This window comes from Cricetulus griseus, chromosome 5 (assembly GCF_003668045.3).
Source record: "Cricetulus griseus strain 17A/GY chromosome 5, alternate assembly CriGri-PICRH-1.0, whole genome shotgun sequence".
NCBI classification, from domain to species: domain Eukaryota; kingdom Metazoa; phylum Chordata; class Mammalia; order Rodentia; family Cricetidae; genus Cricetulus; species Cricetulus griseus.
In genome coordinates, this window is record NC_048598.1 from 147,713,367 (window position 1) to 147,785,455 (window position 72,089).

The window sequence follows — 72,089 nt, forward strand, 5'->3', positions numbered from 1 at the left end:
TGCAGCATAGGGCAACCATCTAGGTAGTGGGTAAGTACTTCTCTGTCATCTTAATGGGCCATCTGGTTTATACATCCTGCTATAGTTTATCCTTCTCAGATCTCTGATGATACTGTCTAACTATAGCTTTAAGAACAGTAAGAGAGCACACCAGCTCCTCCCCCAAGGCTGTAGCTGCCTTTTCTTCATATGGAAAAATCAGTCCTCAGGCCTCAGGCCTCACTGTCCTAGAAAGACTAGGTCTCAGCTGAGGAAGACAAACAGTTGGCCTTGCTTCCAGACTCTGAAAGGGATAAACTCACAGATGTGTTTAATTCAAAATCATTTTGTGTTCCCGAGCTTCTACTATGACTCAAAGGCATGAGTCTATTGCCTTTTCTACGTGGTTTTCAGCACTGATGTCAAAAAGTAGGAATGCTAACATATTAATCTAAAACTTTTATCTCTTTTTATAAACTTAAAAAATACTTGTAAGTTTCAGGGAATTGACTTGAATTCACCTCTCTCAGGACTCCAGAAAAGCTCACCTGGGTTGGCTCAGGGTCATGTTCATTCTGGCCTCTCCCAGATGTCCTTGCCTCTGGCTATGCTCTCCCTCCTATCTGTAATAAACGGTCTCCTCCACCATATCTAGGCATTGTCATGCCCTGCCTTTTTTATTTCTTTTTTTCATTCAGGCAGTTTCTTTACTTCACCCTACACACACACACACACACACACACACACACACACACACACACACTGGAGTGGAGTAAAGAATGACACCGCAGTTTGATGAGTTGACAGCCTGTGACTGGCTGAGACTGGCTGAACTTGGCTGCTCTGGCTGGACTGAGACATGGCTGTTACTACTAAGATCAAGTTTTCAGTTTGCTGAGCTGAATTTAAACTTGCAGAAAATGAAAAACCTACATACTCAAAAGTACTGAGGCAGTTTTAGGCCAACACCCTTGTGCTTATGGAACACTCTTCTGACACATCTTTTTGTGCTTTCTTTTCCTGGTAGATAAGAAGCAAAGCTGCAAAGGGGCCAGCCCTTAAGCACCCGAAAAACAGGTCGTGTAGAGCTTGAGTTTCTCCCTCTTATCTGTGTGAAAGAACTTTCTTATCTCTGCCTCCCTCTCCTTCCTGCAAATGTGCTTTGATGTGTTGTTTGTAGCTATGGCTCTGTTTGGGGCAGGTGAGGCTAAGGAGAAACTGAAAGAGCCTGGATTGCACAGTTCCTAATAAAAGCAGTGAGGTGGCTCCAGGATACAGCTTATAAACCAGCTGTATCAGGAACAGCCCAGAGACAGGGCTGGGTGTAAGAAACTGTGCAGGTGTGAAGGAGAGTTTCATTGCTTAGGTTCACATGTGGAGAAAACCACACAGTTCACAGAAAACCCACCAAGAAGTCTTTGCACTCCAAACTCCTCATGCAAACTTTCGTTCCCATAGTTGTACCCTATTGTGATTAACCTACATGGGATTATGCTACTCGTGAATATGCTACATGTGATTATCCTTTCAAGATTTCACTTCCACTTTGAATACCATCATTCTGCCAATTCCCACTGAAGCCAGATCTCTCCTGTTTCTCAGATCTGCTCAGTTTGGAATTTTCCATTTAAAACTCAGTAAAGTTGGGCACAGCTTGTCCTTCCTGCTCTCAGGTTCTGAGGAAAGGAGCTTAGTGTGCTGGCTGAGACTGTGGAATCTAGGTTCAAGTCTTTATTGTACCACTGACAACAAGGGTGATGTAAGGGTGAACTGGGATGACAGCCAGAGAGCACTTTGTGTCCTGCCTGTGGCATAACCCACTGGATGTTGGCTATCTCACTTTTGAAATACTCACCAGTCATTCGTTAAATAGTTTGCTCTTGATTCTTACCCCAAATGGGATCCACGTCCTGGAGCTAATTGCATTATCTCTGATTTCCCATTCTATGAGACTCTATGGACACAGCCTTCACCGAGGGGAGTTACAGCGGTGGTGGGGAGAAGGCAGTTGGTGATCCCCTGCTCTGGGCAGATCTCTTTTGCTTCCAGCAAGTCTAAATGCTTCATCAACTACACTAAACAACAACAACAAAGTAAAAGTTTTTGTCCTGAGATAAATCAGAAGGTCCTTGACTGGTCCTTGCTTTCCAAGTTTAGAAATAGGAATGTTCCCTGTAAGCTTGGCCTTCCCCCTCCAAGCCAGTTTCATCCTTGATCTTTGTTATTTGACATCTGGAGCTGTGACAGGAGCTTTGTGACTATAAGTCATAGGAGTGAGGTACCCCTTTCTTACCACCAGTGGACTGGTGTGAGCTTCATAATTTATGGAAGACTGAATATTTTCCTGGAAGTCTTTGTTACAGCGGTGTCTCTTACTTGAGGCCTTGCTTTCTGTGGCTTTCGTTACTCACTTGAAAATACTGTGAAAAATTCCAGACATTATAAACCAAACCCAAAACACTTAAACACTTTGTAAGTTTTCAGTTGCATGGTGTGCTGGGTAGCATGATGAAATTTCGTGCCGTCCTGTTCTGTCCTCCCTGGGATGTAAATCAGTCTCACCCAGCATGTCACATGTGGCATTCATCATTTTGGTCATCAGATTGACTGTCACAGCACTTTCTTCAGCAGCCCTTTACATAGATAGCAGTCTAATGCTGTGTCACAATGCCATGCTCTTCACCTTATGTCATTGTATCAAGCAAGTATTGGATCACCCCATACCACGATAATAAAGACAAATACAGCTCAATAACATGTTCTGAGAGACAGACCACGTTCACACAGCTTCTACCACAGATACTGTCATAATTAGCCTTTTAAAATGAGCTGTTTTTAATCTTTTACTACACACAATTTTTAGATTGGACTTTATTATAGGTACTAGCATATATAGGATTTGGTACTGTTACTTTTCAGTCTGAAATGTTTCCCACGGGCTCTTGTGTTTGAACACTTGTTCCAGTCTGGGAGGTTGTTGAGTCTTCAGGAAGTGGAGCCTGGCTGGAGGAAGTAGTTCACCAGGGGCAGGCTCTGAAGTCTATACTTGCTTCCATTCTGACCTGCTCTCTCTCTCTCTTTCCCTGCCTGCTGGGCTGTGAGCAGGCAGCTGCCCCTGGTCACCACAGACTAACTCACTCTGTTTTGCCTTCTTGTCATGATAAACTTTGAACCTTTGGGTCATGAATCAGAATAATTCTTTCCTCCCTTAAGTTGCTTCTGTTAGGTATTTTGTTCTAGAAAGACAAGCAATTAATATAGATACTATGGAAGCTCTCAGGCACCCACTGGAAGTTTTGAGACAGATCCCCTTTAGGGCACTGCTGTAGGGTTTTGAAGTAGGAGGGAGGGAAGGTTTCAGAAGTAGCCGAGTGATGTGTAGTATATTGTCCTTAATTTTTTTTTTTAAGATTTTATTTATTTATTTATTTATTTATTTATTTATTATGTATACAGTCTTCTGCCTGGTGCAGCAGAGGGCACCAGATCTCATTCAAGGTAGTTGTGAGCCACCATGTGGTTGCTGGGAATTGAACTCAGGATCTCTGGAAGAACAGTCAGTGCTCTTAACCACTGAGCCATCTCTCCAGCCCCATTAGTTTGTTTTTTGAGATAGGGTTTCTCTGTGTAGCCCTGACCATCCTGGAACTCTCTTTGTAGACCAGGCTTCTCTGGAAATCATAGAGATCTACCTGCCTCTGTGCTGGGATTAAAGGTATGCCCAGTTTATTGTCCTTAATTTAGATTTAATTAGTTAATATACAAAATAATAGATTATATATATATATATATATATATATATATATATATATTTGTTGCTTGCTATTTTTCATCCCCTGCCCCCACTATGTTTTTTGTTAGTTTGTTTCTAAAATGTGATTCCTTTGCTATCTTTGGAGGGAACTTCTCATTTTCTAATTGCTTCTTTCATTGAGTATTGCTTGCCATGTGTGGCTATTTGAAAGTGGAAAATCCCAAAAGGTGTTCTGTCTAGCTCTGTTTGACATTAATTTTTTGACATTAATTTTTTAAAAGATTTTATTTATTTGTTATGTATACAGTCTTCTGCCTGCATGCCAGCAGAGGGCACAAGATCTCATTTAAGGTGGTTGTGAGTCACCATGTGGTTGCCGGGAATTGAACTCAGGACCTCTGGAAGAACAGTCAGTGCTCTTAACTGATGAGCCATTTCTTCAGCCCTGACATTAATTTTTTTAAAAAATTAATTTCAACATGATAAGAATTGTATGTGAGTCCTATGCACATTCAGATTCCTGTAATGGTGACACCTTCCATAATCCTTGTACATTATCAAACAGAAACTGGTGTTGGAATAAGCGAAACTCTGGACTGTTCAGATGTTCACCACTTTATAGTCATTTTGATGTGTACTTCTGTGAAATTTTATCATAAACGTGACTCTTCTTTTTGTAAACATTACTCCATCCAGGAAGCAGTCTATTCCATCACCTGTAATGTCACCTGTGATGTTGTCACTTTGCAGTCTCACTCTCCTAACGTAGCAACTGCTGAGGTATTCTTTGTCTTAATAGAATTCTCATTTTATGAATGTTCTTAAATGGAATCTACAGCATGTAATTGTTTTTCTTTGGGGGGTGTGGGATAGTGTTAGGGATTGAATTTAGGATCTTGCACATATAGGCAAACACTATACCAATGAGCTACATCCATAGCCCTTGGCTTTTTGAGACTGTGTTTTATTATATTGCCCAGACTGGCCTTGGAGTCACTATATACCCAGATGTGCCTCCAACTCTCAGTCCTCCTGTCTCCATTTCTGAGTGACTGGAATCATCAGCATGGGTCACCATGCCCAGCTTGCAGGAAGTAAACTTTTGAGATGGGCTTTTTTTCATTTAGCATAACACACATTTGGGATCTACTCTAGATGGGCATGTCAGCAGGTTTCTTTGTGCTTCCAAGTAGTGTTGTGTTGTATGCTGTTTATTTCTCTATTCTCCCACTGGAGAATATTTGGGGTGCTCCTGCTTTGGGGCTATTAGACATAAAGCTGCCGTGACTACTTGAATACGGTTTCTTTATGAGAATATGTTTGTTTATCCAGGCTTCTGAGTGACTATCTTATGTTCGAGCTGTGTTAGCTGTGGGTATTAGGTAGTGCTTCTTAGACAGTCCTAGGCCAGCGAGTACAGGACAGAGGCAATTCAATACATGGACAATGCAGTTAGGGCAAGAAAAATCAAACAGGATCTTGGCATTTGGTGATAATGGTGATTTGCCAGTACTTCATAGAGGCAAGTGGTGAGAGAGTGAGCCATCAAAGTCTACATGATTCTGTGAACTCAAAAGCAGTTCCACGGTAAAGGTTCAAAGGTGTCCTTGTTCCAATAGGAAAACATCACCTAACTCAGAGATCCATCTGCCTCTGCCTCCCGAGTTCTGGCATTAAAGGAGTGCACCATCACTGCCAGACTTTATTTTTTTTATACTGATTTTATAGTTTTGTTTTATTTCATTTATAAACTTGTTTTAATTTTATGCTGTGGACCAGCACATAATTGGCTTTTACAATTCAATAAAACTTCTGTGGTCTGTGTGATTTAATGATGGCCGTGGGACTGAATAGTCAAAGTAAAATGCAAACTCGTTAGGAGGAGCTATAATGATGGGGATTTGTACCATGCTTTATGTTTGTCCATATTAATATAGCTGCTGTACTGGATCCAACAGGTAAAAACAAAGTGGGTTTATAAAAATAAACACAGCACAGACCTGAGTTTCTCCTAGCTTGTTGCTCTGTCCCCTAGATAAGAGTTCTTAAAAGTTGGGGTTGGAGAAATGGGTCAGTGGTTAAGAGCACTGGCTGCTCTTCTAGAGGACCCAGGTTCAATTCCCAGCATCTACATGGCAGCTCATAACTGTCTGTAACTCCAGTTCCAGGGGATCTGACACTCTCACACAGACATACATGTAGGCAAAATACCAACGCACATACAACAAAAATAAGTAAATCATTAAAAAAAAAAGAGTTCTTAAAACTTGATGTGAGCCGGGCCTTGGTGGCGCATGCCTTTAATCCCAGCACTTGGGAGGCAGAGGCAGGCGGATCTCTGTGAGTTCGAGGCCAGCCTGGTCTCCAGAATGAGTACCAGGATAGGCTCCAAAGCAATACAGAGAAACCCTGTCTCGAAAAACGAAAAACAAAAAACAAAAACAAAAAACCTTGATGTGAATGAGAGTTACCTGGAGATCCTGTAGTGGCTTCATCTAGCCCTGGATGAGCACCCAGAAGCCGGCTATGGCCTGCACTGTGAACAGTGAGGTTGGTGTATGACCTTCATTCACCCTGTCAGAGAAGGTTCTCAACACTTGCTTCGGTTTCCAGCTATGAGGAAGAAGAAAGGGGACAAATGGGAAGGGTCAGTTCTTCATGAGACCAAGACAAGAAGTTACAGAGAGACAGCTTCTAATGGATGAGAGTTTGGCCACACCTTTCCACTTTATGGTGGTGTGAAGGCAGGCCGTGCATACACAGTGAAACCGTGCCTTAAAACTCAACCTTTGATCCTTTCCAAGCTGCTGATTCTTTCTCTCGATGCGGGTCAGTGGCTGGATCCACAGTGTCCAGTGAGCCTTTAACACCACGGGGAAGCAATTGATTTTCTACAGTGTACTTTGTTGCCAGGCTTTTTAAGATGTTGTATTTTTGCTTCCTCATGGCCTGTCTATCATGTCTACAGAACCCCCATCTGTGCCTCCTCCTGTGTACATTATGGCAAATACCCATGCAGCCAGCCTGCTTTTCCCTTTCAGTTCAATATTCCATAAATTACATGAAAATTCTAATACTTTGTTGTAAAGTAGGCTTTGTGTTGGGTCCTTTTGCCCCAATGTAGGCTAATGTGATTGGTCTGGTCACTGGTACGAAAGGTGGGTCATGCTTCCATGTTCCGTAAATTAGGTATAATAAGTGTATTTTCAACTTAAGCTATTTCCAGATTGCTGTGGGTTTATTGGGAATGTGACCCCATTGTAAGCAGAGGAACATCTGTATAGTCTCTTCGTTTTTTCCTCAATGGGCAGAATTTGGCTGACTACGCCCAGTTGCAAAGGAGGCTGTAAAATGTAGGCAGTAGGTAACATACTAACTAAAAGGAAGGCAGTAAAAGTAACGATTAGGGAACTATTAATAGTCTTCCCAATATGTGTGGGAGTGCAAGTATTCCTTCATGGGGGACAGTAGTGGAACTGAATTCAGGGTCTTGCACATTCTAGGCAAGCACTCTACCACGGAGTGATATCCCCACTCTTTTAAAATTTATCTTGAAAGAGTCTTATTAGCTGACCAGTAAGGGCCTAGAACTCTCTATGTCCCTTTAGTGGGCTCAAACTTGTGGTCCTTGTGATTTCCATATCCTTTCATCCTCTTTGTAGTTCACAACTTATTCTCATTTGATAATAATAATTAATAAGATGGGATTTGTTAGTGTAGCAGGCTTTCTTTTGGCCCACCGACCAGCTCACAAATCATGATAAGGAGACTTACTGTTAATTATGAATGGTCAACCTTTACCTTCTGCTTGCCCCATTAGCTCTTATAACTTATTTTAACCTGTTTCTCTTCATCTACATTTTGCCTTGCGGCTTTTTACCTTTCTCTTTCTGTATGTCCTAGTCCATGTCTGTCTGTCTGTCTGGCCCTGTTCTCTTCTCTCCTCACCCGAGTCTAGATTCCTCATCCTTCTTATTCTCTCTGCCCACCAGCCCTGTCTAGCCCTCTACTACCTAGCTATTGACAGTTCATCTCTTTATTAGACTAATCAGGTACCTTAGGCAGGCAAGGTAAAACAAATGCAACACATCTTTACATAGTTAAACAAATGTAGCAGAAACAAATGTAACACACCTTTACATAGGTAAAGTAATATCCTGCAACTTAAACAAATTCAACACATCTTCACATAACATAAGTAACATTCCACAGCATGTTAGTACTATAATTTCCTTTTATTTGGACAAACATTTCAGACACTGGATGCATGGCATTCATTTGCCCTCTCCACCAATTATTTCCACTCTAAGTTTCATTGATAAAGTTAAATTCTAGGGCAAAGAATTATCCCTTAGCATAGGCAGAAATCTTGCAAATTTGTGGTTTCTTAGCTGCCCTCAAAAGACAATGTCATAAGCACATTGACAATTCTCTGGAACCTCTCAAATCTTTTTTTTGTTGATTGTGAACCACTGAATTAATCATCAACCCATGCCACTTGGGTTTCCCCTAGAATCTGATCCATGTAGCTACAGCTAACTATGACTCTGTGGTCCCTGCTCTGAATTTTCAGTAGCACCGGGTTACAAAAATAATAGTAAAATACTGTCTTATTTATTTCTCTAATTATCCCTTTGACTCATTTACTTAATAGACTTAGCTCCTATTTAAAAATAACTTACATGTATGAAAATGTAGTGCTTTATACATTATCTACTTTGCATGAAAAGTCTTTGTGATGGCTAAGCTTGCCAACTTGGTGAGGTTTATAGTTGCCTAGGAGACAAACATCTCGTTAAACATCAGGTTTAACTGAGGGGGGGAGACTCACCCTGAATGTGGGCAGAGCCATTGCAGGGGCTGGGGTCCTGGACTGAATGAAAAGGAGAAAGAGAATAGAACACCATCATTCATTTCTTGCTGCTTCCTACTTGAACTCAACATGGTTCCCGTCTCACATTCTGCTGTTATGCCTTGTACACTGTGATGGACCATACCTGCCAACCATGAGCCTAAACCAACCCTTCCTTAAGTTGTTTCTTTCATATATTTTGGCATAGCAGTGAGAAAGTAACTGATAACAGTCTTAACATTTAGGAAAAAATGAGTACCTTAGTTTTTCCCTCTTCTCTCTATTTCTGTGTTTTTCTTATGATGGGTGCTGGTTGGTTCATGGAGGGAGTGCGTTGGCCAGGTGACAGTGCTCAGCGCAAGTCTGAAAGGGGCTTAATCCCTGGCAGCTTTTCTGTGTTCTTTGTGCTCAGTGCTCCTCTTCTTTCCTTCGAGGCAGGCTGCTTTCTTTGGATTCTTCTGTGTCAGTGCCTGGAACTTTATCACGGCAAAGAAATGTAGTGTGAAGAAGGACCTTTCACTGTACTCTTGAGGCAGTGGTCAGTGTTAATTTATCACTACTGTGCCATATCAAGCCGGCTGCTGGCTCCAAGGAATGCCTGACTTAAGGGTAGACAACAATTATGGCAAGGAATAAGAGAATGTTCAAGTGGAATTTCAAGAAATTCATTAGCCACTGAGTCCTTTTATGTCACAAGACTTGCAAATTCCAGTTGGACATCTTTTAGCGGAGCTGTGTTTTACAGACTAGACTGATCTTCTTGGTCTTCCCTGTGGCAATTGATAAGAGAGGGAGCAGTACAAGGGAAATAGTGTGCTTAGTGTCAGACCTTAACTCTAGGGTAAGATGGTAGCCTTTCTGGCCTCAGTTTCTCATCTGTACAATGGGGATGATAATACCTGCCTAATGCTGTGGTTAGGATTATATCATTGATTCTGCTCTGGTCCCAGACCTTAGTGGGGCCTCCCACATTCAGGACAAGGCCAGTTTCTCTCTTGAAAATGTCTCTGTTATTTGTTAAGTTGCTCCAATGGCCTAGTCAATGGACTAAGAGTTATGGTTCCCTGGTCAATTGACCTATCGTTATTAAATTGCTTCGGCACTGCCAGTTGCTGCAGTTGTCATTTTGCACTGGTATTGATTTACAATTTTCTCCAGACCCTTTTCTTGTAGCTGTTGATACTAGTCTGGAGCACTAGATGGAGCCATTTTACTATCAATAACTTTCACAGACAGCCTACTCTAGAGAGAACGGAGAATGCCTGGCATGCATCAATGTAAGCCATCTATTTCAGGGATTGGTGGAATCCCTGTGAATGGTCTGCACCTCTTTCTTTATAATAGGGAGAATGCAGCAGTGCTTCAAAATCACCCAGAAAGTTTACATATTTGACTAACTTCTAGAACACAAGGGAGCAAGAAAAATATGGAGTAGATTCAGAATGAAGCCACACATTTGCCCAAAAGTGGACAATGAAGGGCATGAGAAAACGTCAAGTAGACATGATGCCTAGATGCTTCAAGGACAGACAGGTAGTGCCACAGCGGGCTCTAACAATGAAGGCTTCCTAGGGAAGGTGGTAAGCAGTTACTCTTCTCTACCACACAGGAGAACAGTACAGAGCTGTACTTCTATAACCACATGATGTTTATGTACAAATTTCTAGAACCAAGAGTGTGTAATATAATAAGGAAAATTACAAAAGAAATCCAATGCTAAAATCATTCAAGGTTTCAGCATGGCTTGTGTGAATTATTTCCCATCCATTGTCCCATCTCTCTCTTACAATGGGTATGTGAAACTTGGCACGGCACGGCTGGGACAATAATCTTGCAGCCCAATAGCACTGGCTAAGACTGAACCTGACTTTACCCAGTTCAACAGTGCTTTTAAAAGTTGTTGCACATTTTTATAACATTAGAGATCTATAGGAGGCACTAGTAGTTTTGGGTTGGCGCCTGAAATACTTGTGTTGGGGTTGGCATGTAGCTCAGTGGCAGAGGGCTTGTCTGAAATATTTCTCCCATAAGGGCCAGGCTAGAGGAAGGAAATGGCCAGAGATCTCTTTCTTAACATTTACTTTTTGAGCTTCTCATGAATTAGTGGCAATCTTTCAGATTGCGGTTTTGCTTGTGATCACTTATTTACTCCCGTAGTATCTGGTAGACAATAAAGTGAAACGAGGTAGATTAGCTCATACCATTACATGTCCGTGATTACTTACCAAGTCCACAGGAAGGGACCAACCTTTATTTTCCTCCCGGAGTCATCCAGACTGTGTTGTGAAGTCCACTTTGGATTGGTCTCACCATCCCTTCCTGTCCTTTAGAACCATCATCAGCTCTGGGTCTCAGCGTTGTCCTGGAGGGTCCACATGTCGCCTTTCACGTTATTCTTTGCTCTGATGGATCTGTGTGGCTTAGTGGGTTCAGGGAAACCTGGGTATCCAGAGTTTTCTAGTGTCCCCACCAGTTTCACACCAGGTCTTGGGTTACTACATCTTCCCTTTGAGAATATGGATTTACAAGTTGCTGGAAGTGGCCGTGAGTTTGTGCCCCACTGTTCTGATATTGAGCAGACCCCTGGGTATGGCAGTAGACAGCTCCAGTCCCTTGCCCTGAATTAGAACAGCCCAGAGGCAGAGCTGACTCTCCAGCATTCTCCTGCAGCATATGAAGCCATCTTCCATGGGGCTTCAAGATGGAGCTTGTTGTATGCAGCTTCTAAATGATCCCATGTGACTCCCAGACACTTAATCATCACACTGTCCTAGACAGAGTGACTTGTTTTTGACCAATAGATTATGACAAGAGTGATGGGGATGTCGATACCATAATTAGGTTACAAAAGGCTGGGACCTCCATAGTGTTTGCAGACTGCCACTTTCCCAGCTTGCACACTTTGGGTGTGCGGGGGAGAGGGGGGGGACACCACGTACCTGGCAGTGAAGAGGACAGCCTTTGGCCAGCAACCTGCATGGAATTAAGTATACCAACAACACTGAGTGTGGAAGTAGACCCTTCCCAAGGTAGAATCTCAGATGAGACTGTAGGTTCTGGGCCAACACCTTCACAGTAACCTTGTAATGGGTTACAAAACAGAGGATCTAACTAAGGCCTAGCTGCATTTTTGCCCCATAGTAACCGGGATCCTTTTTTTTAGTGGCTAAAATTTGAGATCATTTATTTCATGGGCAAATATGGTGGTTTCTTATACCACTTGTCTTGTTTCTCTCATTCTTACCAGGTTCTCCTGTGGAGACATTTATTTTATTCTTTTCTTTCTTTCTTTCTTTCTTTCTTTGCTTTTTTTTTTTTTTTTTTTTTTTTGAGACAGGGTTTCTCTGTATTGCTTTGGAGCCTGGCCTGGAACTCACTCTGTAGACCAGGCTGGCCTCGAACTCACAGAGATCCACCTGCCTCTGCCTCCTGAATGCTGGGATTAAAGGCATTCGCCTCCCACCCTATTCTTTTATTTTAAAAAATTATTTATTGTGCACCAGATCTCATTAAAAAATTATTTATTATGCACCGGATCTCATTATAGATGGTGGAACCACCATGTGGTTGCTGGGAATTGAACTCAGGACTTGAGGAAGAACAGCCAGTGCTCTTATCCTCTGAGCCATCTCTCCAGCCCTGAGACTTTTATTTTAAAAAGCCCTCTCCTTTGTGCACAATCTTTCCTCATACATAGAACCATAGCCTGAGGTCCATCACCACAGGACCTGTCACCTCTGTCACCTTCCTGACAGAGAGTGAGTTTATCTCTTTCAGTGTCAGCTTCTCTTCCCTCACGGCCATCTCTTCAGGATGACAAAGTCCATTTGTTCCCCAAGGTTCCTGTCACTTCATCTTCACCAAGTAGTTCTTCCATTTTGGTTCAGAAGAGCAGTTTCTCTGATATTTTCTTCGCCTCTGAAACGTCATATTGTCAGACTGAGATTGTCCTATGCACTTTCATGAATGGGATCAGGCATGGCCTTTATGAGACCCCTGTAGCAAGTGAGCATTTGCTCCTTTATAAGCACAACTTTCAGAAATCTACCCGAGAACATGGATGAAGACAAAGGAGGAAGCTTGAGTTGTGGCTGACAAAAAAACAGGGCCATATGGGCCCACATTTTGCTTTTCTAGACAATGGTAGCATGTGAATCACCAGATAGGTCATTAAGTTAGAATTTTGGTTCTACCCTAGAGGACTGTGGGTGGTTCAGAGAAGGGGCAAACTGATTTTTTCACTCCTCCCTAGCTTATTGTAACACGAAAAATAAAAGCCCCCGAGACTGATATTGGGGTTTAAGCTTCAAACTGAAGTTCAGAAAAGCAAAACAGCCAGTTACAATCTCTCATCTTAAACTCAGGCTGAAAGAGCTGATCCATACACAAGCTCTTCACCAAGTCTCAAACTGCTGCCTCTAGTCAGAGGGGTTGGAGAATGAATGCCTGCTACTGACTACTGAAGTCCCTGCTTCTGTCTTTTTTTTTTTTTTTTTTTTTTTGGTTTTTCAAGACAGGGTTTCACTGTGGCTTTGGAGACTATCCTGGCACTCGCTCTGTAGACCAGGCTGGCAGAGATCCGCCTACCTCTGCCTCTCAAGTGGATTAAAGGCATGCACCACCAACGCCCGGCCCCTGCTTCCATCTTTATACCCTTCTAGTGCTGGGATTAAAGGTATGTGATCTGTTACTCTTTCAGACTGATTCAATCTCATGTGTCGCTGGGTGGCCTTGAACTCAGAGAGGTCTGTCTACCTCTTAATCCTGAGCCCTAGGATTAAAGGTGTGTAGTGCAAGGTGTGTGCCTGGTTTCTATGACTTGTGGCTGACCTTGCTTTCTGAATCCTCAGACAAGCTTTAATAAATCATAAATAATATATCACTATAGCTTATTCATCTGTAAAATAAGAACAAAAGTAAGAATACTTAGCTTGTAGAACTTGTGGTAGATTAATGGTGGCTGGAAAAAATTTTTTTTGACACCTGTTTTATTGACAGATGAAATCCATGGTTGTTTCTTAGATCTTGGTTATATGAATTGTTTGACTGATAGAGGGTAGTAGAAGTGACAGTCTACCACTTTCTGATTCCAGGTCACAAAAGACAGGCAGCCTCATTTTCTTTTTACTCAGAAGCCTTTGTAAAAACACAGCCAGAGATCGTCACACTGGAGTTTTTAAGCAGTCTCTGCTGAGCATAGCCTTCCGGTTGTCAAGTTGACAAGCACACAAAGGAAGCCATCTTATAGTCACCACTAGCTGATGTATGAGTGTCCTCATAGCAGCTGATGTTTCAGAGAGCAGAATTGGGTCAACTCTGTGACTCACAGTACCAGTGAACAGCAACAGACAACTGGAAGAGAATGTTGTAGCTGGAAGTGGCGTGCTGATCTGACAACGAAGCCCGAATTTGGTATTGGCTTTGTGCCTGGGCCTAGGGAAGTGGGAAGACCTTGAGAAGCCTGTGAATGACATTAGAAGGCCACAAAACAAACGATTGCTGAAACATGGAAGGCTAGGGAAACTGGATAATATGATCCTAGAAAAATTTATGTTATGTTACAGTGACAGAGAAAACAGACAACAAATCATCAGCTTTGCCTAGAGACATTTCCTGACAATACTGAGGGTGCCAATCCAAACCAATCCAATTCTTTTTTTATTTTTTTATTTTTCCTACTTATGATAAGCCATGGATAAAAAGATTAAGCTTTTTTTAAAAAAAGAGAAATTTGTGGTGTTCAAACACATTTTTAATAGGAACTATCAAGGAGTTTTAAGATAAAAGTGAGCCCATAGTTGCTGTCAGTGCTAAACCCCATCTAAGACGTATATTGGAGCATGTATCGGTGTGTGATGGAAGGGTTAAATGCTTTATTCACAGGGTCCAGATTTAGCACAAAATTAGATTTTACATTTGGGTCACACCTGCTATCATAGAATGTTAGCGGAAGTCCATGTAGGAAAAGCCAAACAAAATAACACTTAGTTGAATCACTTTGTTAGAAAATTATAAGAAAATGCTCATTGGATTTTCCCCATCATTAGCAAGAAAAGGAAATAATGAAAATTGACAATAAAGACACGGAGAGCGAATTCTCCATTTCAATTCGCCTTGCTGAATGACACCTCTTAGACATTTTATGAAAGGTAAATTACATTTGAAATGAAATCTTTTAAATGGGTTATCTTTGGGGTGGTTATTTTGCACACCTTTAAAACGCATTCTCTGTATTGGTGGTGGGCTGGGTAGAAAGATGAATTCTGAAGAAGTTGAGAGGAAAATAATTTCAGGAGGTAATGGATGAACTCCGACAGGAAGATTAATCAGGGCAGTTGCAAGAGAGTGCCACATCCATAACTGGAGTAGAACTAAATATCTGATTGTAATTAAAACTTTAGGTTTCTAATGGCTGCACGAAAGATATTTTAATAAACGTGAAATGCACTTTCTAAATGGCATGCTAACTTTTAATGACTTGGGTGTTTTGTTTGATTAGTAACCTGGACTGTTAAATTAAAGCCAACTGCAAGCGCATGATAAAATATTGATGGTTTCAGGCAAATGAATTGGGGAAGTTATGCTTGACAGGCGTTTTGTATCATTAAGGATTTTAACTGGTGGAGAATATATATTGCTGGTGCTTAAAGATAGTTAGAGAGGGTCTTCCTGTTTATGTGTCCTCGTTTTAATTTTACAGTAATAATAAGGGGGGAACCTGAATTATTCACAGATGGCTGGTCAAGAGAGGTCACTTAATTAAAAAAAGTGTTATTTTAATTACACCTGTTCACATTCCTGGAATAGGAAATTAAATATTTGGAGGCATTTGATTACTTCTGTTTCACAGAGTAGCTGGACTTCTGCTGACTCTTGTGAAGACCTGAGGCTGTTGTGTGCGGCTTTCACTTCTTCCAAATAGATTGCTGTGCTTAAAAAAAAAAATTAAGATTTTAAAATAATCATTTCATTGACAGTTTATATAATGCAAGAAGGAAGAGTATAATTTTATGGGCATATGTGTGTACATGTAAACAAATTACACTCATATATAAACATCATTTTTTTGAGATTTATTTGTTTTGTATATGAATGTTTTGCCTGCATGTGTGTCTGTGTACCATGTGAACATGCAATATCCTTGGACTCCATAAGAGGGCATCAGATTCCCTTGGACCTGTAGTTACAGACCATGGTCAGCTGTCTTGTGGGTGATGGGAATTGAACCTTTGTCCTCCAGAAGAGCAGCACGTGTTCTTAAGTGCTAAGCCATCTCTCCAGGCCCTGCATGTATATAATATATGTATATGCAAGACAATTTCTAGCAGGATACGGAGGAAAATACAAGCAGCATTCTAAGGTAGCTACATCTCCCTTAAGACCTTAGCTGTGTGAAGGAATAGAAAATGGAAACTTTGAGACCATGGAGGAATTTGGAGGAGGATGCCAGGATGTAAGATGATGGTTTCTGGTAGCTGGGGTACTGTGTACCTAGTACTCCCTTATACAAAAAGAAACCATTTGCATCATCTCAATTAAGAGGACTTTGTAAAGTATGGGAAGGACCCCAGCCCTCACCACAGGCCAGGGAGAGCTGACCCAGATAGCATGGGTCTAGGAGAGCTGTTTCCACCCTTTGCCCGAGGAAGGCTGTTCCAGTGTCCCTACTGTCCAGCTCAGGTGCCACCCAGACCCCCATCCTGAACCTTGCTTTGGCCTCCCCTAACATCCACCTCATCTATGACCTGCTAGAGTTTGTGAAGGGACTGGTCCTGCAGAATGTTAATGGAAGGATCTCCATGACTTGGGGCAACATCAGGATATCCAAGAGGAGTTTCAGTGAGGGTCCAGTGATGATGGTGTACCAGAGGCCAGAGTCCTTGAACCAGACCAATGACTCATTGCAATGAACCTTTTGCAGGTAGGGCTGATTGGACAAAAGGGTGTACTGTGTGACACATTGCAGTTCCCTGTGCCAATAGGTTGAATGAAGAGGTGTTGGAACAACAGAGGACTTTTTTTGGGGGGGGAGGGGTTCTTTTAGGGAAGCATGCTGTAGGGGTGAGGAGCTATATAGAGAGACTGGGAGGTGAGTGGGATTGGGGTGCATGATGTGAAATTCCCAAAGAATTAATAAATAACTATGTTTTAAAAAGTATGGGAAGGACACCTAGGAGAGTCACAGGATAGCCTCTTGAGAGGAGGCTGGCTCTTTTCTAAGCTGTTGACCTTTGGGTGTTTCAGGATTATGGATGGTTTGGGGTTGGAAGGGTACAGGACAATTCTTATGCAAGCATGCATGGTCACATAACATTGTGACTAATTTGCAAGAGGCTGAATATAAGTAATTCACACACTGCCTGTTATTTGTGCTACTCTGAGCTAATTTCTGTACCTTTCTGGCCCAACTGACTATAAAAATGCAGACAAGTATTCTATATCAGAGTTGTTCAGATTAAGCAATCCTCAGCTGTTGTATAATATTAAAGTTATAAAATTTTAAAAATACTTCTAGTTGATTGGACTTATTTTTGACACAGCTTTTTTTTTTTTTCTGAGACAGGGTTTCTCTGTGTAGATCTGGTTGTCCTGGAACTCACTCTGTAGACCAGGCTGGCCTTGGACTCACAGATCACCTGCCTCTGCCTCCTGAGTGCCAGGATTAAAGGTGTGCACTACCGCCGTGAAACACAGCTATTTTTTCTTATGTTATTAAACAGAGCAGCAACAACAGCTACAATTTATTGAGTTCTTGCTGCCAAGTGTGTCTAATTTCTTGTGAAGCTCTCCGAGATAGGCTAAAATTTTCAAATGAAGAATCTCAGAGACATTATATACCTTTGATAGTAAATGACGGAGTTGAAAATTAAATCCCATGGTTGTAGGCAGTATATAATTTGACTGCTAAAATAGACACCCAAATAAAATAGCTTAAACAAAGTGGAAGTCAATTCCTCTCTCATGAGGATAAACTGGTGTGTGCACATGTATTCACGTTGTCAGAGGTTCAGATTCCGTCTGTCTTGTTGCTCTGCCATCCTTAAAATGCAGTTCTCGTTGTGCTTAAGAAAACATTCCAACTACTAGCACCCACCCACATACCAATCAGCAGAGGGAAAAAGACCAACATTACTATGTACCATGATCTGAACATGGATAATGTATATCCGAATATCACATACCTGTCGAGCAATCTTATTTCTTTTGGTTTTGAAATCCTACGATTCAATTAAAGTTGCTTAGTGGCTATACTGTGTTTGTTGGCCATACAAATACACACAGATATAAAACCATAAAAAAAACCCAATTCTATGTCATACAAAACGTCATCCAGATTTAGATCTATATTTGAGCTCCCTGGAGTTGTATTTCGAATACTGAGCTTAATGTCTCCTCCAACTCCCCTCAAATCATGCTAACTCTGCATTTCTAAGTAAGTGCCGCCACTTCTCTCTCACACTCCCCCTCAGGGATTTTAAGTTACGTATTTATTATTTATCTATTTTTCCCACTATCATAACTGTTATCAACATGGTATGGACTTTGCCCTCTCAAGCGTCACTCCAGTTTTCATCTTTTCACCCCTTCCTTCTGCCATTCCCTGATTCAGACTCTCATTTTTTTTTTTTTAAAAGTAGTCAATTATTATTGTATGTGTGCATGATGGACGTGTATGTGGGCTGGGCATCACATCATTGTGTGGGGCTGGAGTTAGAGGACAACTCTAGGGACTCTGTCCTCTCCTACAATTCTTAGTTGGGTCCTGGGGGTTTAAGTCAGGTCACCAGCTCTTGTGACAAGTGCCTTTACCCATTAAGCTATCTTGCCAGCCCACTTAGTCTCTTTTTAATGCTCTCTCTCTTTTCTTTTTGGTTTTTGAGACAGTGTTTCACTATGTGGCCCTGGCTGTCCTACAACGAGCTCTGTAGACCAGGCTGGCCTCAAACTCACAGAGATCCGCCTGCCTCTACCTTCCAAATGCTAGGACTAAAAGTGTGTGCCATCACACATAGTAGGCTCTTATGCTTAGACTGCCAGTGTCCTCCTCAAGGGTCCTCTCTCATCTAGCTTTCCTGCCGCTCAAGCACTGAATCATATTCTATGCTGTTACCTTATGTGTCCATGAGTGTCTTATTGGCAATCATCTGGCCCCCTATTTTATTAGATTTCTTTGTCTTAACTTTGGTCAGAGTCTTTCCTACATGTGCTCTCCCTAATTTTTCCAACCATATTCCCCTTCACCCCCAAGAACACATCTATCTCCTTCTGTGCAAATCTCTCCACTCCCTGTTCAGTTTATTTATTTATTTTTTAAATATAGTCTCACTATGTAGACCAACATAGCCCCAAACCCACAGAGATCTGTTCGCCTCTGTCTTCTGAGTTCTGGGATTAAAGGTTTCTGTTCAGTATTTCTTCAGTTCAGGTCTCTCTCTTGCTCCCATCTATTCTTTCCTTCCCTCCTCCCTCTCTTTCTCTCTCACTCACTCTCTTCATTCATTTCATCAAGAAATAGTATTTGTGTGCTCATTATGGGCTGGTGTCCGGGGATGGAGTTGAACAAACCAAGAATCAGTTCCGGCCCTCATGCTACTAATAATCTGGGATAAAATTCCCTGGGTTTCAACTATACCACTCTTGGGTGTATGCCTGAAGGACGCTAAGTCAGCCCCCTGCAGAGATACTTTCTATCCATGTTCATTCTAGCACTGTCCCCAATATCCAAGAAATGGAACCAGTGTAGATGTCCATCCACAGAGGAATGAATGAGGAGTGTGTTGTACTTATGTACACACACACACACACACACACACACACACACACACACACACACACACGCCTATATAATGGAATTTTATGACTCTGCATGGAATTAGAAATCAAGTTAAGCAAAATATGCCAGACTCAGAAGGACAATTACTGATGTAATAACTGGTTTACAACTATATATGTGTTTATGTAAATTTATGTATATACATTGTATATTTATATGTGTGTGTGTAGATAAATGTGTATATACAGTGTATGTAGATCATGGTAGTAGAAAGAAGACCCGAGAGGAGATCTTTTGAAATGTTTGTTTATTTTGTTCATCTGTGTGCCTGTGTGAAAGTGTGTGTTCACATGTGTGTGGGGTTCATGTGCTCTTAGCTGCATGTAGAGGATAGAGATGGATACTGGGTATCCTACCCTATCACTCTCTGCCATGTTTCTTTGAGGCAGGGTCTCTCATTGAACCTGGAGGTAGGTTAGTGTCCAGCAAGCCCCAAAGATCCTCCTGTATCTGCCTTACATAGCACTAGTTTTCAGATATGTGCAGCCACTCCTGGCCTTTTATGTGGGTGCTGGGGATTTGAACTCAGGTCATCATGTTTGCACAGCTGAATCACCTCTCCAGAAGAGGTCTTATGGGAGATGAGAAATAGAGTAATGGAATACAGATGGTAAGAAAGTGGAAGGAGGAACTAGCTTGAAGAAGGAAGGGAACCAGTTGGAGCAGGTCGGGAGAGGGCATGGTGGGAGAAGGAAAAGCATGGAAACAAAATATAACAACACTGAAGATGCTGTGATGAAACCCACTACTTTGTATGTTGACCTAAGAAATTAATTAAAAACGTTCCCGGGGCAAGGGAGATGGCTCACTGGACAAAGTACTTGCTGCACAAGCATGAGGACCCGAGTTCAAACCCCGAGCATCTATGTAAAATCGGGGTGTGGTAGTGCATGTCCGTATCCCCAGTGCTGGTGGGGGTGGAGATGGCCAGTCTCGCTGACATGGTGAACTTCAGGTTCTTACTGTCTCAGGAAATAAAGTGGAGAGTGCTAGAGGAAGACCCTGACACTGTAAAAATGGGGGATTTCACACACGTCCCTCTCCCATACAACACCGAGACACACACATGCAGAGAGGGAAAATACTTCCCCAGATCTGTTATGCTCATTTATGCCTTAGTCTGTTTCATCTGCCTAACAATTCCTGCCATTCTGCATCTTTCATCTAAGGCTCAGGTCCAGCTTAGCTTCTTCAGGCTTTGGCTGCCTTACTGCCCTTTTTCCCTGAACACCTTCAGTGGGGTTTCTCAGCCTCCCAAGTGCTGGGATTAAAGGCGTGTGCCACCAACGCCTGCCTAATTGCTCTTTTCTATAGTGAGCTCATGGTTTGAGACTCTTGGTGTTAGGAAGGATGTCTTATTATATTGTATTTGTATTTATATACATGCATAACTGTGTCTGTCCCCTCCTCCCCCCAAGACAGGGTTTCTCTGTGGCTTTGGAGGTTTGGAGGCTGTCCTGGAACTAGCCCTTGTAGACCAGGCTGGTCTCGAATTCATAGAGATTCGCCTGCCTCTGCCTCCCGAGTGCTGGGATTAAAGTCATGTGCCACCACTCCCCAGCACAAGTATAACTTTTTATAGACACCCCCCACACCCTGTAAAACCTTGGGCTTTCCAGATGTTTCCAAATTCTCAAATTCACAATGGTAGGTTTGCTTTTGTTTAGCCTATTGCCCTTTCCATGACTTAACATTTCTATCCAGAGCCAAGTATAATTTTTATGGCTTCTTACACCACAAATGTTCAGGTTAGTGTCTGAGTTGTTTAGAGCCTTTCTGTCCATAATAGCAAGGTTCCAGTGGTTTCATGACCATTGCTGTGTACCCAAAGTGGGAAAATGGTGACATGATCGCTAACTGCTGGAGCTTGAAAGGACAAGGATGTGGGACAAGTTTCTATTTAGCCCCAACCACGGCTCTCTGTGATTGCTTAGTCATGCGAGTTAGCTTTGTGACCTGCTCAGATCACACTTATTGACTGTCTTAGAGTTTCTATTGCTGTAATGAAATACCATGACCAAAGCAATGTGGGGAGGGAAGGGTTTATTTGGCTTACACTTCCCTATCACTGTCCTCAAAGGAAGTCAGGGCAGGAACTCAAACAGGGCAGGAACCTGGAGGCAGGAGTTGATGCAGAGGCCACGGAAGCGTGCTGCTGACTGGCTTGCTCCCCATGGCTTACTCAGCCTGTTTCTTACAGAACCAAGACCACCAGTCCTGGGGATGGGCAACACCCACAAATGGCTGGGCTCTTTCCCATCGATGACTAATTAAGAAAATGTACAGGCTTGTACAACCTGATCCTATGGAGGCGTTTTTCTCAGTTGAGGCTTCCTCCTATCTGATGAGTCTAGGCTGTGTCAGGCTGACCTGACACTATTCAGCATATTGGCTATGAGATCATCCTAAACCGCCTTCTGTGGTCATAAATGTCTTAATCTCTGAACTATAGTTTCCTTATCTGTAAGGTGGGGGTGCAGTTGTTAAGAAGCATAGTTAAATGAGATAATATAGGGAAAGTAATAGAATTGTACCTGGTATATAGAAAATTAAGAAAATAATTTCATCTAGCTATCTAGCCAGACATGGTAGACATGGCTTTAATCTCAGCACTCAAGAAGTATAGGCAGGAGGATCTCTGTGAGTTTGAGGCCAGCCTGGTCTACATATTGAGCTCTAGGCCAGCCACAGCTACACAGTAAATCTGTGTCAAAAACAAGACAAAATAGAAAAACAAAGGAAAAAACCCAACAAAACACCAACAAAAAGCAGAACAACAACAAAAACAAACAAACAAAACCCCACTAACTAGGCTCCCTTACTAAATGACTCTCCCAAATACCCTGTCACGTGTTTAATGCTCAGATCCAGGCTTCAGGAAGAGACAAAATGCTGTAGGTCACACTCTGGGAGGGCTGTGTCTGTTAAACCGGCCAATGTCAGATAGTAAACTTTGTGATACTTCTCTCCCTTTGGTGATGTTACCACTTGAGATTGCCATTTATTGATTCATGGTGGGAGATGATTAGGTAAGGAGAATTAAAAGGCAACAAAGTAGCTAGAAAGACAAACCGTTCAAGACCTTTCTTAGCCACCTGCATCTAAGCCCAGCTTCCTCCTGGCTTCTAGCACAATTTGATCCATACTGAGAGAAAGCCACTCACAGCTTCTCTAAAGGTTTTATGAATGGGAGTGAGAAATGGAGGAGAGCCAAAGACAGCAGCTGGCCTATTCTCTTGGACCATGCAGTATAAAGCCTCTCTGGCATAGGTTTGGAGACTGTCCGGCCCTGTGCTATAAGGGTAGGTGTTCTCCCACAACCCTTCTATGCCAGAGAGCACTGAGCACTGCATCAGATAAAGGGCCCCCCTGCACCCCCAGCCCACACAGGGTGGGGTACAAGGAGTACCGGTGTGTAAGCAAGGCCTATGTCATACAAGGGCCATAGGAACCAGAGTGCCCTGAGAGCCAGTTCTGTGGCCAACTGATGTCCAAGGGTGGGCCATCGGAGGACTTGTGCAGGTTCAGAGTAGGTTGGGTGCCACTGAAGCTTCACTGCTCGACAGCAAAGGCAGGTCTTTCTTTTGTTTTTTTGATCGAACAGTCTTTGAAACCACCAGCAAAGGGTTGGGGAATGTGTTCTGAGTTATTGTTCTGTTTTTGTTCTAGAGACCCACTTTGTGCTTTAAAGTCCGAACCACTCACTTCCAGTTTTCCTCTTGCACACATGTCCCTCCATATGCTTCTTGGACCTCTGCTCATTTCCTCCAAGCTGGGAGCCACAGCGCTGTGGAGGTGGCAAAGGAATCACAGCAGAGAGGGGCTGGGGGCGGGGCTGACTGGGCAGGCATGCGCGCCAAGGACTATACAAAGTCCTGAATGGTGCCTTTGGTACGGGAAAGGAAAGCCCACCATTCTTCTGGGGCCCCCTGCTTTCCTGGTGGCTGGTTGGATTAGTTAACATTTCATCAGCTTCTCTTAAATTTTTTTTTCTCCTGTTGTCACATCATGAAAACAGAGTATCTCTTGAAGAGGCTGGACACCCCCAAGAAACAGAGGGGAAAGGCTCTTCATTCTCTTTATTCTGGAAACGTGGTTTTCCTCCCAAGCTGCAGCCAGTGGGATGGTTGTGTTTCCAAACAAACACATCTGTTGTTCAGTGATTTTTATTAAGAGAAATATGTAAGAACTCTGCCTTCCCCCGCCCCCAACCCCTGAATTCTGTGTTTGGTGTGTCAGGCTTTCTAATCCTGGCCAAAGCCACATCTCAGAACAAGCGCCAAGTGGGAGCAGCCAGGTGGAGATTATGACGCCCAAGCAGTAGGGGGCAGTGTGACACAGTTGAACAGAGGACCTTTAGTGAACGTCGGAAAGGAGGCTGCCTGAGACAAAGGCAAAACTGCTAAGGGCTGTAAATCTTGTATGCTGAATTCCTATGCAAGAGACAGTCGTGGTTGTCTCGTAATTAAACATGCTACTAGAACGTAATTCCTTCACTGATGACTTCCTCTTAGTGGCCTCATTTCCCATGGATCGAACCAGAGACTAGTTCCTGGATCAGCGTGGATTGCAAGGATTTCTGGGGGTATTCAGCTCCAGCTTCCCAAATACAACAAAGGAAAAGTCAACCAACACCGTTGTTGCCACCAAGCGTTCCCTAATTGTCTTTATGGAAATGGGGCCCTGTGGCTGCTTAAGGATGGGATTTGATGGTTGACTTCAGTCTTTCCAACCCTTGGGAGGCTGTAGGTGGAGAGGAGGGAGAACACCGTTGGAAACTTAGTAAATGCCTACCTTAGTCTTTGCCTAGGAGGTTACAAGTCTAAAGCGAGGGTGCTGGCAGGGTAGTGCTCCCGGTAAGCCGTGTGTGAGAGAGTCCATCTCCACCTGTGTGAGCTTCTGGTGGCCTCCCATGGCTTGAAGCAGTGCCTTTTTATTCTGCTCTTCTTCCTAAGTCTTTCTTACTGTGTCCTCTGTTTCCATGAGGTTGTTTTCTTGTAAGGACACCGGCTCTATTCAGTAAGTGATCTACGGCACTTCAGTATGACGTCATCGTCCAGCTACATTTGCAAGGACTCTTTCCAAATTCTATTACATTATGGGCCACTGCGGATTAGACTTTCAATATTTCTTCTTTTTGGAGGGCGCACAATTTAGCTCATAAGAGGTCACAGATATTTTTTGAGTCATTTATACTTAATATTTATACATAGTCATATCAGGTCTATTATAGTATTTGTGTCTTTAATCATTTGTCTATTGCTGGATTTTCAAATAATTTAAAGAACATTTTTTTATTAACGTGTGTTAATGATACAAGACACTGAGTTTCTTTGTTTCCTCCCCCTGCTTGCTTGTTCCTCTCCAGTTCCCCAAAATGGCAGGAATCATTTTTAGAGGTGGCATAGGACCCCTGTCACCCACCCCCCCAGACCAATTGCCAGAACAGCAACTACAGGGACACTGTAGATGGGGTCCAATCTAATTTTTGCAAGTCTCTGTTCACTTAAGAAGTTAAAACAAAGTCCGCCTGAACAGGGACTTGAACCCTGGACCCTCAGATTAAAAGTCTGATGCTCTACCGACTGAGCTATCCAGGCTCCTTGGAGTGAAGCTGTTTAAATACAAATCCATCTCAGTGTGTATGTACCTGCTCAAAAGCCTCCAGTGGTTTCTCTTCACTCTTGGGACTTGAAGCCCTAAGCCAGAACTAAGTGATTTGGCCTTTAAGTATTTCTTTGCCCTTTCACTCCCTGTAACATCCCCCCCCCCCCAGATTGCTTCAGGAACTCCTTTTTGCCAGGCTTGGCTCATTCCACATGGGCCTTTGTCCTCAATGTTCTGTTATCCAGGTTGTTTCTCCTCACCCCTGCTTGGCTTCCTCCTCATTTCCTTTAGACTCTGCTCAGTGAGAATGACACACTCTCTCTCTTTTTAGAGCTTTCCCTCCCGTTCTCTTATCTTTTCTTTGTGAGTTTGTCGTATGTCTTTGTTCAGTATCTGCTAACTCTACCAATGTATGACAGCTATTAGGGACTTTGTTCTGTCCGTTGTTGAGCTCCTAGTGTCTAGAACAAAGCCTAAAACATAGTAGGTACCTCATAATCATTTGCTGAATGAATTAATGAATATAGATAATTTAAACTTCAACCCATTTCCTAAGTTATATCGAATGGTAATAAATCTACTAGGTACTTGGAAGAAGAACCCGTAAGAAAAAAAAATACAAGGATATTAAATATTTGATTAACAATAGATTGTCCTAGATAATATGCTTAATAATATATTTCATAAAATAGCTGTTATTATAAAATTGGCATTAGCTACTGTTTTTTCACTCATTTTGTATGAGTGTTTTTCACTCATTTGAGAGCATATTCTAAGACCTTCATTTACAGTTTTAAATTTTTTAATTTTATTTATTTTTTTTTTTTTATTCAAGACAGGGTTTCTCTGTGTAACATCTCTGTCCATCCTGGAACTCATTCTGTGGATCAGGCTGGCCTTGAACTCAGAGATCTGCCTGCCACTGTCTCCAAGTGCTGGGATTAAAGGCATATGCCACCACCTGTTCTTTTGCACTTTTTTTTTGAATGTTTTCTTTATTACACAAGTGAGGACATCAAAGCAAAAGAAACTCAATATTTTGCCAGATTGATACAAGTGGACACAGAATCCAAATCCAGGGCAGGCTGGCTTCATAGAGCTCTTCATAATTGTGCTAACACTAGCTCTGCCTGTCTGCCTGTCTATCTATCTGCCTCTTGTTTGCTAATTTACCCTGCTGTTAAAAGAAGTTACCTCTTACAGAGGACAATTTCAGGCTTCAGGGAAGTTTTCAAAGACTTATTAGTTTATTTTTTTATTTATTTTTATTTCATGTGCATTGATGTTTTTGCCTCCAAGTGTGTCTGTATGAGAATGTCAGATCCCCTGGAACTGGAGTTACACAGTTGTGAGCTGTCATGTGAGTGCTGAGGATTGAACCTGGGTCCTCTGGAAGAACAGCCAGAGCTCATAACCAACCGCTGAACCATCTCCCTGGCCTGGAGTGATTAGTTTTATGGAAGACACACATATGCATACATGATAACTGATTTTTTAAATAGAAAAATGAACAGTACCAAGAGTTTGTACACACCTTCCTCTGGTCCTATAACGATTTTCCTTCTGATTAACATCTTGCATGGGTGGCTCATTTGTTATAGTTGATGGACCAATATCGATGCATCATTATTAATTAAGGTCCACAGTTTCCCTCAGGCGTTGCTCCTGTGTTGAATATGCTATGAGTTTTATCAAATGCCTAGTGTCAGGTATCCAGCATTTCAGTGTTATAAAGAATAGTATCTCCTTAAAGGGTCTTCCATATGGTCGGAGGCTTGTTTCTTATTCTTGAGTCATATCCCCTTGAATGTCTGAACCAAAGTTTTTATATGCAGTCCCTCTCTAAAGCACATGTTGGGAGCTGGAGAGACCCCGATTCCCAGCTCCCACGTCAAGCAGCTCACTCCAGCCTGTAACTCCAGATCCAGAGGATCTGACCCTCTTCTGACCTTCTCCTATAGACACACATAAATAAAAAAGAAAAGAAAAAAAAAGAGCACCCTGATTTCTTCCAAGTCTTGGAAATGACACATAAAGCTGGTATAAACATTTGTAGGCAGGCTCTTGTAGACATTAGTTTTGTATCATTTTGGTAAGGCTCTATGTCTAGCTGCTCCATGACAGACTGCCAACCAGCTTTCAAAGGTAGCAGTTTGTGTTTCTATCAGCAATAAGTGAGAGTTCCTGTAGCCTCCATCCTTGCTGAGTTTTGGTGATGTCAATATTTTGGGTTTTAGCCATTTGAGTAGGTTCATTGTAGCATCTCCTTGTTGCTTTAATTTGTCCCTCACTAATGATGAATAATCTTGACCATCTGTGGCTGTGCCATTTGTGAGTTTTCTTTGGTGACCTTCAGCTCTTTTGCATACTTTTTATTTGGGTTGTTGAATTTCTTGTTAAATATTGGTTCTTTGTGATTTTTGGATACAAGTCTTTCATCAGTATGTGTTTTACAAATAGTTTCCCCCAGCTTATGCTTATCTTTTTAGTTTCTTAGAGGAAATTCTATTTTAAAAATTCAGTGGAAGTACTCTGACAGATAAATTTTGTTCTGATTTGTTCATTTATTACAAAGGACTTATGGATAGGTAATAATTAAATCATATGAACTTGACAAAACATCATTTTTGAAAAAGTAAAATTAAATGTAATTGATAAGGTCTGTGTTAAAACTTATGGGCTATTACAATATTATGTAGTGAATGTAAGAGCTGTATTTAATTATTTCTTTTCCTTCTATTGAAAATAACTCCCCCCTCACATAATATGATTACAGTTTCCCCTCCCTCTGCTCTTCTGAATTCCTCCCCATATCCCCTCCCATCTGGATCCACCCCCTTTCGGTCTCATTAGAAAACAAACAGGAGTCTAAGCTGTCTTAGTCACTGTTCTATTACTGTAAAAAGACACCATGACCAAGGCAACTCTTAAAAAGGAAAAGCATTTAACAGTGGGCTTGGTATCGAAGCAGAAGCTGAGAGCTACATCCTGATCTGTAGGCATAGCTGAAAGAAGAGAGAACTGGGTCTGGCATGGGCTCTTGAAACCTCAAAGCCCCAGTGACACACTTCTTTCAACATAGCCACACCTCCTTATCCTTCTCAAATAGTGCCATTCCCTGATGACTAAGTATTCAATTATATGATCCATTCATTGGATGGGAGCCATTCTTATTTAAATCATCACTGGACAATAAGGGGTAATACTAAGATAAAATATAACCTAGTCTGGTCTACAGAGTGAGTTCCAGGAAAGCCAGGACTATTACACAGGGTTGTCCTGAAAAACCAAAACCAAACCCAAAACCAAACCCCCAAACCAACCAACCAACCAACCAAACAAAAAACAACAAAAAAACCCCTCCAAAACAAAAACAAAAACCAAAGAATCTAGATAAAACAAAAACTAACAGTGGATTGGAACAAAACAAACAGAAGGAAAAGAGCCCAGGAAAAGGCACAAGAAACAATTATAGACACAGAGACCCACTTGCTTACACACCCAGGAATCCCATAAAAACACACTAAACTACAAGTCATAATATATACTCAAAGGACCTGTAGGGTAAGAAGAGAAAAAAATACATAAATAAAATAAAATTTAAAAAATAAAGTAAATTGAAAAAACAAACAAATGGAAAAACTCTGATATGACGTTATGAGGACAAAGAACCCCCAAAGATGCCATTGGGTTCATTTGCTGTTGGCCATTTATTGCTGGGTTGTATGGCCTACCCTTAGAAGTAGTTTGTTTCCCTCGTGAGTCTTCCTCGGAGAAAACTAAAATTTCACTTACAAGTGGTTATCAATTAGAAATAGCTTCTGGAGGTGGAGATGGGGGCATGTGTACACTTTTTTTCAGCTCTAGGACCCCATCTGGTATAGACCTGTGCAGGCTCTCTGCATGCTGCCTCAATGAGTTTGTATGTATGCTGATCCTGTTGATTTAGGGAACTTGTTTTCTTGTTGTCCATCATTCCCTTAGATTCTTACATCCTTTCTGCCTCCTTCTGTGGGGGTGGGGTGGGGTTGGTCCCAGAACCCTGAGGGGAGGGATTTTATGCAGACATCCTGTTTAGAACTGAGTCTTCCAAGGTCTTTCACTCCTTGCAAGGTGTCTGGCTGTGTGTCTCTGCTGCAGGAGAAAGCTTCTCTCATGATAGCTGAGCATACTCCCTGGCTGGAGTATGTATTTAATTCTTGACCACAAAAGAAAGAAGAAACTGTCTTGACCTTTTGTGTTAAAAAAATGAAATTAAAGTTTGAAGATATGAAGTCATTTTTGAAGAAAATATCTGCAATGAGTATGAGAAACTGAGGTTAACAACATCCCTGTATATAAAGTCCTTGATATTCAGCAATTCAAAATTAAGACCACAGTCAGGGGCAAAGACATCAACCTTTCAACACACTTAACTTCAGGGATAGAAGCAGCCAAATTTAGTGTATACAATACCAACCAAATTTAATGTATACAACAGCATTTCCACACATCACATCTGCAAAAGTTACAGACTGAGGCTCATCTTTACTGGCCATCATGTCCTTCCAAACACTACTCACTAACAAAGTGGCATAGCCTTTTGGGAAAACAGATAGGAAAGATGCATTAACAGTTTTGGAAAAACAAAAAACAAAACCTTTGACCTACAATTCTTCTTCTGGTGATCTGTCTCAGAGAAATAAAGATTTATTCACGATGGTGCTATTTGTGTCATTATTCATAACTGAATAGCAGAAATAACAGTGAATTTTAGTTCAGACATGAAACAATATTTTACAGCTTTAGAAAATGATGCATTAGACCAAGAAACATAAAGAAACTTTTTGGGGCGACAAAATTATTGACGAAGCATATCTTAGTTTGGGCAGTGGCTATTCGCTATATTTTAAAAACTTTTTTTGACTTTTGTTTTTATATGTCTGAGTGTTTTGCCTGCATGCATGACTGTGCTCCATGTGTATGCAGTGCCTGTGGAGGCCAGAAAAGGGCGTCAGATTCAATGGAATTGGAGTTGCAGATGCTTGTGAGTCACCATGTGGGTACTGGGACCCAAACTCAGGTCTTGCTGAGTCATCTCTCCAGCCTGTTCTGTATGTTGTCAGAGCTCATTGCACTCACATCTAGAAACAATGAATTTAAAGGTTTGATAAGGCTAATCTCCCAAAAGTTAGTTATGACCCCTTCAACTAACGATGCTTGTCAAATATGTTAATGCTTTTGGACAAAGATGAGTTAGAATGAAAAACTATATTAAACATTAATGATTATTGCCCTGGGGGGTGAGATCATGAATGGCTGTTTTCTATTTTCTTTCTAATGAATATATCATACTTCAATAATAAGGAACATTAAATATTTGCACAAAATTTTTAGAAGAGTTAAAAATATTGTATGCCTTTAAGGATGTGAACTGTACAGAGCAAACTGGAGCTAAGAGTACTAAAATAACAGCAATACTATTTACTTTGGGTATTTTCTTCTTGCTCCTTTAAGATTTTTCAGATTCAGAAACTCTAAAACTGAAACAAAGAACAACAACCTCCACAAACAAAGACCTACAATAAACATTAACTATATTTATAATCACTTAATAACTCACAAAAATTTGAGATGATTTTAAAAATTTCACTTTGTTCTCTGGCAAGCCAGTTGTGAGACCCAAGCCTCGTAAGACCCAAGAGAGAAGCCGGGAGGTGGTGGCGCATGCCTGTAATCCCAGCACTCTGGAGGCAGAGGCAGGCGGCTGTGAGATCGAGACCAGCCTGGTCTACAAGAGCAAGTTCCAGGACAGCCTCCAAAGTCACAGAGAAACCCTGACTCCCCCCCCCCCAGGAAAAAAAAAAAGACCCAAGAGAGCTGCAAGATGTAGACATTGGAGGAGGAGGCCTCACGTGGCATGTTAGGTGGGCTATCCCAGGAACTGGTTGCTGCCTAGATTAACCAGCTGTTTTCAGTGTTCTCAGCAGGAGGTGGGAAACCACTTCTAAGGGTTTCCGCTGAGTTTTGTTGGACTCTGTTTCATCCTGTGCTTTGGGTGGCTTCATTTTCTATCTTGTAAAGCAAGATCACCGGGAAGGGTCTTCTTCCTTCCAGTAGGGGCAGGGTTTTTGATAAGACACAGTAAGAGAGAATACAGACTTTCTTGCACAACTGTGCTGCACATGTGTAAAATTGGGAGCTGAGGAGGTTCTCCTCCCCATAACTGGAAGTGCCTTGGTCCCTTTTTCCCCAGGTCCTATGTCTAAGAAACCCTTGACTAAAAGAAAAGCAGTTCTTAGTTTTTCAAACAGGGTTTATCTGTGAAACAGTCCTGGCTGTCCTGGAACTCACTCTGTGGATCAGGCTGTCCTTGAACTTGTAGAGATACACCTGCCTCTGCCTACTGAATGCTGGTATTGAACGTGTGCTCCACCACAGCCCAGTGAATGAAATTTTCTTATTTAATGGAATGTATTTGCATTAACAATCAGGAAGATATAACTAGTATACTGAACTCCTGGGTGCCGATGCTTATTGCAATGTGGTCGCTCATGTCTCTATAGTGACTTACAAATGAGTCTGTTTGAAGAGCAATATTAATAAGGTCTCTATTAGGTGAATAAAGCAAGGGTTGGAAGTGAATAAGGGGCTGTGGTGCTATCAGATGTAGCTAATATTATCAAGAGAAGGAGCTGCTTACTTTGTAGATATTATATTCTGTTGAACTGAAATAATCTTAAGCATTTTTAGAACCTGATGCTCTTTGCCTAGATAGAGTCTTAAGGTTTGCTCACAGTCTTATCTTCACCCAGTTGGAACTGGGATCTTTGGGATAGCTTGAGGTGGTAGCTCAGATGGTAGGAGAAGAGGGCTGGGGATCTAAGAGATGCCCTACTCCTGTGCTATTCCAGATGGACTTCGAGCAACTGCACAAGTCACGCGATGAGGTTGATGCGGGTTGAACCATCTGTTTGTTCTTCATGTTATGGGGATCACAATCTATTAACAAAATGCACTTAAGCATCCTCCATCGTGTCAGGAGCATACCCAGCCGTGTCAAGAGCTGGAGAACAGGGAAGTGGGCCCAAAGAAGTGAGCAGCAAAAAGAACTGTGACATCTTACCTCAAGTCCTCAGCCTTCAGGTACACCATCTTACTCCCATGCCTCATGGCCAAGGATTTACATCCAAGTCGTTATTCTTCGTATTCAGTGGTGTACTCTGTGGACAGGAAATGATGATGTGCATGTAAGCCTGCTGTGAAAAAAAGAAGTTATTGATATGCTAGGTAAGTTATAAAAACAGTATCTTCTCTCTCTCTCTCTCTCTCTCTCTCTCTCTCTCTCTCTCTCTCTCTCTCTCACACACACACACACACACACACTTTTTAGCCAGAGCTGTCTGGAACTCACTATGTAGACCAGGCTGTCCTTGAACTCACAGAGATCTGCCTGCCTCTGCCTCCTGAATGCTGGGATTAAAAGCATGTACCAGCACACTTGGCAATTATAATTTTTTTCAGTTGATGAAAGATATATAATCTACATCCACATAAACATTCTAGAAGAAAATATACAGGCACATTTTTTTTTATTATTATCACTTGGTAAAGGGATTGTGATGGCTTTGCCATTCTCTCATTAATTTTTGAAAATAATGAACATGTATTGCTTGTGTGGTCTTTTTTAAAGGTTACAAAATTTTCATTATTCACACACAAGATTGCCTACCAGGAAACTTTCTATTTGATTCTGGCAGGTCTGGTTATCAAGCCTGTGACTGGGATTTAAGAGACGGATTCTAGCCTAGATTCAGAATTTCTAGGTGGGAATAACTTAAAAAATACAACCTTTCAGTAATGTCATTAAATATACACACATGTAATAGTACTTTCAATTTCAGTATTCTTTGATGACAACTATACATGTGTAGTCTCATAAAAATCCCATGTTCAGTTTAATTAAGCAAATTTCTCATGCAAATTCCCTTACCACTATTAATGTAGTCACTGATTTTGCAATGCCTTAAAAATGTTTTGTGTGAATCAAATAAACATTAGCAGAAAACTATCCTACCAGGTATTAACTCTTACCTAGCCAACTCAACCTTCTTGGGAAAACAAATTCTCAAATTGTAATTTAGATTTTATTTATTTATTTATTTATTTATTTATTTGAGGCAGGGTTTCTCTATGTAGTCCTGGCTGTCCTGGAACTTGCTCTGTAGACCAGGCTGTCCTTGAACTCAGAGATTCATCTGCCTCTGCCTCCTGAGTGTTGGGATTAAAGTTTCAGTTTCCAGTGATTAATATTCACTTTGGTGTGAAATAATGACTAAACTCTGTGACTCTGAGCGGGGGGGGGGGGGAATGGACCTGGATATAGGTCCATTCAATAGATATATATCAAGGATTGACAAGATGTGTGTGCAAAGTTACCAGGGGCTGACTCAGGGCCTGATAGTTTCTGTGACAGCATGACTGTGGAACCCTGGGCAAGCTGCTTAATCTCTCTCTAGGCTTTAGTTTTCTTATCTGGAAAACTCAAGCAATTTATCATTGTGGGTAGACATCTATGCTAGGTCCTAAAATATATTCAAGGGATTTCCAGTGCAGGAGGAGAAATAGATAAATACTTAACTCTTTATGATATGAGGCCACCTTCTGGACTAGCTTAAGGAAAGGGGTTATTTTATTTTATTTTATTAGTTCAAATTAGGAGCAAGCTTGCTTCAGATGTCAATTACTTCTCCCTCTCCCTTCCTTTGCCCTAAAGGAAAGGGGTTATTATGGGCTGCAACTGGACAGTGTCTGTTAGCTGAGATCACTACTACCTGGGCCATAACAGCAAGACCCATTGCCAACAACCTGTCAGTAAGTTTCCTAATCTGTAGATTGGAAGCATGTGCTAGAGTGGCTGTGAGGAAGAAAGGAGATAAAGTATTTATACATAAACATTCAACACAGTGCTGGGCTCCCTGCAGTACACAGCGAATGTTAGCTTTTATTATTAACATTCCTTCCATCTGGGATAATTCTGGTGGAAGGAAAATTTAAACTGTGTTTTGAAAGATAGACTAAATATTTTTTAAAAATTAAAATAACTTTGAGAGTAACATAAGCAATACATATTCACTGCAGACAAGTAGGGATAGGAGAAAGACGAAGCCAAATAAGGAAACCCACATGTGTCTGCAGCGCAGGGACTACACTTTGTTAGGCAGAGCTGCTGAGGAAGCATTTTCAGCAGAGGACCAGGACATCCTGGAGGTAGAGTTCGCATTGGGATGAGGAGAGGCCAAGGTTCCTTTGGGGGCAGGCTGTGAAGTCTGCTTGGGTCAAGTGGGTAGAAAGTTTGAATCCTGGCCTTCATCCAGTAGCATTGGGAAATATGGACAATACCTAGGGAAGTACAACTAGATGAAGTTACTGGTTTGGGGACAGGATGTGCTTTTAAAAAACACTGCTGTCCACAAAGAAGACTACTGATATTATAAACCAGGTCAAACTCATGTGATGATCCATTTGCTTATACTACCCTCCCATCCATTATTTGGATCTCAAAGTGAAGATAAAATCTTGCAGATTTAGCAACTCTGGTTTCTTTATAGGCATGGCTGATACTCCCATCCCCTGTTGATGTTTTAAGACTGGCTCTCATGTAACATAGGCTGGCCTCCAACTCTGGACCCTCCCGCTTCCACCTCCCAGGTAACGGGATATGGAAAGACATCCATGCTAGATTCCAAAATACATTCAAGGGATTTCCAGTGGAGGAGAAATAGATAAATACTTAACTCTATGATGTGAGGCAGCCTGCTGAAAAACTTAAAGACAGAACTGTAGGCAATAGGCTTGTTATATCTCTGCAAAGACAGAAGGAGTTCTTTTTATAAACCCAGGAGAGCATGTGCAATCCCAGATCCCAAATAAAACCTTTCTTCTTCAAGAAGATACTTAGAGTCACTAGAATTCCTCTTGGGGTAATGTTTGCTGGGTTTGCTCTGAACAGCCTGGTAAGTATTTGGGGATAAGAGAGGAAGGGAGGAAAAAAGTCACCAGTTTAACTTGTAAGAAGCATGAACATTGCAAAAAGCATCAGGATTTTAATTTGGAACAAGCGATGAAATAGCAAAGATGGACACAACATTAAGAGAATAAAATACTGTGTTCAGGGTGGTGCTGGTGATGAGAGGAACCTGGATACCTGTCCAGTGTGGAAAGTGAGAAGGGGGAATTTCCAGAACTGGCCAATCCAGAGGAAGGACCTTGAGAAAATGTTGTGCTGTCCTCGAGATGAGTGATGTAGCTCTCCTATTTTCATCATCTCCCACAAGGTTTGCCAAGCCTGGATTGATCATTTTTGGTTTCGGTGTGTGAATGTTCTTTACGGGTGACTCAGATAAATACCTTCCTTGTCCAGGTTTGTGTGAATGGAAACAGAGCCTTCTGGGACAGACTCAGAAACAAAAATCAAGGTTATAGCTGACCCTGGGAACATAACCATTGTTAGACTGTGAGTTTTGAGACTTTTCAGTTCCTACAGTCTTTGGTGGGATTTTGGAATTAAATGGGGTAGGGGGAAGGGAAATTGTCACAGGACAATGGATCATTTTTGTTTCTTTGTGGTTACCTAACAGGAAGGCTGAAAATCCCCTCAGAAAGGACTAAGAACCCATTACACTAATTCATCAGCAGTTAATACCATGAGTAATTTCCCAAAGTCATAAGGAAACCCATAATAAGGACAGAGCTACTTTTCAGAGGGGTGGGGAGAGTTTCAAAGTCCTTATCACCAGGACTAAGACAGAGCAAGATGAAGACCATTCCTCCTTTCCTGGTTCTTTCTGCTGAGCAGCTTCTGGGCTTTCTTCAGGGTCATCCAAAAGTCTCCACACAGCAGTGTTCCCTCACTGCAGTCCAAGTGGAAAGTACCTCTCTTGCCATCACTTTTACACATGACACTTATCTCTTTTACCTGTTATCACATTGGTTCATGGTTATTTGTCCTTCTGTGCGAGATACAGCAGTCCCCTATGGTGACAAACCTTGTGGCCCAGTTTCACTAGGATTCACCACCCACTGGTTCCAGATACTGAAAGGACAGATAGTACCATTGGGAGAGGCATTTGCTTGTCTGTGCCATGGGTCAAGTGCCAGATGTCCCCTTGCCCCCAGACTCTTCTAAAGCCAGCACCTACTTGTCTCTCATTCATGCCTATCTCATATACCCCGCAGACATTACTGTTCCTCACAGCCTAGAGAGAAGTCACCAAATGGATCCAGGAACACAGTGTTAGGTGTTAGTCACTCAGCCCAGCTTCACAGGGTCCTGGACCACATGGGCAATTGCAAAACCTCCTCTGTAGATGCCTGTGTTTTGTTGATGCTCTGTTTGTTCCATATTGAGATTCTCATCTGTTGAACATTGTTTGCTTAGGGTTTAGCAGATTATATAGCTAATCTGAGAGATACCTACTCCCTGGAATTTCTCTTTTCTATTTTTGAGCTGATGTCTCCTTAGGCCAATTAACTATGCAATTGACCAGTTCCAACATAGGGACATCCATCTGTTGCAGGAGTTTCTTTCAGCCAGGTCCTGCTGCCATTTCAGCCCCAAATAAGCAGACAGAGACATATAGTAATTTATAAACAGTTGGCTGATGGCTAGGGCTTCTTATTGGCTAGCTCTGTCTTAATTATTAACACATTTCTATAAATCTATGTATTTCCATATGGTCTTGGCTTATCAGAGAATGCAAGGACCTGTTACTCCTTTGGTGGCTATCTGACGTCTCCCCAAGTCACCTCTCTGCCTACTTTTCCCAGAATTCTCCTTGTCTCCTAGTCCTGCCTATCTTCCTGCCTCTATTGGCCAAACAGTGTTTTATTCATCAACTAATAAGAGAAACACATATACAGAAGGACATCCCCCATCATCCATCCTTACCTCCAGAGTAAGGCTCCCAACAAGATAATTTTGTAAAAACTGATATTGGACATCTCCTAAATTGTTTTTAGAAGTCTGGAAGCCTTAGAGCCTATTCTAACCTAGGATTACCATATTATAGATGTTAAAATGCTTTTTTATGGGAGTTTTTTTTTTGTTTTTTTTGTTTTTTTGTTTTTACTATTGTTTCCTCAAGTTTAGAAGCACATCTAAACTACACAGGTCCTTGGAACATATAGAAATACTTACGTGCTAGAAGGAGTAGGACTTCCAACTCACTTATGTTGAGACTACCTAGAGCTTTGTGTGTGTGTGTGTGTGTGTGTGTGTGTTTGTGTGTGTGTGTATGTATCTGTGTGTGTCTGTGAGTGTGTATGTGTGTATATATGTATGTGTGTGTATGCATCTGTGTGTGTCTGTGAGTGTGTATGTGTGTATATATGTATGTGTGTTTATATGTATGTGTATATATATACACATACATATACATATACATATATATATTGAGACTACTTAGTGCAGTATTTTCAAAGCTGAGCACACTGAGGTCTTAGTGAACATGGGCCACAGAATCAACTAAGCAGAATCAGGCTCACAGAGTCTCAAACGATAACCATGGAGCTTGCATGGGTCTGTGTGCTAGGTACTCCACATACACACTGTGGTTGTTTAGCTTGGGGGCTTTGTGGACACCCCACTCCTCACAGCGGGAGTGGGGGTGTCTGACTCTTTCGCCTTCTCTTGTGTCCCTTTTCCTCTTACTGGGTTGCCTCATCCAGCCTTGATATGAGGGTTTGTGCCTGGTCTTATTGCATCTTGTTATGCCAAATTTGGTTGATATCCCCAGGAGGCCTGCTCTTTTTTGAAGGGAAATGGAGGAAGAGTGGATCTGGGGGAGAGAGGAGGTTGTGTGTGTGGAAATTGGGAGGAGTGGAGGAAGGGGGAAATTGCAGTAAGTATATATTTGTATGAGAGAAGAATACATAAGAAAAAAGAAAAGAGAAAAGGGATCCCTTGAGATTCTTTGATTTGGGTACACTACTGTTGGGAGGTCATGTAGTTTGGGGGTTGGGGACTTTATTCTGGCTCCAGAGTCATTCTGACCTTTTTTCCCCCACAAAACACCTATTTTTCATTTATCTTGGATCTAGTGAACTCATTATTTCCCCCCCTTTACAGGGTCTCACTGTGTATTCCTGACTGGCCTGGAACTCACTATATAGACTGGGATAGACTCAAACTCACAGAGATCTGCCTGTCTCTGCTTCCAAGTGCTGAGATTAAAAGTGTGTGCTGTTATAACTTTGTAGTTTATATTTTGTCCTCATATAGGGGCTCTGCTACTAAGAAGAAATGTTCAAGTCTGATGCAATGGCTTTGCAGGTAAAGGTGCTTGTCACCAAGCCTGTTGACCTGAGTTCAATCCCCAGCACACATGGTGGAAGCAAAGAACCAATTCCAGAAATATTTCCTTTGGCCTCCACATACATTTCATGGCACATGCGTGCCCCCAGCTTAAAAAAAAAATCAATGTAAAAAAGGATAGAAACTAATGGCTGATTCATCTTCTTTTGTTGTCACTTGGAGAAGAAGCCACAGGAGTTGACAGAAAGTTAGTAGGTTGTCCCTGGTGACCCAGACTATTAAATAGAGATCTCACATTTAACTTTTAACTTCTAGTTATCTCATTATTGTGGATATGCATAGACAAATAATTTTATTAGAATTGTTACAGAAACAAAGAAGCAGGTGTGTTTCACTTATATTTCCAGAAGAAAACCTGAATTAAAAATTACTGGAAGTATCACCTCTGACCCTCTATCGATATTTCACAAGTTTGTACAATTGTTTACAAGGGAGTTGAGTTTGAGGTGGACACTATTTCTGGAAAAACCATGCATGTTTCTGAGCAGCTATTCACAGTAGAAGAAATACAAGCACACAATGAATTCATAAAAAACACTCAGCTTCACTGTGAGTCAAAGACATGTAAATTATAACAGTTTTTTACATAATAGGTCAATAGAAGGTTTAAAAATTGAAGTTAGTTGACTAGTTGGCAGGGGAGGGAAAATTAATACCCCTGTTCTTGCCTGGAGTATAAATTGTTACCTCCTCTTTGGAGGGTATTGTGTTTGTGCTTCTAGACTTTAAAAGAACCTTTCATTTGATGTAGCAAATAATTCATCCTATTCAAACATCATTTTCAAAAGTGATATTATCTTATAATAAAATGTATTTCAGTTGGAGTGTCTCCATCATGACTGGTACACACCCTTTGGTTTAGTATTTCTGTTTCTGGGAATCCTGAAGAAGTTTTTCCTTGCACATCCATGGCCAGTGTTGGGTCTCATGGCAGCTGCTGGACTGTCATTGCCATGGCTTGCCTCTCGGATTGGGCCACTGTGCAGATTATCAGGGGGATCAGAAGGATAATTCAGCTACCGTGGAGATACTCAAGAAGCCTTTTCTCCTCTAGTATTGAAAATAGTCTTTCATGTAAAAATTTTGATCTTGGGCTGGAGAGATGGCTCAGTGGTTAAGAGCACCAGCTGCTCTTCCAGAGGATCGGGATTTGATTCCCAACACCCATATGGCAGCTCACAACCATCTGTAACTCCAGTTCCAAGGAATCTGATGCCTTCTTCTATCTTGCACGGATATCACAGTATCAGAGCACTGTACACGTGTATGGTGCACTGATATACATGCGGGCATTAAAAAAAAGTAAATCATTTGAACTCAAGACTTTTTTTTTCTATTTTGTGTTATTTTCTTTTGAGGGATTCATAGAAGTTAGAATTAAAAGGCATAAATACTTTATATTAAAGGGTGAAGCAATTTATGAGATAGCTTACACTTTTATGTTAAATCATAGCTGGAAATATTAATTATGGTAGAAATACTCAGGTAATAAGCACGAAGTACTCACTACTGACAATAATTTCCTATCTTTCTTTTTAGTATCATCTCGATATTACATCTGAAACAAGACACAGTGAAATAACAGATTCTTTCTACAAACAAAATAAAAAACAAACACCACTGAAAAACTTAATGCCCAATTATTCTTAGGCATTTTTTTTTTTGAGTAATTACTGAATTAACTGAAATTAGGAAAAACTGTAGCTGTACTTTCTGTCACCGGATGAACTCTGAGGCGGACATCTTTTCTTATGGAGGAATTTGCAGCTGATTGTCTGGATTCATTTGTCTCCTGGTTTCTCAGCTCATTCTGCCTCTTTCAGATTATTTTTATCTCTTGCCAGTTCCTGATGAGCATAGAAGCAATGGAGGGGAGATAAGACAGAACTTAGTTAATTTTGTTTCTTATTACTGACTGGTTAAGAGGGAGATTGAAAAGGAACAGGAAGTTAAGACAGCCAGAAGAGGGATGTAAAAATATCTCTGGCGTCGTTATCTTTCATTCAGTGCCTCCGATGATTTAGTCATCTGCAATCAGATTCCCCCCACAGGGGCATTAGTCACGCTCCATCCTTGTGAGGAAAGACAGCCAATGTGACTCACACTCTGCAGAACTGTTTGCAGTGCTAAACAAAATTTGGATTTGAAAGGAAGGTGGAAAGATTTGTTGGCAAGACTCTAATGGATGAAGGCCTTGCCACTGGGTGTGCTAGTTAAGCCCACCTCATTCCCTGTTCACCTTTTCTCACTTACCCTGAAAAATTACAGCACCCCTGGCTGGCACTTTGACAAAGACCTCTCCTTGCATTTATGGAACTGATGGGACTCATTGACGAATTTGAAGTTCCGCCCCCTTGAGAGTTGGCTGAGATTTCTCTCACATATTTCTTAAGTTTTATCTTAATCTTGTATAAAAGATAATAATCTTTAGAAATTCTTTCCTCTGTAGACTCCGCTGCTTTCCCATAAAATACACTTGCAAATAAGTCTGAAGATTTTTCAACACAACGCCTGCAGCAACATCCATGATAAATCCTTTCTTGGCCTCAGCTCTCCGTAACCTTCTCCATCCCTCACAATGACACACACTTTCTCTCATTCATCTTTTATTACAATTCAATATTGTGCTTGAATATCATTAGCTGGCGCTCAGCATCCCTTTCTCTCTCTCTCTCTCTCTCTCTCTTTCTTCTCTAAAGGACAAACTACTGTTGTTGTGCACATTTCATCTGGAAATTGACTCTGGTGTTACAGGTTCTAATATATTTACACAACAGGTACAGAGAGGTATTGGAAAAAAGAAGAAATATTTTTAACATCGTAAACCTCTAGCAAAAATATGTGTGTAATAGAATCTGGTACTGTGGTATTACACACATTACAACTGTCACTGTGACTTAGAGCCTTAGTTTAGCTGAAAGAAAATCTATAACCCCAGAAATGCAACAACGCCTGAGTCACAGTTCAGGGTAATAAATGTTTTTCACAGAATACTGTAATCTATATTTCCAAAGCTGATGCAACAAAGGAATTTCTACTAGAAATCTTTCAATTTCATGGGTGGAGGCTCCAAGGAAGAAAGAAACAGAGGGGCAAAAGTATTTAGAGAAAGAATTGATACACTTCAGTGATGTCATAAACAAGCCTTAGCCTCCTACCTAAGGAATTCAGTTGTTTGTTTGTTTGTTTGTTTGTCTGTTTGTTTGTTTTTCACCTGTAGAAAATGAGAGAGAGGAGGGGGAGGGGGAGGGAGAGAGGGAGAGGGAGAAAGACGGAAAGAGAGAATAGTTAACTTCATTTGAACAACTTGAAGGGTGAACTGGTTTCTGCTGTAAGGGGAGAGCTACTCTATGAGGAGAACTAGAAACTGGAAAGAGGACTCTGCTTTGACACCAGGGCCTTTTTGCAAGCTGAGGAAAAGCCATTGTCTTAGCTTAGGCAGGACTGATAGTCTGGGGAACATATTCTCAAGTGCCAGTAGCCGCCAGTTATGTTCTCTTTATTTAGTTAGGAGTTGTGGCTGATGGAGGGGCCTGGGCAGCAAATAGCAGGTCCCATGGAAACACTGAGAAAAATATAAAAGTACAAACATAGTTGTTTCAATTTAGTAAGACTCCTTCTTGTCTCTGGCCAGCTGCAGTAGTTTTTTTTTTTTTTTTTTATGTGAGAGCAGGATAAAGAGTATTGCTCTGAATCCATTTGAAGGAACATGGGTAAGATCTCTTATGAATTTGAATTCATAAGATAGGACTGATATGCTGTGCTATTCAAGCTAAACTCCTACACATTCCTCAAAACCTACTTGCATGCCCCTGTTAGCTTCAGATGAAGGAATGAATTTCTCCCACCTGTTAGTTTCAGAGGACACTTATCTGTATTCCTTTTATAGCATTTATGATATTCTGAAGTTAGTTGTTCACATGGGCAGCAGATCAATCTGCTGAAGTTCAATTCCCCAAAGTCATTTAGCCAAATTAAATTCACCAAAAGTCAATTGAGGAAATCAATTTGCCTAAAGCAAATTTTTCTACTAGTCTGTGATTTATTCATCATAAGCTCCCGATGGCAGGAGCCTTGCCTCACTTGCTCTTGGTGCTCCTCTACAACTCAGAGCATATTGCTTGGGGTATTGAAGGGGTTAGTGGATGGTTATTGCTGATTGAATTTAATTGAATATAATTATAGTACAGATGAAATAGCTTCATATTATTCTTGATTTCCCTTATGTTTACCTTTTCCATCTTGGTGGGAAGGTGCAGGCCACACCTCGGTAGAGTGTAGAGACCTTGAGAAGTGTTACAGCCAAGCTGTCCTGCAGGCATATAGTTTGCACAGATTTATGTGAGAAATTTGTCCCTTTATTGGATTTGAACTCTCTGGGCCTCCCAGGAGCTTGCTTGACTGTAACTTCTTAGAAGACTCTGTCTTTGTGTGCCTTCGTGTCCCCATCACTTTCACTTGGTCTCATTGTTGCTTCATTACACACCCATCATCCTTGGTTAGCCCCAGAGACTGGAAGTTTGTGTCCATCTAAAATTCGTACATTGTGTTTTCATCCCCAGGTGACAGTATTTGTGAGAGGGACCTTTGGTAAATTGCTAGATGTTAAACCTGCAGCCCTTATGCATGGGGCCAGCAGGTTTATGAAAGAGACCCCAGATTGCTCCCTTAGACTTTTATTATGAGAAGATGGCTATTTCCAAATCAAAGGTGGATTGTTAACAAACACTGAATCTGCCAGAACCTTAATGTTGCACTTCCGAGCCACCAAACCCTGAGAAACACCTTTCTGCTATGAAGAAGCTATTCAGTCTCTTGTGTTATAGAACAACGCTTGGCAGAGGAAGATGAGAGTAAGCCCTGAGAAGTAGGCCACCGCAGTAACAAATATCTGCATTGTGGAAGCAGCTTTGGAACTGGGTCATGAGTGGAGTCAAGAAGAATTTTGAGGTACATGCTAAAAATAAGATGTTAAGAATGATTCTGGTAAGGGCTCAGAAAGAAAGGAGAGCCGGGAGCCAGCCTGGATCTTAGGGTTGCCCATGTAATGAGGGACAGAATGGTGGGAGGAAGGTGGATGGTAGCAGCCATTCTGCTGAGGCCACAGAAAGGATGAGCATGTCGTTGAACAGCTAGTTAAAAAGAAACCTATTCAATGGCATATGTGGTTTAGTGTTTTGTGTAAGAATGAAATGGGATATTTACCTGAGGAGATCTTTAAGTGAGGTGTTGAAAGATCAGACTAGTAAATAGTAAAATCGAAGGGCAGAAAAATAAATAACATAAAGATGGAACTGTTTATTCTAAAGGAATAGGACTTGGGGGCTGGGGAGATGACTCAGAGGGTGAAGGGCTTTCTGTATAATCACAAGGTTGGGAGTTTGGATCCCCAGCACCCACATAAATGCTTGGTGGGCAAGGCAGTACACCTGTAATCCCATTGTGCACAGGAGAAGAGACAGGGCTCCCCAGAGCAAGCAGGCTTGCTATGCTAGCTAAATAGGTGAGCTCTGGGTTCAAGCGGGGGACTCCGCTGAAGGTGGAGCACAGTGGAGGAAGATGTCACCATCAAACCCTGGGCTCCACACACAAGTGCCTGCTGCATTCATGCCCATCATACATATGCCCATGTACATGTGAACATGTGTATACATATGCATTCATACATCCCAGTATACATATGCAAAAAAGGAACAGAACACAAAGATTTGGAGAACATTCATCCTGTACATTATAAGATGATGTCTGCCACATTCAGGGTGGGACAGCTGCAGGCAGGCCTACACACACAGAAAAGAATAAGAACACCTATTTAGAGAAGAATCCTAGGGCATAGCTAAATGACTATCTGAGAAGGAGATTTGTTAGCCCTCTTGACAAAGAGCCAGAGGTATTGTTTAAGACAATGAAAAATGATCCTGAAGGCAATTCAGAGATTTTTAGGGCCGCACTCCTATCACAGGGCCAGAGTGCAAAGGCCCCTGAAGCAGAGTGGTTTTAACAGGCAGGCCCTCCTTTCTCTATCGTGTAGGCCAGTGGCCTATCCAAAGAGCCTCATGGCTGGGACCCTCTCAGAGAGCTGTGACATGTGCTGTGCACAGCGGAGTCAGGTAGGCATGGCTGTCTCCACCTAGATTTCAAAGCTCACTTGAGAGTAGAATAAACCCAAGACCCTAGTGCCCAAACTCTGTAGAGCCCAGGCAGAACATAACTGCCAGGGTCCCAGTTTGGGTGCCACTCTGCCGGGTCCTCCGGCAGTCAGGGCTCTGGGAAGGGCTGGTCCAGCCAGTTACTTCACTGGGCTGAGTGGGATGGTTGAATGTTGACAACTCAGACCCCCTCCTAGTCACTGGAGGAAACCACACTGAGTCATGGAGGCCTGTCAAAGCAGAGTCTCACTTTGTTGTAACAGACATGCACTTATATAGAGCTGAGAAAATGGGTGAGGACCTCAGGATGGGGTGAGGTGTAAGGGCCAATAATATCTCACCACGCCAGCAGTAGCTGGGTAGAGGCAGTTTTGCTGAGTCAGGTTGCCAAACTAGCCAGGCTCAGGAAATTCCACTAGGTCTTGCGTCTGGCCCTTTTTAGGCCCAACATATAATTGCATAACTTTCCCCATGTGGGGTGACTTCATTGCCCCAGTGGGATAAAATCACAGCATTGAGCCAATGAGAAAAGAAAAAAGATTTTCTTTTTTAAGACAGGGTCTTCATATGTAGTCCAGGCTGGCCTCAAATTTGTCACCTTCCTGCCTTGGCTTCTGCAGTGCTAGGATTATAGGCCTGTACCACCATGCCCTACAAAGACAAGAATTGTTGAGCCTTAATCTTGTTTATTCAACTAGATTTTGGAGTGGAATGTGTCCACCTTTCTTCTTTTTGATTTCTCCTTTTGGGATCAGGAGTGTCTAGGCTTGTCTTACCATGATATTCTGCTTATTTGTTTATTATTTATATACATGTATAGCGTGTGTGTGTCGATTCATGTGTGAATGTGGGCACATGCTTGCCATGACATGTATGGGGAGGTCAGAAGACAACCTTGAGTGTGGGTCCTTGCCTTCTACCATGTTTGAGTCAGAGACTCTTGCTCATTGCTGTATAAGCCTGGCTATCTGGCCTCAGAGTTTCCTGGAAATCGCTTGTCTCTGCCTCCTACTTGGCTGTAGGTGCACTAGAATTACAGATGTACAGTACCACATCTGGTGGGTTATGAGGATCTGAACTTTGGTCCTCATGCTTGAATGATAAGCTCTTTATCCACTGAGCCCACCTCCCAACCCTCACCCCCAGCCCTACCACTGTATTTTGAAAGTCTGTGACTTGTATGGTCTCACAGGCTCATAATTTTGTCTTAGTACTATGTCCTATGTGTCTTGGTTCCCAGAACCCTTACTAAGGGAAGGGAAGGAATAAAGAAAACAGACACACATACATTGAATGTGGGATCAGAGGGGCCTCTCTAATGCAATCCAGAGTCTCAGCATGGGTATTAGGTACAGCATAGAGGAAGGGCTAGCTAATTTTGTTAGGAAGTCTCTGTGTAGATGAGCAGTCTGGGGCTGTAAATGTTCAGGAGGAGAAAGCCAAAGTTGCTAGTCTCTGCTCCCACTGATCAATCACTCATATGCATTCACACTTGGACCCTGGAGGACAGTTCTGTCACCATCTTGAGCCTGGACCATATGCAAGACAAATTTGCCAATTTCCTATGGGCCAGTTGGCCTTGGAGTTGTGACAGGTCCTGCCTGTCATTTGCTCAGGATTTCATTCCTTTGGAGCATCCTCTGCTTCCTACATCTCATCAAAGAACATATATTGTTCCTTGAGTATCTCTAGATCTGATTTAGATGGTGTTTAGAGGAACTCTAGAGTTTTGAGATGTTGTTGGGATGAATAAAGACTTTGAATATGGGGATGCATATATTTTGTACTTGAGAAATACATGGATTTTCAGAGGCTGAACATGGAAGACTACACACTTAAATGTTTATCTCTTTAAAATTCATTTGGTACCCAATCTCCAGGGTGACAGCACTTAGATGAGGAGGTTTGGGGGAGGTAATGAAGCCATGAGGGTGCAGCTTTCATCAGTGGGATCAGTGAGCTCATAAAGGAGACCCCAAGCAGCTTTCTTGGCATTTCTGCCATGTGAAGACAGTGAGAAAGATTTGGTTTTGTTTTGCATGCAGAAGTTTATTTATTTACTTATTACTACTAATACTACTTTTGGTTTTTTGAGATAAGGTTTCTCTGTGTAGCCCTGGCTGTCTTGGGACTAGCTCTGTAGACCAGGCTTGCCTCAAACTCATAGAGATCTGCCTGTCTATGCCTCCCAAGTACTGGGATTAAAGGTGTACATCACTACCAGGCTATTTTAATTTTTATGATGGTAAAATGTCAATCTTATGTGTCATCTTCTACCCCAGAGCTTCCATCCAGCTGCTCTTAAAACAGTATGGTGCATGTCCTCTGCTGTCATCAGAGTCCTGGGACTTTTCAGGATAGACTACCTTTGTGTAATACACAAAGTACATTACACAGTGCATTTGGCCAAGTAGACTCTTAGCACTTTCATTTAAAAGGTTTCCAGTATCTAGACTCAAGCAAGCCATGCAGATGAAAATGTGGAGTCAGCAGTTAAAAACGGGGGGGAAAAAAAGAAAAAAGAAGAAGATAGTCCAGACAATTCAGACTCCATAGACATGGCCATGGCTAAACTTGATTGCTCAATAGGCTCTTAGTTCTCGTCTATCTTTCATCCATCATTAGAAAACAAAGTGATAGAGAAAGCATAAACCCTCTGGAGCTGAGTTTGCCCCATAACATTTCCAACAAAAAGCCTCAGGATAGTGTTTTGGAGATCTCCCCATCCACTACTTCATCACCCCACTTTACAAATGATCATGTCATCACTTATGAGCCAATACTTTGATCTGCCAATGCCTTGATCTGGGACTTCCCAGTCCTGAGAATTCTGAGAAATAAGTTTCCATTGTTTATAAGCCCACCGTCCTTTGCTACGCTGTTGTAGGCACCCAAATGAACCAAGACAGGTATGAGATATGGATAGACATGACTTTTCTGTGCTATCCGAGAACTTTAAACTCAGATAACAACAATACCCAGATGTTCTAGTTTCATTTCTGTTGCAGTGATAAAATACTCTGACCAAAAAAAAGGTGTTTACTTCAGATTATGGGTTGCAATCAGTCATCGAACAAAGGCAGGGCAGGAACTCAAGCGGGAACTTGATGCAGAAATCATGGAGGTATGCTGCTTTCTGTTTGATGGGCTTGTACTTAGCTAGCCTTCCTTCTTTTTTAAACAGTTTAACATTTTAATTATGGTGTGTGTGTGTGTGTGTGTGTGTGTGTGTGTGTGTGTGTGTGTGTACATGTAAGTGCAGTACCTGCAGAGGCCAGAAGAGGGTGTTAGATCTCCTGGAGCTGGAGTTGTTGGTTGTTGTGAGTCACCTGATTAGTGGAGTTCTTTAATAATGAACATTGGGTATGTCCCTTGAGTTCTTTCTTCTCAGACTGGCACGAAACCTAAATGACATCAGGGCCAGCCAGACCCATGATCCAACTCCAGTCTCATCGCTTAATAGCTGTGTGACTTCCTTCATTTGTAAAGTGGGGTGATGAAAATCCCTCACACATACACAGTAATTTTAATGTAGATATTATTATCTGGGAATTCTGCGAAGCTGTTGAAACTAGGATACAAGGCAGGGTAAAGTATGAAAAGCCAGCTTTTTTTGGCTTTTAAGCCTGTTGCTGGGGGGCGGGCACAAACCCCCTTTTGTACATTCTTGGATTTGTTGGTGAGAGTATTTAAAAATGACTCAGAAAAGAGCTCTGCGATTTATTGCATCAGAGAGAAAAAGAAATAGGGCAGGCACGCTGAAGGTCTTGATAGCTGCTCGAAGTGGGGATGGAAACAGGATAAAGAGAAAAATCTAATCTTTAATTGAGCATGTAGGGCTGGTGAGATGCTTCAGTTGGTAAAGGTTTTTACCCCCAAGCCTGGTAGCCTGAGGTTGATCCTTGGAGCCCATATGAGGAGAGAACCAACCCCAAAGTTGTCTTCTGATTTTCACATGTGCATATGCTCATGTACACACACACACACACACACACACACACACACACGCACACCCTACAGTAAGCATTTACTTACATAGATAAAGTAGAATAAAATTTTCAAACAGTTCAAGTATAAAGAAATTTACTTTGGAGGGTGTAGTGGCTAATATTGTCAAGTTGGTAGGATCTGAAGCCACCCAGGAGATGTCGCTGGGCATGCCTGTGGGGGATTATCTAGATTAGGTTAACTGAAGTGGGAGACTCACTTTAACTGTGGGTGAAACTATTCTATGGAATGGGGTCCTAGACTGAATAAACAGGAGAAAATGACATGATCCCTAGCATTTGTCTCTTTGCTTCCTGACTGAGGTACAATGTGGCCAGTTGACTCCTCTGATTGCCACTATACCTTCTCTACCACAATGGACTGTTACTCTCAGTGGCCTAAAACTTGAGATGAGTCTAAGGTAGGCAGTTCCTGTTGCCATCAGGTCATTTTCTACTTAGCTTTAGGCCAAGTTAGCTTTTGGGTCTTTGTCAATGATACACTGGAGCAATAGTGGTACAACATTGTGGGAGTTACCAACCACTATATGATTGGATTCAAGGATCACTCCATCAGATGGAACCCATGCCTGACACTGCTTAGGTGGCAAGAACCTGAGACCAGATAGGCCAAGGGCTTAGGGGAAAACTAAACATTGTTCTGCTAAAGGAAAATGGCAATAAAAGGACTTCTACTGGCATTTTGTTGTACCCATAGATCAGTGTCTCACTCAGCTAGCACCAGAAAGGCTTCCTCCTATAGTACATGGGAACTAACACAGAAACCCACAACTGGACAAAGTGCAGAGAGTGAGAGACTTTGGAGCATCCAGTCTTAAATGGGATGTCTTCATCAAAGCCTCTATCAGGGCTCAGGGAACTTTATGGAAGAGGCGTGCTGGAGTGTAAGAGTGAGAGGGGATGGATGACACCAAGAAAACGGTGTCTTTTAAATACAACAGGACTGATGCACATATGAATTAACAGAGATGCACAGGCAGCATGCACAGGACCTCCACAAGTTTAAGCCACATAGGGTCCCAGTACTGAGATGGAGAAGTAGACATGATCCCTCATCCCTAACCAATGAGCTGTCTACAAATGCTTACAGAGGGAAAAAATAGTTTTCTCCAATGGAATCTTACTGGATATATAAACCACACACACCTAAGGGCAGGCCTTTTGCGCAGGAGCAGAGGGCCATCACAAAATTGACTCGGTATTTTTGTAGGTATTTTTGTCTCATATTGCTTTGTTTGGGCTTAATTTTTTTTAACTGGCCTTTTGCTTGTCAAAAAAAAAAATAGAGCCCTCGAACTGTTCCACCTTTAACTTTGCAATTTTTTACAAGCGGCTTTATGGATCTTAATTACTCACTGGGAGTCTAGTGTTCACTTAATTTGCATCTGGCCATGGAAAGCTGGTACAGGGAAATGTGTGACAGGCAGTTAGGAGATTTACCATTATAGCGTTTAAAATTATAGTGTTTGAGATCTGCTTCTCTTGATAAAAGTTTGAACTCCCTTCTTACGTAATTGACTGCTTGTCTTGCTGATAATCTCAAAGGAAACTGATATTTTGATATTTCTGTGTCTCAAGTGGTTCCTGGGAAGTAGATGTCTGTAGAGGGGTCTTCTAGTCTCTTTCTTCTTGCCAAGTGTTCATGATCAAACTTACATCCCACATTATCAGAAATCTGAGCCCCTTGTGACTCACACAGTAGATGATGAGAACAGATTTCTGCAAGTTGTCTTCTAGCAAAGTATGTCTCCATCATCCCACAAAATAATCAGAATATCTATAGAAGAGATATGGTTAATATGTTCCAAAATAGTAAAATGAAAACCCCATGGTCCCTTATTAGAATTAATATCAGTGGATATGCAAATGTATCCACATACATCTATATTTAACAACTTGTCAGTGGAAAAGACAGAGAAATGAGAATCAAGACATTAGATGACATGAATGAACTCTTTGGCGCATATTTTGGTCTCTAAAATCCATTTCCCTTGGAAAGGAATTAGAGAGTATCTGGAAGGAATGGCAGGCTCCAGGCCAGGGGCAGGGAATAGCAAGTTGCGTGGGGCAACATGTTGCACTATGTGTATTAGTTACTTTTCCTGTTGCTATGGCAAAATGCCTGAGAAAAGCAATGGGAGGAGGAAGTTCATTTTGGCTCACAGTTTGAGGGAACAGTCCATCACAGCAGGAAAGGCATGGCAGCAGGAATGTGAGGCAGCTGTCACGGAGTGTCCACAGTCAGGAAGCAGAGGGAGAAAAGTGCTGTGCTCAGCTTGCTTTCTCCTTTTAATCTGGCCCAGGACCCCAGCCCGTGGGATGGTGCTACCCACAGTTAGGGTGAGTCTTCCATCTCGATTAACCCAATCTAGAAATGCCCAGAGGCATGTCTCCTAGGCGAGTCTAGATCCTGTCAATTTGATAGTCCGTGTTAACCATTACACTGGAAGTCAAGGATGTGAGCAAAGAGCATGAGACATTTTAAAGGAACTCACAAATTAACTTGAAAAGACTCCCAATGGCCAAAGGCAGGATGTGTTGAACTTCAACAAGAATGGTTATTGCAATAGTTTAAAAACAAAATTATATTAAAATCCACTAGCACGAAAACTTATTTGAAGAAAACTCTTGAATAATCCTTTCTAAAGTTCTAGGGAACAAACTCATGATTTGAAATCAGGTAAGTAGAGGGAACCAGTCAAACACTTGTCTTCTTCTTCTTTTACATTCTGTGCATTTGGGTGAAGAGTCCCTTTGTACAGTATTCTAGCTAATATGTGAAAACAGATAAATAGAATGGGAATATTTGCTTTTGTAACTTCTAATGGATCAATGAGTACTAGCAGCTATCATCACTGGCTGCTAATATTATATCAAGCATATCACTATCTGCAAGATGGCTTTTATTTTGAGACAAGGCCTTGCCTAAGGAGCTTCCATCCTGAGTCTGGTGCTTGCGTTATAGCCCAGGCTAACCTGAGAACTCATGACAGCCCTCTAGCCTCTGCCTCTAAGTCCTAGAATTTACAGGTGTTAAGCCCTCATGCTTGGCTCAAAGTGTTCTTGACTTAAAAATATATCAAATGCAGATTGGGTCAAACCTAGATCTACCTGCTAAAATAAGTGGATAAAAAGAACATGCTAAATAATAGTATACAATACTGTCAACAGAATCCAGCCTGGAAATGCTACAGGACAAGATGGTTTCCTCAGCAAACACCTCACAGGGTCAAAAGGTAGAGGAGGATGTATATGTACAATGGAACTTAATGGATTCTTGCTAGGATCTTGAAAACAGTAAGGAATTATTGTTAATTTTTTAGGTGTCAGGACTGGCGAGATGGCTCAGTAGTTAAGAGCATGTACTGCTCTTGCACAGCACCCTGTTAGGTTGATCACAGCTGTCTGTGACTCTGTCTACAGAGAATCTGGCATCCTTTTCTGGTCTCTGCCTGTACCTTCGTGTGTGTGTGTGCATGTGAAGGACACACACACATACACAATAACAACAACAACAACAATAACAACAACAACCTAAAAGTGAAATAGACATTGAAAAGGAATCCTTTTTAAATTTACGGATGGAAGAGTATGTAAGAGAACTGCTTCCATAATTTTAGATGGGAACAGAGGGAATGAAGCAAGATCGCCCAGGAGTAGATAATTGTAGAAACAGATTGACAGGTACTTGAAAGTTAATTATATCACTCATCCTAGTTTTAAATATACATCTGAAAATGTCCACAATAAAAAGTAAATAGAGTAAAACTTACATTAACTGAACATCTGTTCCTTTATTCTAAGCACTAGGAATTCAACTTATCCTTGGAAGGGGTCTAGAATATGCAATGTGCCACAAGGATTATTTTGAGTCAAAGGCTGTGGGGAACCAGTTGGACCCAAGACTTTCTTAGAGGCCCTGATGAAAAGACAAAGGGAACTTAGTTCTGTGTCCTTCTCCTGAAACAGACTGGTCAAAGTCTTTCTGACACTGGAGCAGTGCCTTGTAGGAGTCAAGGTTGAGATCTCTGGGGACTTGATTCTTCCTGGTAGGCTGTGGTTATCAGTTCTTAGGCAGCTAAGGTATCCAGTGTTCTCTTGGCCAACACTGTCTGGCTTAGCTCTCTGCTCACCTTGGCCATTCCCCCCTGCAAATAGTATAGCTTGCTTGGCATAAGTCATCAGCTTATGCGGGAACTTCTGGTTTCAGATATTGCTTTGGTCTTCTCTATTTCTCATCCCTGGTCCTCCCGGGCAACACCTTGCTGCTGGGAACCCTTATTGCTGCTGGTTTGGGTCAGAAGGCATTTGTCAACAAGCACAGGAAGAAACTTTATCTGAACTCCTCTTACCTACCTAAGCAGAGCCTCCAGAGGAAATTAATTGATGCGAATCCCATTTTATGGGAGCTTCTTATTCCAGCAGTATATTAGTTGCTCTTCTCATTGCAGTGACAAAAAGCAATTGAAGCAGGAAGGTTTACCTTGGCTCCGCGGTTAAGAGGTGATACCGTCTGTCATGGCAGGGAAGAGCAGACAGTCACTCTGCTTTACAGTCAGGAGCAGAAAATGGACCGGAAGTGAGGCTGGGTCATCAAATTGGAAGGTCCGCCTCCAGGGACCAATCACTTCCTCTAGCAAATCTCCACCTCCTGAAGGTTTTACCGCTTTCCAGAAACAGCACTACCAGCTAGGGCGCCTGTGTTCAAACACATGACTCTGTGGAGGTCATTGAAGAGGGTGGCTTTGGTCCTGGGAGACAGACATTAGGAAGGGAATAGACATAAATGTCCCTGTTACTCATTTCCCCATATGTTCCTCAGTTATTTCCCACCATTTATTTCTTGAAATCCTATTTCATTCCTCCTTGTTAGACGCACATGAACCTCAAATCTTAGGTGCTTGCGTTAGTCACACTTCTTTTTTTTTTTTTTCTTTTTTTTTCCCGGTGTTATGTGAACAACACATAACACACAAGTAAAAACTAGGAAAAGATAATACTTAGAATTTATTTACATGCATCTGAGCTAACATCTCATGTCTTGTTTACAGCAAAAGGAAAACATTCAAGCATGTGATTATATTTGTTCAGTGTTTCAGTTTCCAAAGTGCTTTTCCACACTCGTCTTTTCTTTTGATCTTTCCGAGTCATAGGCAGATGGAGGAAACAGTGTTGTTATTTCCATTTGTTCACAAGGAAACAGAGATTAAAAAACTTCAACCCAAAACAAAAACAGAAATAGAAGTTCAAGAAGGTTGTATGTCTTGTCTAGATCCACGTGAATGAGACTGGGCATAAGGCTGGAATTTAGATGTCTTGAGTCACGGTGTCTTTCCACCAAGCTAGCCTCATACCTGTGAGTTGGGCAAGATAAGGAATGGATGCTGAGGCCTTATGTCTCTTGCTGATGTTTTAACCATCATGGCAGGTCCATGCTCAAGGAGCCTTGTTTCCAAGACAACAGGATTCAAATGCAAACCTCAATTGCTCCAGAGGAGGCAGATTCAATGTCATTTCCATCCTTTTGAAGAATTGTACATTTTTGTGGGCAAAGTGCTAGAAATCATGAACCCAGATGGTTTTTAAGAGCCTCTAATGGAGCAAGAAGGACAAAGGAATGAAATATGTACATGTGTATAGACATGCAGTGGCATTTCTGGTGTCTGTCAATAGAAAATCCAGGAAAACCAGGGCTCAGTGCTTTATGGAATAGAACAAGAGTAAAGAAAGAAAAAAAGAGGGGATGAAATGGGAGTTGTGGGGATGGAATAAGAGATGGTCAAGAGGGAGGCACAGTCTCAGAGGAAGAAGTACAGGGTGGTACAGTCCGAATGCACCCTTACCTTGGGTCAAGTGGTCTGGAGTATCATTTTTGCTTCTATTTGCTCTTCTTGAGGTATTTATTGTGGCTCCAACATCCAATTTCTATGGAGACTAAGAGATTTTGAGCAGAGCAGAGATAGAATGCATTCTTCAGACTGGCTGCATGCCAAATTTCATTATAGTTTTATTATAATATTATTATAGGATATCTATCTTATTATGGGATGGACAATTGGGGACTCTTTTGGATTTCTTGCTGTCTGATACTTCATTCATTCAACATTTATTGACTGAATATTCTATAGAATGCCCGCCTAAGAATCAGGGATTCAGATATGAGTAAGGCCCAACATTTAATGTACTCCATTGTCTGGTCTTCATAGCTAAATAATGAAACATCACATTCTTGTGAGCTCTGAAGTTATGCAGTCAGCAAATACTGCATTGTTGCTTCCAAAGTGAACAAAAGCAGCATGTGCAGTAGAGAGTATTTGGAATATAAAAAAGAACTCTAAGTGAAGAAGAAAGAAGAAACACAGCAGACAAATGGGTCAGTAGCACAAATGTGGAATTCACAAAAGAAGAAAACAGGCCTTCAGAGAACATTTGTAAGGTTCACGCCTTCACCAAGCTGTCAAGAAAGTGAAAACCCAACACCTCATGATAGTATGCTATCTTTGCAGCATGTGGCAAAAATGCAGTCTACTGTGTGTTACTTTGTGGAAAAGGGCTTCTGATGAAAATGGGAAAATAATTCCTGAATTTGGGGGTATGAATTTGTATGTGGGCAAACCTGGGATTAGAACTCAGGAGTCCAATTTCCCAGTGCAATGATTGTCCCTCGGGTAGGTGATAAATTTGACCACCTGTGAAGGGTTTCATACTCCCTGGCTTGCTTCCTACAGAGAGGCAACTTTTCTGATTGGCATAAAGGTTAAGAAATTTTCTTTCTTTCTTGGGATTGGGGATTACATGGAATTTACATAAAAGTTTTTTTTTTTGACTCAAACTGAGTAGATGTTAAGAAAACAATTTCTACCTACAATAAACAAAATAGCAGCAACACAGAGAACATCCTCCTAAACTCACTACCTAGCTGGAGGAATAAAAGGCTCATACATTTTCAAGAGTGACCCTGAAGGGGCAGGGAACTCCTTCCCAGTCTACACCCACAACATTCCCCCACTTTCTCAGCAGCCAAATAAGTTAAACAAATGGCTCTTTTTTGGGAGATTGGAATCTTCCTCTCTTGGTGCTAAGTGAGTAAGCAGTGATTTATCTGGGCTGGTTAGAGAGGGCTCGAAGTCACAGAAAGGTCTCAGAGTTGTGGCTAGATGCAAATAGGGTGTCAGAGTATATTTAGTAAATGGTAATGCAAGCTGAAGGAAATATACAGCAAGGAGGAATCAAAAGGCACGTTGGCTGTCTAGGAAGTAATTGAACATTTATAGTTTGGGCATAGCTGGTTTAACCAAACAAAAAAATCAGTGTTCTTATGGAACTCAGTGGAGAATTAAAGGAAATTTACCCGTCTTAGTAACCCACCTCAAACAAAACAAAACAAAAAAAAAACCTTTTAAAATTATTATTTTATGTGCATGGATGTTTTGCCAGTATGTATGTCTGTGTACCGTGTGTGCCTGGTGCTGGTGCCCACAGAAGCCAGAAGAGGGCATCAGATATGCTGGAACTGGAGTTAGGGACCATTCATTGTTGAGTGCCTTGTGGGTCTGGGAATTGAACCCAGGTCCTCTGGAAGAGCAGCTAGTGTTCTTAACTGCTGAGTCATCTCTCCGCCCTCAGCCCGTTTTTTTGAAGTTCCTTAAGTCAGTGCCTGAGAAGGGATTTAAGCAGGAACTAGTTAAGACTAAATCCAAAGTGGAATAGGTGCTGGTAGCATCAGGAAGGGACAGGAATAGAATCAAAGAAACAGCCTGGGGACAGAGGTGAAGTTTATTGCCATAGCCTTGCCTTCCCTGTGGGGTTTAGGCATTGGGGGGTGGAGTGGGGACCTGAAGCTTTTTACTCCCTAGCCACAAATGCCTCCTGGAGCAAGGTGCTTAGCAGGGAGTAGAAATGTGTTTACCATTTAGAGTAAGAGACTAGAAGTAAAGAGGGGTGGCAATGCATTCTCAGGGGTTCCTGGTGGCTGTTTTGAGACACCTAGAAGTCACTGTTCCCCAAAGTGCCACTGTCTTCCAAAGACAAAGCTGGAAGACTTTAGCTCGATTCCCCACCACATTGGGTAGGGTTGGCAGACAGAACACAGGATGCAGTATTTGGGACATACTTACAACAAAAATATCATTTGTTGTTTATTTGTGGCTTAAATATAACCGGATATATTTTTATTTCCTAATCTGGTAGCCTAATGCTATTGAACTTTGCTGCCTTTGTTCCTTTCCTGATTTTTTTAGCCAAAAGTCTGCACCTGCAAGTATCCTGCCTGCCTCAGAAGGCCCTGCATCCCTGATAATCTACCTGCCACATGGCCCAGAATGAATTCTACCCTGGGAAGGAAGGTACCCCAAGAAAACCTTGCTCTCAGCAGCTTCAAGGAGGAGAGATGCTGGAATGAACCCATGGATCTCAGTGTGCAGACACACGAGGACCAACAAGGAAATATGATGTCATTTCTGAGTCCAGCGGGGTCTGGGGGGGGGCATTGCCAGAAGTTGTTTTCAAAGGCACATGACCCTCACAGGCCTACCACACATGCCCGGGCTTCAAAAGGTGCTGAAGGCATCTATTTTCTTACTTCACTGTGATTGCCCTTAGCATAAAGCCGGATAGAAAGTTCCTTCCACTGTGTGTGTCCCAAATGTAGACTAGGTCTCGGCATTCATTGAAGCTGCAGACTGCAGGATCTGGTATGTTGCCATTGATTGGCCAACCTTTGACCTCTTTCTGACTCTCTTTTAAAGATGTTCTGTCTGCATGTACCCCTGCAGGTCAGAAGAGGGCACCAGACCTCATTACAGATGGTTGTGAACCACCGTGTGGTTGCTGGGAGTTGAACTCAGGACCTCTAGAAGACCAGCTAGTGTTCTTAACCACTGAGCCATCACTCCAACCCCTTTGTTACCTCTCTTACAGAACATATGTGTCCTTGGGAGTACACCCATGTCTGATAACACTAAAAGGGATGTCCTGCCTTATGCTGAGGCACTGGGATGTCATTGAAGGTGATTCAGGAGAAAAGAATAAAGGTTTATTCTCAAGGATAATTCTCAACCTGCGTTGGTTTGGAAACACTAAGGATTTTGTTGACTTGGATGTTGTTGCTACTAACACGTATGTATGTATTGTAAATCGCTCCAAAGATAACAATATACCCCTTGTGACAATCTGCCTTGGCTAATTTTATTCTACACAATATAAAGGTAGGAACTTCATAGTAGCAAGCTCTCATTAGCCTCCCTCTCATTCACTGTGCTACTAGATTATATTTTCCAAATATTACAATCACCAGCATGCATTGTTATTCTTGTATTAAAATAGCTTCCGTGGGATATAATCTCACATGCCATACCTTTAACCTGTTTAAAGAGTACAATTAAATAGTTTTTTTTTGTTTTGTTTTCTTTTGTTTTTTGAGACAGGGTTTCTCTGTGTAGTTTTGGAGCCTGTCCTAGCACTCGTTCTGGAGACGAGGCTGGCCTCGAACTCACAGAGATCCGCCTGCCTCTGCCTCCCAAGTGCTGGGATTAAAGGCATGCGCCACCAATGCCTGGCACAATTAAATATTTTTTATTTTGGCACATTCTGTGATTAATTTGTAAAAACTGTGGATATATGTGTATGTGGTAACATTTGCTATTTTAATTATTTTGTATACATTTAGTGGCATTAATTATGTTTATAATGTGGCGCAACTGTCACTGCCATCTAGTTCCTCTTAATCATTCCAAACAGAAATTCTGTAACTACTAAGTAATAACAGCTCCCCATTCTTGTGTCCCCCTAGGCTCTGGTTTCTTCTGATATATTTTCTATCTTGGTGAATTTGCCTATTTTAGATACTGTGTATAAGTGGAAAAATATCATATTTGTCATTTTGTGTCTGGCTTACTTTGCTTAGAATGGTGTTTCAGGGTTCACTCATGCTTTAGCATATATGAGAACTTCATTCCTTTATGAAGCTAAATAATATTCTGTTGGCATTTGCTTATCCATGCATCTACCGGTGGGCCACTTAAGGGTTTTGTTTTTAAATTTAAGATTTACTTTATTTGTAAATATGTGTATATGCTGGTGGAGTATGTGCACATTCCTTTGGAGTCCAGAAGAGGGTGTTGGGTCTCCTGGAGTGGGAGCTATCAGAAGCTGTGAGTCAGTCAATTCATTTGTGCTCCTGGCCACTGAGCCATCTCTCCAGCCCCAGCTAAGTATCTTTTAAGGAAATAAAGAAACAAAGAAAAAATGCTCTCTGTACTTACCCACACATTTATTATTGAATTTTTCATTTGTTTGTGTAGAACTAAAATTTTAAAATTTTCTGTATGTACTTGTTGTTGACTATACAGAAAGAGGGGCAAAAGTCTACAGTCTACACCATTTCATGACATACACCGAGAGGAAAAATGACTGAGGTGAGTTTAGATTGTCTCAGGGTCTCGGCAGATGCATTCCTGCGTGTGAGGCCTTGGGCTATGCTTGCCCCAGTCCATGGATGTGACAGTTTGTTGGGTCCTGGCCCCCACGGGATCTCTAAGAGTTGTTTTCCAGCATAACCACAGGAACCCCCTCTTTTCCTGACCTCACCCCACTAGCATCAATATTCTGTTGTGATACCTGGGGCTTTTGTAAGTTTGTATATAAGACTGCTCCACAATAAAGGTCCTATTCTCTCAGAAAAGAACCAGGCATCTTGTCATTCATCCAAATCTCCAGGCTTTTGCCTGCTACTCAGACTTATTGGTGGCCAAGGGTAGCCACAACTGTTGCTTCTGTGTCTTAGTACAGTTAATGTCCTTGGTGGCTCAGTGAAGTTGTCTCTCTGGCTTTGACTCCAACCTCCTACTCTGGCACTTATAATTCGTCCCAAGTGTGAGTGGTCCCTGCTCAGGGCAAGTATCAGGCATCTCTGGCAGCCATTCTACCCTGAACCTACACTTGTATTCCTATCTGTCATCATTTCCTTTCATCCTGAATAATGATGTCTTTTTAACATTGCTAAATGCTGCACAGGCATATTTGTGATCAGTTCTCTTAAATCTGAAATGTCTAACATTCCCTTCACTTTGGAAGAATAGTCTGCTGGACATACAATTCAAGGTTGAGAGTTGTTTCCTTGGACACTTTATAAAGATGTTGAACCATTGTCTTCTGGCTTACATTGTATCTAGCAGTATCATGGTAATTTTTAAAACATTTATTTATTATGTATACAGTGTTCTGCCTGCATGTATGCCTGCAAGCCATAAGAGGGCACCAGATCCCACTATAGATGGCTGCAAGCCACCTTGTGGTTGCTGGGAATTGAACTCAGTATGTCTGGAAGAGCAGGCATCTCTGAGCCATCTCTCCAGCCCTGACATCAGAGTAATTTAAACAAGTTATTTTTATGTGTCTCCAAAGATAATGTGGACATCTATAGAGGAAGTCACTTGCTGTTGACCTCTGGCCTCCACTCACACATGCACGCATACCTATCTTCTCAAGCATCTGACCACACAAAGGGAGCATATTACATGCTCTTGAGTACCTCAATTTGTATTGTGTAATAAGATCAGGCCGTCAAGAGAATTTGACTTTTAGTCTGTTTTGGTAAGACCTGTAAACTGAGAATGGTTTTGTATTGAATTTATCTATGTATTTATTTGTTTTGATTATATGTGGTGTATGTGTGCATGTATACATGTAGGTAGATGTGTGTGTATGTGTGTGTGTGTGTATGTGTGAGCACAGAGGCATGCACTCCTATGGATACATGGATCAAAATTCACGGGACTAGGCTTATTAATTATAGGTTAATATAACTTTATTTGGGGAGAAGTCACTTATATAAGAAGCAGATGACTGTCACAAATTCCTGCTCCAGGGAACCACCCAGGCTATTCTCCTTGACCCAACTGGAAGCAAGAGAGAGCAGCCTGTGCCCCAACCCCAGGCCTGAAACCACTCTCTGTCACTCCAAATGGGTGTGGTCAGTGCTACCTGTGCAGGTGGGTGGCTATCTCACTACAATTCCCCTTTTAGTCTAAAGAAAAGATTTAGACTTGATACAAAACTATATACAAAGATGGCAAAAATCAAGTATGCTCTAGGAGAAGGAAAAATAAGAACAAACACATTTAAGACCTATTGCCAGTGAAGCAACAAGAGCAAAAGGAATATCCAGTCCTAGGGTAAAGGCATAACAGGGATTGCTATAGAGTTGTCCTAAGCTGGAAATTTAAGTCTTGTACCTAATAGTTCTCTCTAGGAAGAGAGAACAATACTTGTGACAGTCTAATCTTCAACCTCATCAAAGACCTGAGAAGGAGGATAACAATACTAGGGTAGGCAGGAAGTCTAGGCAAGCAACTTCCAAATGGTGCAGTGAAGATAAAAACAGCAGGCTACCTGGACAGTCACCCAAAGTCTCACAGCAGCATAGGGGCAACCAGCTTTGGCTAAGGCCTAGAGTATCTGACTGACCAAAATAGAAGCAGGGAGGTAGAAAGGCTGTCTTACCCAGACTTAATAGTCTTCTATGTTTATCTCCTGTAAGCATAGTAGGACAGCATTTCCAAAGTCAGCGGTCGAGGTGGGGGCAGTTCTATGCCCAAGAGACCATTAGCTGAGGAGATAATGGCTTCTAGAAGGAGTGACATCGGTGCCCAACATATTCTAAGAAATAGCTTGGTGCTGTCAGGAGCAATTGTGTCTCATGTCAATGGAGTACTAATATTAAAACATTTAAATGCCATATTCTCTAGGTCTATCAAGTGTTTATAGATCAAATATCTATGTTTGACTAATCTCATAGGTATAAGAAACATGAGTGATAATAATCTGTAATTCTTAGAAATATAGTTGTACAACGGTTGAAACTTCTCAAAATAATTTGGCAAGGACAATGACTCCAAAAAATGTAACTATATATATATTTCTCAATAACAGAGGTTGATTTTGACAATAAAGACCAGAGGTCTAGGAAGGCCTCTGCCATAGTAGAACTGTGACTCAAAATGCTTACTTCTGTCTTGGCTTGTGTTTAAAGGAAGTGAAATGCAGACCATAGCTGACTTTGACCTGCAGACAGCTTTCTCTTGTACCGAGATGCAGAGGGCCATTGTGTGTGCTATGACCGAGCACAGCTTTTCTCTTTGCAAGTAGGCAGGAAGCAATGATCGTGTTTCCTGGGACCTGAAGCCATGGGGTGTGTGCTTGACAGTGGTTCATTTCTCCAGCTGAGAAGAACAAGCCAGTGTGGAGCCATCTATGCTAAGGCAGGGGGCTGGGACCAATACAGTCAAAGAAGCAGAGCTTTTTTCTCCTTCCTCTGTTGTTTGCCCACTGAACAAGACCTGCATTAGGGGGAAGACAGCATGTGCATGCCATTTTCCTGTTGGGGGATCCTTCGAATCCCAGCCTTTGGGATGCCCCTTCCTCGTGGTGGCATGCTTTATGTTAGGTATTGGTCATGAGCAATGCCATTCATTATCTGCGAGGCTTTCAGACTGTCTGTCAGCCTTCCTATGGCAATAAACAAGTACCCGTGGAGCTCTGGAGATCGAAAGTCTTCTCCTTTTGTGTAATGGCCTGGTGAAAGGGACCTGAAATATAGCTCTCTCCTGGCATTCCTTTATCATCCTGCTGTTCCATATTTAAGTTCTATTATCTGGAAGTCATTCTTCTCAGCAATAATTTGAAAGAAAGTTGCTTACAAAGGCATCAAGCAGAGGGGACAACTTGGATAGAATCAAAATGGGAGAGAGATTGAATTCTAGGTTAAATCACCAGTCTGTCCCTTGAAACTGAGGTGTGCAGATAAGAATGCAAACAGAAAACATAGTAAACACACAGGGTGTACAGTGGGTAATGGATATTGAGGGATGATCTTGCCATGCATGCTAAACAGATATTTTTATGAGTTTAAATTTAATTAGCATCTGGAAATTAACAAGGCTAGAAAGAAGGGCAATGTGTTTTTAAGTGATGGCGATGGATAGGTACTGTTTGGAGCATATAGATAAATGCAGATTTAATTTGTAATGCATAATGAGCCAGGTGCCTATAAGACAATTTGTTTTTCAAGTTGTGATCACAGAACAAAACAATGGAACTATCCAAGGTCAGACAATTACTGTTATGACTGCTTTTTTCTTTGGTTAAGTACTAAAATCAGCTTTGTGAAGTGGATATTGATTTACATTGCTCAAATGTGGATAATGTGATTTTTGTGACACCCATGTTTCTTTAAATGGTGAGGTATAACAATAATGTTTTGGATCTTACATCTTTTGGACATTGACCTTGAGTGTATAGGTCGGTAGGCTCCTGGAAGAAAGGAAATGGGCTTCCTTTGTGCCCCTCCCCCTCCACTTATCTCTTCCTTCTTATTCTTTCTTGACAGGGCCTTAGTATGTATCCCAGGCTGACTTCCAGCTCATGGGCCTCCTTCCACAGTCTCCTGAATGTGGGGATTGCAGGCTTGCACTGCCATGCCTGAATGTATCTCCTTTTCTGGTATATTTTCTTATTTATAGCATTTGGGTTTTGGTGACAGATCTGTTAAGCGAACTTGAGCCAGAGAGTAAGAGAAAATATCTAATTCATTTTGAAAGTATATTAATTGCTGTTATTACCATACAGATCATTCTAAGTCATAAATGGAACCTACCCTGTGCATCTCAAATGTTGATAATCATGGGTTGGTTTCAGGGTCTGGGGCAGGTGAACCACACATGTGTGGGTTAAAGTCAGAGACCATTGCCCAGTGGAGTTGTTCAGAGGTCAGCCCTTGTGTTGAATGCAGTGTGTGTGTGTGTGTGTGTGTGTGTGTGTGTGTGTGTGTGTGTGTGAACTGAGTATATCCTACACTTCCTAGACTGAAGAAGGTGAGAGGGTAATGCTGGTTTTTGCAATTAATTGGTAGTTAAGTAGTTGGGAGTTATATGGTGCACCCATGTAGATAATAGCTCGTGGGGAAAGGGGGCACATTTAATGGCATGGGTCTATGGAGTCGAACTAGTTTTAACCATCAATCTTGCAACTAACTCCCTTCCTTTTTGCTCAACATGTGCATCGAGGTCTGGGATAAGAGTTGCCTTCGGAGGAAGTAAATGACAGGAATGTAGTATTGTTCCTTGTTTTGTGGATGAACTGTTGTCTATCATTTTCTTTCTCTCACATGTTCCCAAAGGGTTGCACTTTTGAGTGGGTTTCTAGGAACAGTCTGGCTGATCACATAATCCATGGACACTAACAGCTCATACAGCCTTGGGGCTGTAGAAGGATGCAAAGGCAGGTAAAGGTCATGTAGAGCAGCCATTCCTAAACTTGGCTCTGTAACTGCTCCCTCTCAGGGAGCTTGAAAAATTTCAGGTTCCAGGCTCCACTTCTGAAGTTGTGATTTTAGTTACCCTGAAGTTCTAGGATCTAATGCTGTCTTTGAAACAGCGAGTGAGCCCTAACAGGTAGCTGGGCTTGGGAACTTCTGGACAGCACCTCCTCTAGCTCTAAGTAGGGGCTCTCTACACCTTCCCAGTGTAGAAAGACTAGAAAAACCCCAGATGTGACATGAAATTATGGGTGTTGACACGAAACCACATTGCCACCTTTGGACCTATGTTGTCTTTGTAGGACAAAGACACATTCTAAAGGCACAAACTCTAAGCCCCTTTCTGTCCCCGTATCAGAAAGCCTTCCATTTGAGCCAGATGTGAGGAATGGCCCCAAATTCTGGGGCCAGGTCTGGTCTCAGAGGGTTCCTGAGTGATCATACAAGGCTTTGTGTAGATTCGTTTGCTGTGTCCTGACATACTCTGGGAGTCCAGACAGCTTTCCTGAACTCCCAGTTCAGTGACATGAAGTGCTGTGGTCAGACAGCAAAGGATCCACACTGGAAAGGGAATGGCATGAAGGTGGTGGGTTAGACCACCACACAGACACCAGAAAGAAAATACACTTAGTAACCCTGCTTTTATCTTTGTGTCTAAATTAAGCTTCATAGTGAGGACTTAGGGACAAGTGTCTAAGGTAGGGATGCCTTTGAGCTCTTGGGTGTTTTGAAATGCAATTTCTAGAGGCTGAGGGCACACAGCCAGTCAGCTGGGAGGGGACATTAGCTCCCTCCTGGTGAGCAGTTGGAATAAGGACTGGAAGATTTCCATGGTGTGAACATGTGGGGTGTATGTGTGTGAGTGTGTGAGTTTGTGTGAGTGTGTGAGTTTGTGTGTGGTGAGTGTGTGTGTGAGTTTGTGTGTGATGTGTGTGAGTTTGTGCATGGTGTGTGTGTGTGTGTGTGTGTGTGTGTGTGTGTGTGTGTGTGTGTGTGAAGCTGAGATGGGGGAAGCAGTCCAACCTTTTGTTTCTGGATAATTTAAACAGGGCCATAAAGAGAGCTTCATGTCTGCAACAGTGCCTTTTATGAACAATAGTTTCCATTTATTTAGTAATGACCTTGGCACTCTTGTAAGAACAGCACATTTCTCAATCTGTCCTGGCTCTGCTGAGGAGCGGTCACACTTCCTGTCCCTTTAATCTCTTCTTCCATCTGGGCAGCACAGGGCTCTGCGGAAGACACCTGTTTTCTCCACTGTTATTTCAAGCCTCTGCTGGTCCTGACCATTTGTAAGGAGCAAAGAGATGGAGGGAGAGGTCTGTTTGTCTTGAGAAACAGAAATGCTGATTTGTCTTTGAAAGACCCTGGTACTTAGGAGCCTGATTCTGAATTCCTGAGTGAGGCTGGGCATTGATTACGTGCTTTTATTCTCAGGAAAAGTGGCATGAGTTCATTCCACAAAAATGGAATTCATGGAGAATGGAAAAGGGAGATTTTTAAACAGTTAAAATCCATCCTAGAAAAAAGGGGGAGATACACAGAGTTGGGAGAGAAAAATACTTACTTTAGAGAATGTTATGCGTCTTTAAGAGTCAAATACTTATTTCAGAGAACTGTTGTGGTTGGGCCCATCAGTGGAATTCTTGGTATTTGGTTTAGTGAGGCTTAAATGAGCAAAGGAGCAGCCATGCTTTAACTGATCACAGCCCATGCTCATGGAATGTGAACTCTGCCTATCACAAAGTCTGAGGACAGGGCGATTTTGTATTAGTTTTCTGGCCTTTTCTTAGTTCTATGTGACAGTTTGGCAGAGGTTACTGATGCAATGGTCTTATGCAGCCTTCAGGAAGGGATTAGTGGTTGCATCAGTCTTTCTTGGCCATGTAATTTTTGTCCCAGCATTGGCAATTCTCATCTAGGCAACTTTCCACAGAGTCTCAATGGCCAGTACCTCTCATTTCACATTAAAAAGAGTCCTGTGGACATGGGTACCTTTATGCACTCAGGACTATCCACAGTGTGTCACTGCAGAAATGGCTGTGGCATGGGCCTGGGGAATAGCAGAGAGCACACTGGAACAAACGGCATCTTGTGGAAAGAGTTCCATGAAAAAGAGTTGAGAATGTTTAGCCAAGTAAAATTAAAATGAATAGCTCTTAAAATATCAATAACAAAACAAGCTAGGCATGGTAGCATATGCCTGTACTCTCAAAACTCCTGGAAGCCAAGTATCTCCCCAAAAGTCTTGTTTGTGGGTAACTAAGTACTTCAGAGAGAGACCATATCTCAAAGGGGTAGGTGAAAAGTGATAGAAGAGGGTACCTGACATTCTCTTCTGGTTTCCACGTGTGCACACAGGTGTGTAAATATACACACTGTGGTGGTTTGAATAAGAATGGCCCCCATAGATTCATATGTTTGAATGCTTAGTCATCAGGAAATTTGACAGGATTAGGATGTGTGGTCTAGTTTGAGGAAGTGTGTCGCTGTAGGGGCAGGCTTTGAGGCCTCCTATGCTCAAGATACACTTAGTATCTCAGTTCTCTTCCTGTTGCCTGCATACCAAGATATAGAATTCTTAGTTCATTCTCCAACACCATGTCTGCCTGCATACTGCCCTGTCCCATCATGATGATAATGGACTGAACATTGGAACTGTAAGCCACTCCAATGAAATGTTTTCCTTTATAAGAGTTGGTTTGGGTCACGGTGTCTCTTCACAGCAATAGAAACCCTAACTAAGACAGTGTCTTTTCATAGCAATAGAACACCAAGACACTCACATAACCACATACATAAATAGATAATAAATCTTCTAAAATATCTGATTGTTATCTTAACCCAGGAAAGTAGACGTCCATAAGTACTCAGTCACCCACAAACAAGACTTTTGGGGAGTACTATATTCTTTACAGATATCCTTATTTATATAATCATGATTGATCAGAGTCATAGGCAATTATCCAGAATCTTTAAATAGTATTGATTAAAAAATATTCTAAGGGTGGGATTATCTGTTGTCTACCCACCTGGATCTGTCTGGAAAGAACTGCCCTGTGGCTTGCTGGTAGCATCTACTGATCAGAGCCATAGCTTTGTCTGCATCTTGAGGACTTGAGAACCAAGCATCAACAGCTAAACATTTACTCAGTTTCTGGCACTGTGCTAGGAATCGAGGCTTCAAAGATGAATCAAGCATCACCTAAAATGGGACCTCTCTTTGACACCTAGAGACCCTGTAGGTCCTCACAGGACATTTTCACTCTTATAGGTGGAACTTACCACATGATATCACAATGATCTGACCTTGGGCTTGTTCCATCCAGGAAATGGTGACTTTCCCTTTGGAAGTCCCTAAGGACACAGTTCATGGAATGAACAGTGAGCAAACCACTCACAAAAGGTGGTTGTGTTTGTCACACAGAGAATAGAAAGAATGGGAAGGGAAAGGCCCAGACATGGAGGAGAAATGATGCTTTTTTTAAAAACAATTGTGTTTGTTACCTTCACCTGTGTTCAGCTTCTGTCACTGAATTTGGCCACCCACTTGTCCCCATCCCTATAGAGCTGATTCTTGTAGAAAGGCAGCTATTAAGTCACCTTAAATAGAGGAAGGATTCCTGAAAGCCCGAAACTAGAATGAACAAGTTTTGGAAAAGCTGTTGAGTTGCCATGTCTTGATATCTTATAGTAACTGACTTCATTATCCCATTTCTCTTAAGATTTTACCTTCCCCACTGCAAAAAACCCAGATATATAATATTTCCTTTATAAAAAATGCAAAAACTTATTTAAAGAACCCAAACAGTTTTTCTTTTTCTTCCTTCCTTCCTTCCTTCCTTCCTTTCTTTCTTTCTTTCTTTCTTTCCTTCCTTCTTTTTGTTTGTGTGCAAGATTCTCAGATTCAGCAGTCAGCTCTTGTTACCTGTCCTCTGCTTCTTCCATAGCAACAGAGCATCAGGTTTGCATTTGGGAGTGAGGTGCCAGAAACGACGACTACTATTTCCCAGTTTGTTTCCCAGCTCTGCTGGGCTGTGGAGTTCTGGTTAATGATGTTAGGGGATTTATTGAGCCTGAATTACAGGGAATGTCCTTGCAGGAAAGGGCGTGTCTAGTCTTCATCTTTCTTTTTTTCTTCCTGTTGGCTGGAATGTAGATAGATGTGATAACTCCACCCGAGGTCCATCGTGGGGCAAGGGATGACTTTGTGAATCTAAGCTGCATGGTTCCTTAGGAGCGTGGCATCATATTCCAGTTGTGAACTTACAAATCCCTGCGTTTTCTTAAACATTAGCATATAGCTAATCTATTTAGGCTATACTTGTTTGATTATTTTGTTACTCACAGAAGAGCATAATTTTTTTTTTTTTTTCGAGACAGGTTTTCTCTGTATAGCTTTGGAGCCTATCCTGGCACTCGCTCTGGAGACCAGGCTGGCCTCGAACTCACAGAGATCCGCCTGCCTCTGCCTCCCAAGTGCTGGGATTAAAGGCGTGCGCTACCAACGCCGGGCCAGAAGAACATAATTTTAACACATAACCGCAACTATGATTTTAGGAGACTACCCTGACGATTTCTCCCAGCTAGGCAAGATTACAAGACTATTTCTGAGGAGGGTGCCTGTATGAAGCATGTATACCTTGAAACCAGTACTTCTGGGAGTTTGGCTGATGGTATAGTGTCGGCAGGAAATAGTGTCGGCGGGAGGCTTGAGTTTGGCTGGAAGTGTGTGGCTTAGATTTTGATAAGGTTTTGGGGGCAGGGAGGCATAAATGGAGGTTTGCTTCTGCCCGCCAGTTCTCGAATATACACTCAGAGGCCTAATATTAATTATAACTGCTTGGCCAATGGCTCAGACATATTACTGAGTAGCTCTCACAATTAAATTAACCCATTTAGTTTATATTTTGCCGTGATGCTCATGGTTTGTTACCTTATATCTTGCTTCTCTGTTAATCACCTGGCATCTCTCTGACTCTGCCTTCTTTCTCTGCATCTTTGTTTGGATTTCCTGCCGGGCTCTATTCTGCCTGGCCATTGTCCAAATCAGCTTTATTTATCAACCAATAAAAGCAACACATAGTCTCAGCACACAGAAGGACCTCCCACATCAGGGAGGAACACAGAATAGAAAGAAGGTGTATGTCTGAGGTCAGAGGGACGTGGGCTGCAACACTGATTCTGTCAATGATTTGTGTTTTGGTTGTTGATTTTTGTGTTTGTCGGAATCAGTAATCATTGAAAGCATGGCAGTAACTGATGTGTATCAGACAGTAAGACTGTTGCTATTGTAGTTCAAGTATTATATACTAGTACATTAGGTGCTAGTAGGTCCCTTTATAGCCAAAATGTGTAAAGTTCTTACGATTATGAGTAACATGCACATTGAGTGCTAGCTATATGAACCCCCATCAGGCAAAATGTAAGAGAACCATAAGTCAAAGCCTTCCCTTAAATTCTTTCAATACTTAAGACATTTTGGCTCAACAATAAGTATGCAGTGCTGGCATTTTCCTTTTCTAACAAACTAAAAATAAACCACTGTTATTGAATGAGACTTTAAATGAACAAATGTATTGGTTAAATTTTTTTTTTAAGACAGGGTTTCTCTGTGTAGATTTAGCTGTCCTGGAACTCTGCAGACCAGGCTGGCTTCAAAACCAAAGACCCACCTGCCTCTGCCTCCACCTCCTGAATGCTGGGATTAAAGGTGTGTGCCACAACATACAGTCAAGGGGTTAAGATTCTTAATTTCAGAAAATGGATCTAAGAATGCTAATTTTAATAGAAAAGAATTTGTTGCAGGGTTTTAGACACTTCTGAAATTTCCAGGAAGGCCAAAGAAGCAAAATTGAAGATATCCAGACCAGAGCAGCACAGTTCAGAGTGGCTCCAACAATATCAATAATCATTGGTTTTATGAAAACTGCACTTATGCCTGTTTCCCACTTGGCACCTATGAGCAAGGGACCAGAGACTGAGCCATGGCTCTCACAGAAGAGCAGAGCCTTGGTCAGCCTCACTGATAGGTTTTCTTGCATCATCACCCCTAAACATGGCAAAAGGCTTGCATGACACTCAGTAGCCACTTGCAGCACACCAAGGGCAAGGACATGCAGCCTAGTAGCTTTCTAGACAATAGGAACCAGATGTCTTCCTGCATTAGTGAGGCTTCTGATCATTGTGACAACTTCCAGGAGGCAGGGTTTGTTTGGGAATCACGCTTTCAGAGGTTTCATTCCATCATGGCAATAAAAGTGTGATAGAGAAAACCAGGTCTCAAACAGCAGTCAGTCAGAAGCAGAGAGAGGGGGCAGAGAGAGAGAGACCGGGTGGGATGGTGGTGGGAGGAGAGGGAGAGGGAGAGAGGCCTGCACTGATTTGCTTCTTCCTTGTGTTTTAGTTCAGTGGTGGTGCTGACTACATTGGGGGGGGGTCTTCACATCATAGTTAATCTTCTCTGAACATACCCCTTCAGTCACACCTAGAGGTGTGCTTTACCAATCTGGACAACAGTTAGGATGAGCCATCACAGTTAGTCTGGTGTTGTGGAATAATCTTTTTGTACACTGTGAAGATGTGTTGCTCTCATTGGTTTAATAAAGAGCTAAATGACCAATACCTAGGCAGGACGAGATTAGGCAGGACTTATGGACAGGGAGAGAGCACTGGGATGAAGAAGGGCAGAGTAACCAGGAGATGAGGGGAGAAGCAAGATGAACATGCTGTGTTGAGAAAGGGTACTCAGCCATGTGGTCAGCATAGATAAGAAATATGGGTTTGTAATTTAAGTTGTAAGAGCTCTTTAGTAACAAGCACAAGCTATTGGCTAAGCATTTATAATTAATAACAAATCTCTGTGTGGTTATTTGGGAGCTGGCTGGCAGGACAGAAAATCATGTCTATAGTCTGGTTTACCCACAATTCAGAGCCCAATACAAGAGCTTGTGTGTGGGTAGCTGTGCCATTTCTCTACCCCTGGGACAGCAATATCAATTCAAATCTGACAAGCTTAGGTTTTTTTTTTTTTAAGATTTAAGATTTAAGAATCTTAAGCATTTAAGGGGAAGGTGAAAGAAAAGGAAATGGCAAAGAAGATTAAGATCTCTATACAGTTTGTCATTTGCAAGTTCCTTTCAGTGGATCTTAGGGTCAGATCTGCCTTTGCCTTTCTGGGTGCTGGTGCTGCTAATTCCCTGTCAGGTTCTGTCCTCCAGAGGGATATGGCCTTCTCAGCTGCTTCTGATTCTCTGGGTTCTTGATAACCAGCAGCCCCTACATCTTATTGTCTCTACATTTTTGAAATTCATTTTACTGCTAATCACTAATGCCCAGCATACTGAGTATAATACAATAAAAAACAAAACAACAACAAAAAACCCCAGAAGGTTTAGAGAATCTCAAATATTTTACAAGTTTTGTTTTGATTTTTGAGACAGAGTCCCTCTATGTTGCCCTGGATGTCTTGGAGCTCACCATGTAGACCAGGCTGGCTGAGCCTTGAACTCATAGAGATCACACTGCTAAGTTCCTGGTTCCTTTGCTGAACTGGAAACTGAAATTCCTTGAGTTCCTTTCTGTCTTCTCTCCATTCTTGGAGGAGAGAACATTAACCTTCAACTCTCCACCTGAGGTCCTCTTCTTAGGACAGAATTTGACTCTACAATTACCTGCTATTTGCCATAGGCCTAAGAACACAGCCAGGACAAAGAGAAGCATGCTTTTTCTCCCCCACATCAAACCTGTAGGCCCAAGGACCTTCAAACCTAGCTCTAGCTACACTGTCTTAACTCCTTCTATGTGTCAGAACAGGACTGACTCTCTGACAGTATCAGAGGGGTCTGGGAGTCTGTTGTCGACAGTGTCAGATGCTATGTGGAGGTAGAGAGTCTGAGAAGGCACCAAGATTGGCAGCCATTACTTAAGACTGTCAGCTCCCGAGAAAGTGACATTACATGAGTAATAGGGTTTGGTGTACCTGTCCATCTTCCAGGCAGTACCAGCAAGCATCACCTGAGCCATTAAAAAGTTGTTTGTGTCCAGAGAGCATTGCCAGTAAATCTCTAGTAGAGGAAGTATCTCAATTTTTGTGAATGATACACTGTGTGTGCATGTACGTGTGTGTGTGTGTGTGTGTGTGTGTGTGTGTGTGTGTGTGTGTGTGTGTAAAAATAAGAACATATCCAAATTAGATCACCACTGTATAGGCACAAAGAGTGAAAGAAATCCATGGAGAT

At 41.9% G+C, this 72,089-nt stretch overlaps 1 non-coding gene across 1 annotated transcript; it reads right to left on the bottom strand.

Annotated features, from left to right (window-relative positions):
• Positions 1–24,946: 24,946 nt before the first annotated feature.
• Positions 24,947–25,019, bottom strand: Trnak-uuu. Its single transcript has one exon. It is a non-coding gene; the product is annotated as a tRNA-Lys (tRNA).
• Positions 25,020–72,089: the final 47,070 nt, after the last annotated feature.